At 46.5% G+C, this 70,513-nt stretch overlaps 2 protein-coding genes across 5 annotated transcripts; both read right to left on the reverse strand.

Moving 5' to 3' along the window:
* Positions 1 to 16,161: 16,161 nt before the first annotated feature.
* FEV (FEV transcription factor, ETS family member) lies at positions 16,162 to 43,445 on the reverse strand. Of its 3 annotated transcripts, none has more exons than XR_014026260.1 (4): positions 43,330 to 43,445; positions 38,086 to 38,164; positions 29,705 to 29,779; positions 18,159 to 18,321 (listed from the first exon to the last, which is right to left on the reverse strand). XR_014026260.1 is itself a non-coding variant. In XM_081326509.1 (3 exons), the coding sequence occupies exons 1-3, from the start codon at positions 30,214 to 30,216 to the stop codon at positions 17,819 to 17,821; spliced, it is 627 nt and encodes a 208-aa protein (XP_081182635.1). In that variant the 5' UTR covers positions 30,217 to 30,239; the 3' UTR covers positions 16,162 to 17,818. The 3 variants fall into 3 exon arrangements, 1 of the variants encoding a protein (XP_081182635.1); XR_014026261.1 differs by lacking the exon at positions 18,159 to 18,321 and adding an exon at positions 25,709 to 25,930; XM_081326509.1 differs by lacking the exons at positions 38,086 to 38,164; positions 43,330 to 43,445 and adding an exon at positions 30,168 to 30,239 and having other exon boundaries at positions 16,162 to 18,321.
* Positions 43,446 to 46,262: 2,817 nt separating this feature from the next.
* On the reverse strand, positions 46,263 to 56,442 carry CRYBA2 (crystallin beta A2). Of its 2 annotated transcripts, XM_081315424.1 has the most exons (6): positions 56,363 to 56,442; positions 55,944 to 56,004; positions 54,267 to 54,435; positions 52,224 to 52,365; positions 46,741 to 46,883; positions 46,263 to 46,508 (listed from the first exon to the last, which is right to left on the reverse strand). In XM_081315424.1, exons 2-6 carry the CDS (start codon positions 55,987 to 55,989, stop codon positions 46,361 to 46,363), a joined length of 648 nt encoding a protein of 215 aa, XP_081171550.1. In that variant the 5' UTR covers positions 55,990 to 56,004; positions 56,363 to 56,442; the 3' UTR covers positions 46,263 to 46,360. The 2 variants fall into 2 exon arrangements, with proteins under 2 accessions (XP_081171550.1, XP_081171549.1); XM_081315423.1 differs by lacking the exon at positions 56,363 to 56,442 and having other exon boundaries at positions 55,944 to 56,157.
* Positions 56,443 to 70,513: the final 14,071 nt, after the last annotated feature.

Here is a 70,513-nt window from a genome sequence, read left to right on the forward strand (position 1 = left end):
TGCAGATTATGTAAAAGAGAGAAGACACTGGGAAGCTCTTTATGTTGAGGGTCATATATGTTAATAATTAGCAATATACATGTAGCACCAAAATTGGAATTTGCTTCCCCCTAAAGGAGAGAGTGATCTGCAATGCATCCCCACTTCCTGATTCAAGTACATGCACCGTCTGTTTGAAAAACATCATGAACTGGATTGTGTTGCTATAAAAACAAAAAATGTGCTCGAAAATAAATTGAAATGTGCTGGGTAGTTTGCAAAAGCCGAAAGGCAGCAGATAGCTAAAAGATTTTAAGGGTGGTAGAACATTTGAATGGGGTAAATAAGGTGAATGAAATAAGGTAAATAAGGTAGGACAGGATCTGGTTCCTGTCCAGATTTTAACACCAAGCTAAAACACCAAGATCCTGAAAGGAAAAAAAGGGAGAGGGGAGGAGGGGGGAGAAATAGGAGGAGGAGGAGGAACCATATATGTATGTCAATTTCAATTGTTAGTGCTATTAGGGATGATAAGTAAAGAGAAAAATATTCAATAATAGGATTATATCAACCAGAGGCAAAATTACCAATCAAAAAGCTGATGAAAATAAGGGTGTGATAGAGGAGAAGATGGTGGACTGACTGACTGATTTATTTGTTTGTTTGTTTGTTTGTTTGTTTATGCTAAACAGTCTTTGTGCCAGTGGCGTAGCGTGGGTTGTCAGCACCCGGGGCAATTTGCGCCCCCTAACCCGGTGACGTCATGGCACCGCCGAAAAGACGCGCCCCGCAGCGGCGTAGACTTTCCAAGAAGAGTTGCGCGCATGCGGGATGCTTCCGGGTCCCTCTCGAGGGCGGCTGGGCGGGGCTCCGACCTGCAAGAGCCGCTGCATTCAAGCTCGCACGTGAGCCCCGCTAAATAAAGCCACGCATGCGCACGAAGCTAGGCCAGCCGGCCGGCGGGTCCGTCTTCGCTCGGCCAAGCCTGCCGGGGCACCTGCGGGGCGCTTGTGGTTGGCCTGAGCCTGGGCGGAGAGTTGGGCGCTTCTATTTATTTTATTCAGTTTATGTGGCCGCCCATCTCACCTGCCGGAGTCGTTTCGCTTTGCAAGAAAGAGCAGCTCGAGAGCGGAGCCAAGCCGACTCTGTGCAGCCCTTGGGGCTCCCTGAGCAGCTCAGTGCGAGCGCGCCCCACCCCCAGATGTTGCGCCCGGTGCGGCCGGCCCCCCCTGCACCCCCCACGCTACGCCACTGCTTTGTGCTTCCCTTAATAATGACTGAGCCATAAATAAAGTTTTTATGGAAAGGATGAATGGTTGGAGTTATGTAAGGGAGCTACTGTGTATTACAAATGACCAGTGCCAGTTGCTAAGTGATGGAGATTGTTCCCTATGTGCCATGTATGCACTCAGAGGAAATAGAAAAAAATAGGCCATTCTCCTGGCTAAACGCCGTAGAATTAGCCAAATGGAGAGGTTATAAAGAGCCTTGGTGGAGCAGTGGGCTAATGCCTCCTTAAGTAACACCAGCTGCCTGCAATTAGTGCAGGTTCGAGTCCCACCAGGCTCACGGTTGACTCAGCCTTCCATCCTTCCGAGGTAGGTAAAATGAGGACCCAGATTGTTGGGGGCAATAAGCTGACTTTGTAATAATGCCGCTTGGGGGGGGGCGAAAGCCCTAATAAGCAGGCATATACATAGAATGAAGGCTATTGCTAAGCACATTTGATTTGTGCTTAGATTGTAAGCCGCCCTGAGTCTTTGGAGAAGGGCGGGATATAAATGGGATTAAAATAAATAAATAAATAAATAATTTTATCACTCACGGTAGTATCAGTAAAACTCCAGTCTGTCTGGGAGCCCAAGAAGATCTTACTGGAATTTAAGAACTGTGTTCTCTCTCCTGGTAAAATATAATTATTGATGACACACCAAGCTGCAAAAGACTTCAGCTAAAAGGGGTGTGTGTGGTTTATTGCCTAAGTTATATACCTGTGTACTATGTAATCTGTTAGGTAATATTTATTCACTGGTTTCAGATTATTCAGAATGCCTCCAGATGTTGCCAAACCAATTGTTACTGGCTTAATTGGGAATGGGAAGGGTCTATGGAGGATATTATGGACTTCATGGGCATTTAGAAGTTGTGAATATTGCTATCTGACCACATGGCACATGCACACACCAATTACATATTAAATCTAGTCCCACTGCTAAATAAATAAAGACTCTAGCTAATTGGCTGCCCTCCAATATGTACACTCTGCTAACACAGCCAGTTCTACAGCCATTATGTTCACATTAACAAATCAGGCCAAAAGTGACCAAACTGTATGATAATTCTGTACCAAATTCCAGGTTAGTAAGAAAGAATAAGCAACCAGATATTTAATTGTTATATTTTCCACCTTGAGAGCCCTGGTTCACACAATGCAGGAAAGCTGAAGGAAAGATCATAAGCACAACCATGTTTTCACTCATATGTTTTCAAGTTTAGCTGCTTCGTTTAATAACTGAGTTATTGATATTGCTAAATGAGGACCCCAAGTATCTCCAAGTAGTAAGATAACCAAATAGAAATATTAAAACAAAACAAAAGAACACCATAAATTAATAATGGTATAAGCACCATTTATTAGAATAAATATAAACATTAGATAGAATATTAGTATAAATACAGGTATTAGATAGAAAGAAGGCAAGGGGGAAAAGTCGTAAATTTCAGGGTAGGCCTGGGTAAAGGAATTCATTTCAGAAAAGGAATATCTTCTAAAAGCTGCCTAAAGAAAAGTCAGTGATCTTTCAGAAACAGAGAAGCCTCAATGCTGGTTAGAACTCAGGTCCCATGTCAGATTTCATTCAAGAAACTGGTTTATGAGCACTCTGTCCTGATTTCTTTGTCTTAGATCCAGTTTCTAAGGGAGGAATAAATTTTAAGATCTACCAGTTCATGCCGAAGTTGGAGAGACAGCAAGGAGTGCTTGACCAGCTTAGCAGATAGCACATCTGTCCCCGAGTAATGGCAGGCTTGATGCGCTGATGGTCTCGTGATTCTGGGTATTATTATTTATCACATTTAGAGACTACTTATCTAACTCACAGAACAACTCTGGGTGGTGTACAGTCAAATATTACATCTCAGTAAAAGAAAACAGTTTACTAATGAGAGGATAATTAAAGTTAAAAAAGGCAGTGTCGGGCCTGGCACGCCCGACATTCGGAGGGACCGCGGAGCGACCCGCCAGGCCCCGAAAACAACCGCCGGCGCCCGCGGAGCGCCCTGCCAGGCCCCGAAAGCAACCGCCGGCGCCCGCGGAGCGCCCCGCCAGGCCCCGAAAGCAACCGCCGGCGCCCGCGTCATCAACCGCCCTCCCAACGGCCGGAGAAGCCGAGAAGCTCCCTACCGGCCTCCAGGGACTCTCGGCGGCCTCTTCTTGTTTCCTCCTCCCTCTGTGGCGCCCAGAACGGAGAGCGGCGACGACGAAACACCGTCTGCAGCCTCCCAGCCTGGGAGCCGCTGGCCAACGCGTCCCACAGCGCCGCGCCGCTCTCGCCGGCTCCCGGAAGCGACCAGCGAGTCAGGAGGGAGCGCGGCTGGCATGCAAGGCCATGGAGCGGCCAGCTGACTGTCGGGGGCTGGAAGGGAGGGCGAGAATGCCGACACGGCCTGACAGCTTCCGGAAGCGACCAGCGAGTCGGGAGGGAGCGCGGCTGGCGTGCAAGGCCATGGAGCGGCCAGCTGACTGTCGGGGGCTGGAAGGGAGGGCGAGAATGCCGACACGGCCTGACAGCCTCCGAGACTGACCAGAGGGCCAGGGGGCGGCTGTTCGGTGGGGCGGCCAGTGGACACCCAGCACTCAAGCGGCAGGATAAGGACGGGTGCCGGGATGGCTCAGGGGGTGGTGGAGGCTGCCGACGAGTTAGGGAGGGGCTCGGGACACAGCTCACGGCGGACTGGAGAGATGAGGGGGGCAGTGAAAATAGGCGGAGCTCTGGGGGAAAGGAGGGTGGTTTGGGCTGGGGGGTGGCTTACCGGCTGCAATGGTGGTGGGGCGGGTGCCAAAGGGTGGACACCGTGGGGGGTGGTGGTTAAGTAGGGTGTGGGCGTGGTGGAATAATTAAGGGTGTGGTGGAGGGTGTTGGCTTTGCCGGCTATTTAGCAGCGTTGATTATGCTGTAGAATCAACGCTGACTTCGTCTGTCTTCGAGCAACTGTTTATGAGGCTAATAAACGTGGCTTAGGAGAACCAGCTCCCGTTCCGGTTTCATTTTTTTTGGTGACTCGTCGGACGGGGCCTGAAAGTAAGTCAGCGTTCCTTTACTCTTTGTGGAGAGCGCTCCTTGGGTGTTTGCTATGGCAGAAGGTACGGAGGATCCTGCACCGCTGGCTGAGGGACAGGAGGAGGCTGGAGCTGCGGCTGGGCTCTTGGAGTCGGTAGAGGTGGGGGAGGAGGCATTGCCCTCGGTGTGGCGGAAGGAAAAGCCTCCCCCACTCGACGGCCCTGGTCCGGGGCATCAGGAGGCTGGAATGCGGGGTCGCAGCAGTGATCGGTGGACACATTCCGATGGGGATCATAGAGGGCTCGGCCAAGGCCAGATGACCCGGCCCAAAGGTGCGTCTACAGAGTGGAGGGAGCGGTGCTTCATGGAGGACAGCGGTGAAGAATGGAGCTACTCCACCGCTCCGGGCAGCCGTACCATGGAAGTTCTCAGAGAGCGGTTCGGGGAAGTGAGGGGGCGGGAGCCTGGGTTCTGGTCTGTTCCAGATGAGTCGGACCAGGGGCAGTGGTCCCTCCCAGGTGGCCCCGCTCGGCGGTCTAGCCCGCCCCGCTTCCGTATGGACAGCCCGAGGTACCAGGGCCCGGTCCATCAACCTGAGGTTCACAGAGGTCCCGGGGTCCCGGCTCCCGCAACGGCGGTACCAAGCGGCACGGCTCCTTGGGATAGCGTGGCTGGAAGACCAAGACAGCAGCCGTCACGACCAGATGGGGGGGTTCCAACCCGGGGGATGCCGCTGGGTCCTTGCGGTCTAGGGCTGGCATGGGGCCCTCCGCCCCTGACCGCGGTCTATGATGGTCATCCAGACCGCCTGGCAATGTTTCTGGGCCAGGTGATTAACCATATGGACCAGTACGGGCCGGCTTACACGTCCCAGTGGGCGATGGTAGTGGCTGTGACAGCGTGTCTACAAGGAGAGGCCGCGGCCTGGGCGGCCGACCTGTACGGCGATCATGCCCGTGAGCTCGGGGACCTTGGTCTTTTCCTGGAGGCTCTACGGGCCCGTTTTGAGGGTATCTCACGGGTGCTCCGCGCCGAGGCCGAAGTGTTGGATCTGCGCCAGCAAGGAAAACCGGCGGTGCGTTATGTTGGGGAGTTCCGGAAGGTGGCCGGGAGGCTACGGTCCTGGCCAGAACGCCTTCTCGTACATCACTTCAAGGCTGGGCTAGACAGTGCCTTGCGGCGAGCTTGTGTGGTAAGAGGGGTGCCGGCCCGTTTGCAGGACTGGTTCCGGGTGGCTGTTGAGTTGGACATTGGCTTACAGGATACTCGAGGAAGGTCTGAGGGGGTGACCGGAGCCCGGCGGCCGGCCGACAGAGCGAAGGTGGAGGAGCGGCCTGGCTTGCCGGCGACCAAAACTCCCTCTGTGCAGCCGCCACGGCCTGGTATTAGGTGTTTCCGGTGTGACCAGCCGGGTCACCGGGCGGCTGAATGCCCGCTTCCGCCAGCCCGAATGGTTCCCCCTGCGACCTCGACACGAGCTTTGCCAGCTAGGAAGACCTCGGAGCGGTCCCGAACTGCTTATCAGGCAGCTGACGACAACCGTCGGGTGACAACTCCTCCCTTCGCGACCGAACTCGTAACTGCCCAGCCCACGCCGACAGAAGACCTTGAGGATCTGGAGTCGGAGGAGGATCCAATGGTAAGCGCCCCGGTGTGTCCCTTCGTGTTCCCGGTGGTACTGGTGAGCCCCGTGTCTGGGCAGAGACGGGCGGTTAGGGCTTTGATCGATTCAGGGAGCACCCGGTGTCTTATCAACCGGAAAACAGCGGCTACAGTGGGTATCCGGTTGCGACGGCTGGTAAACCCCCTTCGCTTCCAGCAAGTGGATGGGTCGCTCCTGGGGGGGGCTCCCATCACCCATGTTACCGAACCAGTCCGGCTGGAATTGGGGGACCACTGGGAGACTTTGCGCTTTGTTGTGGTGCCCTCTATGACTGAAGCTGTTATCCTGGGCCTCACGTGGCTTGACAAATGGGGCCCCACGATTTGGTGGGAGGGGGGTTGTCGTCATCTTCGGGTGGGTCTGGGCCCCGAGCCCCCTCTCCACCATTCCTTTCTGGGGCCGGAGGACACGGGGACGCGGGACAAGGTGTGCGGGGTCACGGATGACTCGAAGATGCATGTACCCCGAGTTTACTCCGATTTACTGGACGTCTTCGATGAGCGGGAGTGCGATTCGTTACCACCCCACCGGCCGACAGATTGTGCCATCGAGTTCGAACCTGGTGCCAGACTGCCTAAGCCCCGTATGTACGCCATGTCCCCGAAGGAGATGCAGGAGTTACGGCAGTACATAGATAAGAACTTGGAGAGAGGGTTTATCCAACCAGCACGGTCTCGGGTGGCGGCGCCAGTGCTCTTTCGCGAGAAGAAGGATGGGGGCTTGCGCTTGTGTGTGGACTACCGAGGGGTCAACGCGGTGTGCGTGGAGCACCTCTATCCCCTTCCTTTGATGAAGGACCTGTTGGCCCATTTGGCAACAGGCCGGGTATTCACCAAGTTAGACCTGAGAGAAGCCTACTACCGGGTGAGGGTCAGAGCTGGGGACGAGTGGAAGACTGCGTTTAATTGTCCCCTTGGTAGTTTCCAGTTCCGAGTGATGCCATTTGGCCTACAGGGAGCTCCAGCTGTATTCATGCAATTGATCAATCAGGTCCTGCATGAGTTCCTGTATTGGGGAGTTTTGGTGTACTTAGATGACATCCTGATTTACTCGGACACATTGGAGGAGCATGTACTCCTTGTGCGCCAGGTGTTAACAAGACTGCGGGAAGCGCAGCTCTATGTTAAACTGTCCAAGTGTGAGTTCCATAGGGCCCAGCTGGACTACCTTGGGTATCGTATATCGGCGGCAGGAGTGGAGATGGATCCTAGAAAGGTACACGCCATTCAGCAGTGGCAGGCTCCGCAGACTCGTCGACAGTTGCAAAGTTTTCTTGGCTTTGCCAACTTCTACAGACAGTTCATCCCACGCTTCGCAGCCATCGCCCTGCCGTTAACAGATCTTCTGCGCACACGACAATTAAAGACACGCCCGCGTCCAGGGCTTAAATTGGAGTGGTCCACAGCGTGTCAGCGGGCGTTTGAGGAACTGAAGTCCCTCTTCGCTAAAGAGCCCGTTTTGCGTCACCCCGACCCCGAACTGGCGTATGTCGTACAGGCGGACGCGAGCGATGTTGCTCTTGGGGCCGTCCTCCTGCAGCGGAGCAGTTCCGGGGTCCTGCAGCCGTGTGCTTACGCCTCTAAGAAACTGACTCCCACTGAACGAGCCTGGGCGGTGTGGGAGAAAGAGGCTTTTGCGGTCCGTTGGGCTTTGGAGACCTGGTGACACCTCCTGGAGGGGGCCTCCCATCCATTTGAACTGTGGACGGACCATAAAAACCTGGAGGCCCTACAGACCCCTCGCCGCCTGTCGCCTAAGCATGTCCGGTGGGCATTATACTTCCGTCGCTTCCGGTTTGTGCTGAAGTACGTGCCGGGGGGTCGGAACTTTCTGGCGGATGCTTTATCCCGCATGCCACAATTTGACAGCAAGAGGGAGGAGGTGGTGCAGGCGCTCATCCCAACACTGGTGAAGGAGGGGGTTGGGTCACCTGTCAGAGAGTGCTGGACAGGTGATGGAGGAGAGTTTGAACCAGGCCATCCAGAGGGCCCTGCAGGAGGACGCCTGGTTACGGAGTAATCCAGGACTATTAACTATGCGGGACGGCCTGGCGTGGCATGGAACACGATTATATGTACCTGACACTGTGCGACCACGCATTCTGCATGGGTGTCACGACACCAAACAGGCAGGACATTTCGGGTTTGTGAAAACCTTACATCTGGCACGTCGTCAATTCTGGTGGCCCCGCATGAAGAGTGACATAGAGGAGTATGTACGGCGGTGCCATGTTTGTGCTACTACAAAACCCCAAGTTGGGAAGCCTTTGGGGTTGTTGCAGCAGGTAGCTGACCCGACTCGGCCGTGGCAAGACATCGCCATGGACTTCGTTGTGGACCTCCCAGAGAGCAAGGGTCACACCGTTATTTGGACAGTGGTCGACCTGTTTTCCAAGCAGGCACACTTTGTTCCGTGTAAGGGGTTGCCATCAGCTTGTCGGCTAGCTTGGCTGTTTCTCACGCAAGTATACCGACTGCATGGAGTCCCGCGGCGTGTAATCTCAGACAGAGGGGTGCAGTTCACCGCTCGGTTTTGGAGAGAGTTCCTGCGTCATATCGGCTCGTCGCAGGGGCTGAGTACGGCCTATCACCCCAGCACCAACGGGGCCGCAGAACGAGCCAACGCTGCTGTTGAACGCTATCTACGGAGCTATGTTTCTTTTCGGCAGACGGACTGGGTAGACTTCTTAGCGCTTGCTGAAGTGGCGTACAATAATGCGGTCCACAGTAGTACTGGCTTCTCTCCATATCGGGTGGTTACCGGTCACGAGTTTGTCCCCTTCGCTGAATGCCTCCAGGAGGAGGAGTCTTTGTGCTCGCCGCAGGACTGGATGCGTCAAATCACGGCTGCCTGGGGGCGGCGAAGGAAGCATTGGACCGGTCCGCCGTGGCGGCCAAAGCACAGGCGGACAAGAAACGAAAACCCTTTATTACACCGCGGGTGGGGGACCTGGTTTACCTGTCCACCAAGTACTTACGGTTACAGGTCCCGTGCCGTAAGCTAGGACCCAAATACCTTGGGCCGTTCCGGGTGGTGCAGGTGGTGAATCCGGTGACGGTGCGGCTGTGGTTGCCAAAGTTCTTGGGTAAGGTCCACCCGGTGTTCCATAGTAGCCTGCTGAAACCTGCTCCAGCGGCTACTGCAGCGGCAGGGGAGCGGGGTCCCGGACCGGTTCACGCTGATCAGTATGAGGTGCAGGAGGTGTTGGACTCCAGGGTGAGGAGGGGCGCCATACAGTATCTCCTTCGGTGGAAGGGGTACCCGGTGGAGGAGGCAACGTGGGTGTCGCGGGAAGACGTCCATGCTCCATGCTTGGTCCGGGCATTCCACCGTGCCCACCCTAGCAGACCGGGAGGTAGGGGACAAGGGGGGGTATGCGGAGTGAATGACTCTCTAACCTTGTTCTCTACATCTGCAGGGAGACCCTTGGTAGGGGGGGCGGCATGTCGGGCCTGGCACGCCCGACATTCGGAGGGACCGCGGAGCGACCCGCCAGGCCCCGAAAACAACCGCCGGCGCCCACGGAGCGCCCCGCCAGGCCCCAAAAGCAACCGCCGGCGCCCGCATCAGCAACCGCCCTCCCAACGGCCGGAGAAGCCGAGAAGCTCCCTACCGGCCTCCAGGGACTCTCGGCAGCCTCTTCTTGTTTCCTCCTCCCTCGGTGGCGCCCAGAACGGAGAGCGGCGACGACGAAACACCGTCTGCAGCCTCCCAGCCTGGGAGCCGCTGGCCAACGCGTCCCACAGCGCCGCGCCGCTCTCGCCGGCTCCCGGAAGCGACCAGCGAGTCGGGAGGGAGCGCGGCTGGCATGCAAGGCCATGGAGCGGCCAGCTGACTGTCGGGGGCTGGAAGGGAGGGCGAGAATGCCGACACGGCCTGACAGCCTCCGGAAGCGACCAGCGAGTCGGGAGGGAGCGCGGCTGGCGTGCAAGGCCATGGAGTGGCCAGCTGACTGTCGGGGGCTGGAAGGGAGGGCGAGAATGCCGACACGGCCTGACAGCCTCCGAGACCGACCAGAGGGCCAGGGGGCGGCTGTTCGGTGGGGCGGCCAGTGGACACCCAGCACTCAAGCGGCAGGATAAGGACGGGTGCCGGGATGGCTCAGGGGGTGGTGGAGGCTGCCGACGAGTTAGGGAGGGGCTCGGGACACAGCTCACGGCGGACTGGAGAGATGAGGGGGGCAATGAAAATAGGCGGAGCTCTGGGGGAAAGGAGGGTGGTTTGGGCTGGGGGGTGGCTTACCGGCTGCAATGGTGGTGGGGCGGGTGCCAAAGGGTGGACACCGTGGGGGGTGGTGGTTAAGTAGGGTGTGGGCGTGGTGGAATAATTAAGGGTGTGGTGGAGGGTGTTGGCTTTGCCGGCTATTTAGCAGCGTTGATTATGCTGTAGAATCAACGCTGACTTCGTCTGTCTTCGAGCAACTGTTTATGAGGCTAATAAACGTGGCTTAGGAGAACCAGCTCCCGTTCCGGTTTCATTCTTTTTGGTGACTCGTCGGACGGGGCCTGAAAGGCAGGCGGAAGGCCTTCCAGATGTAACCAACTCCAAGGTTGCAGGCTCCTCTACTAACCCCAGGCAAGTCAGCAGAGTCAGGTCTTCAAACTTCTGAAAAACCGGAGGGTGGGGTGCCTCACATTGGTGGGGCGGGCAAAGGTATTTTAAAAAGTGAAGGTGATGGCAGACAAGGCTGAACTCTGCCAGTTGAAATTATTTAGTTGACAGTGTCCATAACATTCCTCCTGTGCCTGGCCAGTACAGGCCAATGTAATGGGGAAAAGACAGTTTTGCAGGTAACCTGGCCCATGCCATGATGGACATTAAAGGTCATAGCGTGAATTGGAGCCAGAAGCAAACCAATATCCAATGCAGCTCACACAGCACAGATGTGACATGCGCCATATTTGGAGCATCCAAATTTGCTCATGCAACTGCAGTCTGTACCAGCTGAAGCTTCCTGATATTTTTCATGGGTAGCCCCACGCAGAGCACATTGCAGTACTCCAGCCATGAAGGATAGCCAATGCTTGTCTCTGGTAAGGGAGTACAACCAACTGGCTCTTTGGGAGGCTGTTCCAATTGTCACATTCCGGTTCTAAGTAAAGGGACAGCAATAAGCTGACTTTGTAATAATGCCGTTTGGGGGGGGGCTGAAAGCCCTAATAAATCAGGCATATACATAGAATGAAGGCTATTGCTAAGCACATTGGTTTGTGCTTAAATTGTAAGCCGCCCTGAGTCTTCGGAGAAGGGCGGGATATAAATGGGATTAAAAAATATGTCTCCGCTCTTTCTCTCTCTTGCAGAATGATCTGAGCAACCAGCAGCTTTTGGCTGAAAGCCCTAGGGAGTCAATGCATCTGGCAGGGGGCCAATTACCAAAGTCACACGAGAAATTATGTCAGCTCCGAGAAATCTAGGGAGGAGCTCCATGTCATGATCCAGGCAACAAGCTAGAGTGGACCCAGGGAAGAGGAAAGACAGTGACTTTTGCTCAGGGAGGATCTAGGAAGAACAGAAAATGCAAACTCTGAGCCCTGAAAAAGGCTGGCTTGCATTTGCCTCCCATTTATTTGCCAATGTGTACAGCTGAATTCTATCACAATTAATGATACTCTATTGCAGGATCCAATCTGGGTCAGCCACTGGGATCAGTTTTTTTTTTCCTTCGGAGCTTTTGGACTCGTGCTGGAGCCCGTCCTCAGGGAACTTCTCTCTAGCAGAGTGTGGGCTGTTCCGTGTGTGGTATTTGTTTATTGTTGGATGAGCAGGCACAAAAACAGCCAGGGAAGTGATTGAAGCCTGAGAAACAGGCCCCTCCTCAGTCAACAAGAGTGCTGATTTACCACCAGCCTATCAAGTACTTAAAAGCCAGCCATCAGCCACCCCAATCAACATCTAAAAAGCCACATACAACAGGCACCATAAAATACCTCACACAGACCAGCTCATGCTCTGCTAGAGAGAAGTTCCCTGAAGAAGGGCTCCCTGCCACAAGCTCAGAAGATAAAACCTTTGGTCCTTGTGATTGATCCAGATTGGATCCTGCAACATTATCCTGGGACACATACGGTATATTGGCCTTCATTTTGTAAAGAATTAGTCACTTACGAGTCAGTCCGTGTATGCTTCTTCTGGCATCAGAAAATGCATGTTTGACAATGATATCAAGTTTTACCCACTTGTGGTCTTCCACTTATCTATTTTGATGGCTGAAACTGGCAGATTTACAAAAGAAGAAAACTGAAAGGCATTTGCAGGAGTGATTTTAACAGAGGCCTGAGATGCTAAAGCAGAGGATTGAAGTAAAGACTCACAGCCTTCTATGATACAAAATGGGGTCAGGAAACTAAAGAAAAGATGGGAAAGCAGGCTCTGTGGAAAGCAGGGGGTTGGACTAGATGACCTCCAAGGTCCCTTCCAACTTTATTATTATTATTATTATTATTATTATTATTATTATTATTATTATTATTATTATTATTATTATTATTATTATTATTTGGTGAAACTGAAAGGTAGAGTTTCAAAGCAGAATGGGATAAATGGCATAGTCTGCACTTAGACAGATAGAAAACAGAATGAGACGAGGTGAATTCCCTCATACCCAGATGCTATTACGTTATGAGAGTGTGGGAGCACAGATTGAATGCACAGGCCCTATTGTTTGGTTTCGCCCTCATCCATAACAAATCCTTTCTGAATTTGTGATGCTCTGATAGTGGGACATCGTGTGGTAAGATCTTGTATCACACCTGCATCACTCAGAGGATATTATAGCCACAGCTGGGAGGCAATTTCTGATCAAGATATGTTGTGTCTCATGTGAAGAGAAGTGCTGCTTCCTTGCCTTTGCTGCTGTTTTGACTGAAATGTTTTCTGTTTTACCACATTCTTTCTACTTGCACGGTTATTAAAAAGTGCCCCATTGTTTCCATTCATAACAGCAACAGAGAGAAATTAAAATATAAAACGTGAGAAAAGATTGTAGCAGCCTGCCTCTCTGTACATATTTACCTTAGAGTTCTTCAGTCTCAGAAAGCTCTACATCAAAATATAGATCACAAGTGGTAGAGACTGTTCAGTCTCCATTCCAGGAAAACTTGATCAATGCAATGGTCCAGAAATTGAAAGTGCCTTGCTGTATTTATCTTTTTTTGTGTGGAATTAGCCTTCTTTGAGGCTGGTTAGCGATTGGATGCTTCTTGGGCTGTTACCCCAAGATTACTGTTCAAAGAACTTTGAAACATGTAATTTGAAACTCATGTTGGTAATGTGCATTGTGCGTTGTTAATCTGTACTTCACAATATGCCACTCCCTTATAAATTGTAAATGATAATTTTCCTCAGTTTAGTTTAAACGAGTTGTGTTAATTTGTGAGGTAGTTGGATTTTATATGTACAGCGCCACTTTTAATCCTTATAGAATGTCAGAAAAAAGCAATACACTGTTGTTGTTTTTCCCCTAATTAGACAAAGCTTTTATAGGGTAATGCCCTACTTAAAACAGAGAATTTTGTGTGGAACTCAGAGAATAGGGCATCCCAGGAATGTCATTTTTTATTTCTAATTCTGATTCAACACATACCTACAGGGGAAAAAATAATTTAGGACCAAAACTAGAGTCATCTTTGGATAGTATTATAGCAGCCATCCATCTGTAGGCCAATAGAATCATACTATAATGGTTTATTATGAGAATAAGCTGGAGGAAGAGGAAGAACAGAATTTATTTATTTGATTGATTGATTGATTTCTATTTGAGAGAGCATCTCAGACCTGACCATCCATAGTTCTCTTTAGGATAAAGGCAGGGAGAGGGGAGGCACATTCAGACTTGCAAGAGTGACGTCAACTCTTTGATGCAGACCAGAGTTGGACATCAAAATCATGAGTACTAAAACTACATTTATTACAGGATTACAGTATCAGAATCTTGCAACTCTGGATGTACCCCTCCCCTCCCTGCCTGGGTCCCAAAAAGAACCAGGAAGGGTCAACTCTGAGATGCTTCCTCAAATGCCATTCTTCCTCTCCCTCAAAATTATTCTCCCAGCCCATTACGCGCACTCAGATTGGATCGTTTTAATCTTTAAATAGTCTTCATTCCTGCTGACCCACCAGGTTTATATTTATTGATAGATTCACATTCTTTAACTTTTTTTTTAGATGATGCAGAGATGCTACTGTCTGGAATTTGTCAGAATTTAATAATATCTTGGTTGGGGTGGGGGGGAAGAAAGCGAGGAGGATAGCAATGTGGCATTACTGCTCCCTGCTGGACAATCGAAATGTTTGGCAATACACAAGCCATTCTGAACCCAAGTAGACCTACCTAAGCAGATGCATGGCAAACTTCAACAAACATTTAAAAATAGAGGGGAAGCAGTTTAAGGTGTTGGTGGTGGCAAGCTAAAGAAGGAGCACGTGAAATACATGGTTTAATTGTTCTTGCTTCCAAGCATGCGTAAACCTGCCCCAACATTGCTTCCCTAGAAGAATGCCTTCTGCTTGAGAGCAACTGGAACCTGTATGAAAACATTAAAAAAAAAACGGTCCAGGCTGCTTGCCAGTTTTGAACCCAAAAATTCTGAGTTAGATGGGTTTCTGCATTGCCTTCCAGGGATTGCCAGAAAGGAAGGAGATTCCAAGTCCCAATCCCCAGTGTGACTGTGGAAAAGTGTCCACGGGAGAAGTTATCAAACATGCTGGAAGCCATGGCGTGGTAAGTGAAGAGAGAATACCATGGTAAATCCAAGGCACCATCACTACGGAGTCACATCTGGGGAATCCTCCAGAGGAGATGATGGGCAAACAGGAGCAGCAAGGAAGGGTCAGACAAGTTGCAAGGGATCCAAATGGGTCCAAGCGAGGTTAGGTAAGCAGTAGATGAATCCCACCATATGGTATGAAACAAGGCTCATTCAAAGGGTTGTGAAATTGACTCTGGCACTTGATTATTTACGAATAATCAGGAGACATGGTATCCTATATTTTGGATAGGCATGTAGATGAGAATGGCAAGCTACTTAAGCCCGCAGGAATGTCTTCCTTTAATCTACTTAACCATTAAAGTTCTAAGAACACCATCTTCTTTCAAAAACAGGGCTTCTTACTCTGGGACTTCGGAAGGAAATTCCTTCTTGAGAATGGAGACAGAAGTCAGATTCTGACACCCTTGAAAGGCACCCCTGACTCTGCCTGAGCTGAAAAGCCTAGGAAGGAGCTCTTAACTTGCTAATGGTAATGAGAAAAGCGCTCAAGAGTACAAGCTAACTGGTAATGCAGTTAAGAGATACTGTTGAGCCTGTGGAGGGAATCATTTCAGCTGTGAAAAAGATGAAAGCCTCTACCATGTGCTTTGGAGGCCAGTAAGCAGGGTTTGACATTGTCTAGTAATCAAGGGACGCGGTGGCTCAGTGGGTTAGGACGCTGAGCTTGTCGATCAGAAGGTCGGCAGTTTGGCGGGTCGAATCCCGAGTGCTGTGTAACAGAGTGAGCGCCTGTTACTCGTCCCAGCTTCTGCCAACCTAGCAGTTCGAAAGCACATAAAAATGCAAGTAGAAAAATAGGGACCACTACGGTGGGAAGGTAACAGCGTTCCGTGCGCCTTTGGCGTCTAGTCATGCCGGCCACATAACCACAGAGACGTCCTCGGACAAGCGCTGGCTCTTCGGCTTTGAAACAGAGATGAGCACCCGCCCCTAGAGTCGGAAATGACTAGCACGCATGTGCGGGGGAACCTTTACCTTAGTAATCAACAAGGGCCAGCGTTAATTCCCAAAGGCTCCTGGTCCCAGTTTCCTTTCTCCTTTCAGCCCATTCCCTGGCCTGCTATAAAAAGCAAGAGGACTCTTCCTTGGCTTTCTTAGCATACGCCCAATGACCTCAAAGGGAAGCCCCATGGCAGAAGTAAAGAAGTAGCCCTTTGAAGGCACTTGCCCAGCTGCTTCTCTGTCCTGATCCTGCAGGTGGCACAGTAGGATCAAGCAAAACCAAAGCAGAAATAAATGTAATTTCATTCATGGGAGTGGGACTTACATCCCGTACTGTTTTGCCCTGGGGAATGGTGGGTGGGGGCAGGCATTCACAGAGAGAATTCTTCTGTTCCCTTGACCTGCATTTAATATCACACTGGTGTTATTTACATATATAAAAAATAATAATCACTAGCGTTCTGCCTTTTTAGAATTGAGTGGTGTTTTTTTTAAAGGAATGACAGGTACTGTGTAAATTCATGGGTATGGTTGCAATTTAATCTCCAAATGATTCAGAGTAGATCTTTTAATGTAATTTCTCCTCAACCATCCAACACATAAATATATATATATACACACAGAGAGAGAGAGAAACCTGGAACAGTGTTTTTATCTTGCATCAACAATGTGAATATGTAAATGCCCATCAAACTAAGAATGGAAGCAGTGGAGATGGTGTTATGAAGGGGAAGGTCATAATCCAAAGCCAGAAGGCAAAACAGCAACAGCAAGATCACAGTTTGAATAATAATGTCCAAGGAACCGGATCAATTTAGGGGGGAAAAATCATATCTCTAGCGTTTTTTAAAAAATGAACATGTGAAGAACCGGGAGCCTTAATTTGACTTTTTGGGATCTGATAGGAAATTGCCAACCACCAACCTTTCCATACTTGAAGCTGTCTAACCCTTTCAAATTTCTGACTGAGATTCATTTAGGACAAAAAGCAAAGGCAAGATGTTTATAATGCAAATGGACATTCTTGCCAATGTAGGAGTATTTTTTTTATTAAATAAACTCCCATGAAGTCCCACGTGGGAAAGCACCCTGTTTAATAGGACAACTTTTGTTTGTTTGTTGAGCAGGAAGGTAGATCATTCTAGTTATAACCATGTAGGGCACAGGTGTCAAAACTTGCAATATCACATGATGTGTCACAACATATCGCGACATTTTTTGCATTGCCGGAGCTGAGGTGGGCACGGCCTCTGCATGATGCAGCCGGCAGTTTGACACCCCTGATGTAGGGCATGTTCTTCCATTCTACACAGCTGCAGGCCCTAGAGAACCGGTTAATGTTTAGAATTTGAGCTGGGTTGAGAAAATCAAAAAATTCATCTAATTTGTATTTTGTAAGAAGATGTTGACCTCCAGACCGATGTTTGGTAGATCTCTTGCTCTGATTCAATTGAAAGCCAAGTTATGGTATATACTCGACTGAGAGTAAGTACTGTGTATTATCTGTGTGGATTATAGCATGGTCAGAGATAGCTTTGCCCATTTTACCCAGGCTAAATAGATATCACTGTCACCAACCTGTCTCAGAGTAAAGTACCTTGCCGGTACTAATGCTTCTCCATCAGTCTCTTAGGATGTGTGATCGCATGTATGTAACAAGGAGGGAGGGGCTGTACAAATTTTCACAGTTCCAAAAGTTCCAAGTACAAGACAGTTTCAGAATCATTCCAATGTATTGTGGGTTTCAGTAAATGAAAAAATAGGGAAATTACTTAAATGTTCCCTGGAAAATATGGATTCATTTGGGGTGAGACTCCATTCCAAAATGGCTCTGGATGGACCCAGTTCCTGTGCTGAGATCCAGCCTGTCTCAATAAAGTTTCTCTTTCCACTTTACAAAATAGCTAGATCCAGCCCTCCGCCTAACCCATGGCCTGTTTCGCTGTAGTTATTGACTGGGTTGGAGTGGCTGGATTGATACACTGTGCTATGGCACAAACCATAACTAGCTGGTTTCATGTATTACATGAAACCAAAATCAGACAAACCACCTTGTGTTTTAGCACAGTGGGTGAACCTGATAAATATTCCTTTCTCTGCACTGCAAATATCTTAGGCTGAAATTTAGGGGTCAAACTTTATTCTCCCAGTTCCTCACCATACCCCATGCAACCACATGAAGTCTAGTGGTAATGGCTGTTCATATTGTTGATGTGAGATGTTGCCATGGTGCTGAAGGGCGTTGAAGCCTGCAAACCATGGCTGGGGTACAGGGCAGGGGCAGAGCCTGGCCAGTAAGAGAAACTGGCTGGGGTCACTCCTGAAGCCATGAAGTTGAGTTTGGAGATGCCAGAGAAGGGAAGGGGTGCCTGGAATTTGTACAAGGTGTGGTCAGGTGTGGCTGGCTGGCAGACCTGGGCCAAGCCTTGGAAGTCAAACTTGTAGGCATAGCGCTTGCCATGAACCTTGGTCATGATGTTCTTGTCGTAATAGTAGCGCAGGGCCCTGCTCAACTTGTCATAGTTCATGTTAGGTTTGCTCTTGCGCTCGCCCCAGCGCCGAGCCACCTCATCAGGATCAAGCAGTTTGAATTCGCCATTGGTGCCCTCCCAGGCAATGCAGTTGAGGTTGGCCCGGTCCGAAAGCAGCTCCAGGAGGAATTGCCATAGCTGGATTTGCCCACTGCCTGTAAAGCCAATGGAGGAGAGGGTTAGAGAAGCTCCAACTCCCCCTTTGCCCTTCCCACATTCCCCAATGAATACAAGAACCAAATAGAGTCTGACCACTTTGCTGCATGTCTGGCTTATCAAGGTTGACAGCCAGAACAAGACATGGGGGCACTTACTGGCGAAAGCAACAAATTCTAGAACCCATCTCCATTTGTGGTGTCCTCATGGGTGCAAAAGCTCAGGGCAAACCTGTCAGCACCTTTTCTGACCTACAAGTTCCATGAAAAGGCATCAGCTTTCCTGAGCTGCAGTTGCTCATGTAAACTTTGCTACCATACTTTGCTAACCTGGCTCTCCTCCTACAGTGTCTGTTCATTTATGCATTTTATTTATTGCATATCTATGGCTGCCCTCTCAGACAAGCGACTCTGGACAGTGAACCATCAGAAAATCAACTTAAACTAAATACAAACACACTACACCACCACCACCCCTCAAAAAGCAAACTGGGAAACGAGGCCAGTGGTGGGATTCAGCCAGTTCACACCAGTTCGGGAAAACCGGTAGCTAATTTTTTGTTGCCCAAGGCCAGAATGGACTTCCGGAAGCGGCATCCATGCAGAGAACTGGTTGTTCATATATTTGAATCCCACCACTGAACAAGGCTATTAATATACTCAGGATCCCATGCCTGGGTACATAACCAGGTCTTCAGGGCCTTATGGATGGCCATCAGGGTGACAACCAATTAATCTCAGGAGGAAGGATATTCCAAGGGGAAGGAGCAATAGCAGGAAGGGCATAACTCCAGTTCCTTGCCAGCTGACATTCCTTGGCTGATAGGATCCAAGCATGCCCATCCTAGTGGACCAGACTGGATGAAAAGAAACCTGGGAGAAGATAATATCTCAGATAACTCAGTTCCAACTCACAAAGGGCTTTAAAGGTGACAACCAACATTTAAATTGCACTCAGAAACACACTGACAACCAATGCAGCTCATGAAGCAGTGGTGTTACATGTGTGGAACAACAGACACCATTTACTACCTGTGCTATTCTGCACCAGTTGAAGTTCCCAAATATTCTTCAAGGGCAACCCCATGTAGAGTGCATTGCAGTAATCTAGATGGGGGGGGCAAAAGTGACTGTGAGCAGGCCAGGAATGAGTGCAACTGATGCACAATACAAAGGTGCACAAAGGATAACCTAGCCACAACTCCCACCTGCTAATACAGGGGTCCCCAACCTGTTGGCCACAGCACATCCCCACTCACTGTAGTGCCACAATTGTGGCACGCAAAAACAGGCTGCCACCACACTGCGGGGTGCAAAAATAGGATGCCGTTGCACCTGGAAGGGGAGAGAAATGGGATGCTGCCACTGCACTGCGGGCCCAAAAATGGGACACTGCCTTGCCACGGGACACTGCCATGCTGGAGGGCATGAAAATGGGACACTGCTGCATTTCGGGAGGAACAGGACACCGACACCATGCTAGGGGCGCAAAAATGGACAGCGCTGTGGCACGCAAGAACAGGACCGAGCTAGTGAGTATCAAGCAAGTGCTAGCCCCACCCCGTTTGCATCACGTGCATGCTCGTGGCCCTGTGTGCACATATAAACTGCTTCCCTTTCCTTCCGGTCCACCAACCGAGAAAGGTTGATGACCTCTGTGCTAATATATATGTTTGCATGTGTAAACTTCTACTCTCCCTTTGGATTCCCAAAATCAGGTTTCCCCATTATAGCTTTGAGATTATTTTAATATGGGAATTAAGTATCTGATTTTCATTCAGCACACTCACATATTACACCAACCTCTGCACACTGCACTTTTATTACATACAATACTGTACTGCAATACTACAATACTGTGCTAATACATAAGACTCCTGGCAGACCTCTGTCTGAAAACCAACAGATAGCACAGACTTTTCCCAACAATGTTGAGATTTGAACCTGAGACTTTCTGTATGCAAAGCACGTGATTTCTGCTGAACTGCACTAAATTAATTTAAAATAATTTATTCTAATTTCAGTGGGCATTGTAGGATTAAGGCAGTGCTATGTTCCAACAGGCTACGATGATTAAACATCTAACTAGGATTTAATTTGATTATTCTAATCTCTTCCTCACATTTTGAATAGGATTATTCCATTTGTTTATAATTTTTATTTTTTATGTCTTGAAATGGCACCCAACTTTTTACAAAGCATTAACAGTTTCACAGAAGGAATTATGATATAATTTATTATTTAACAGTTTAATTTATAGCTTTTCTTACTATTTTGGCAAATTTTTAAGGCAGCTAACAGTAGCTTTAAAAGATTTTAATATTAGGACATAGATTGCAATTATCATGAAATTAGATACTCCAGTCATTTCACAGTGAAGAGCAGGTGAAAGATGCAACGCGACTAACAGGAGGGTGGGGAGATGCCAGCAAATTCACTCCAGAGCTAAAAGCAATGAAACACATGGCCCTCTATGGAGGCATTGTTTTTTAAAAGCTTCCCTGAGAGTTTTTATCATTGGATGCATTCCGCCGTTCAGTAAACCCATTGTTCAGAGTTTTTCTTCCTTGTAATGATTTTTTTTAATCCCATTTATATCCCGCCGTTCTCCGAAGACTCAGGGCGGCTTACAATCTAAGCACAAATCAATGTGCTTAGCAGTAGCCTTCATTCTATGTATATGCCTGCTTATTAGGGCTTTCACACACACACCCCAGCGGCATTATTACAAAGTCAGCTTATTGCCCCCAACAATCTGGATCCTCATTTTACCTACCTCGGAAGGATGGAAGGCTGAGTCAACCTTGAGCCTGGTGGGATTCGAACCTGCACTAATTGCAGGCAGCTGGTGTTACTTAAGGAGGCATTAGCCCACTGCTCCACCAAGGCTCATTTGCTGTAATAAACATGGTTTCTCATCCACACATGGGTTTTGCTCTGTTCTTCTGAATTTTCCACAACAGTTATTCCAAAACTCAAGTGGAGAGTGACTCTCTATTCTAGATCGGCTGCTGATATTTTATTAACATAAGACGGAACTATACGAGGGCCAGAACCGCATTACCAGGGAAGATGATTATTCTTGTAGCCTTCAGCTCTGCTATCCTGATTAGCAGCAATAGTACAAGGGGTTCATATCCTGCACTCTTTTTCATGCAGTCCATGCAACCTAGAGGAGTTCTCCACTGGAATTGGGAATTCCCTCTCCCCTTTTCCTATTGGAACATCTACTTTTTAAAAAGGCTTGCAGCCTCACCACACATGGAAGATGTGGAGAAGGTTAAGTTGATTAGTAACAGTCTGGGTCTGTCTAACATTTTTCTGGTTTTGCTACAATCACATGCTTTTCTTCTAATCAGAAGAAGCATCACTTCAGAAGCGTTCCTTAATGGCGAGAGAAACGACTGACACAAAATGTACAAAGGTACTGACAAAATGTACAAAGCTACTGACACAAAATGTACAAAGGTACATTTTGTTGTACCTTTTGAGGGTGGAAATAATCACCAAGTAGTTTGCTATTACTATGTGGGGTTTCTGGGGAGTTTTCTTCCTAATCTACCTTCCAGCATTGAGTCTTGATAGGATTGATCCTGCTTAGCTTTACATGAGATAACTAGGGACTGAACATGGTGACATATGATGTGAATATATATTTATGGTCTGTCTGTCTGTCTGTCTATCTCTATATATCTCTATCCATCCATCCATCCATCCATCCATCATCTATCTATCTATCTATCTATCTATCTATCTATCTATCTATCCCTATATCTATCCATCCATCCATCCATCCATCCATCCATCCATCCATCCATCTATCTATCTATCTATCTATCTATCTATCTATCTATCTATCTATCTATCTATCTATCCCTATATCTATCCATCCATCCATCCATCCATCCATCCATCCATCCATCCATCTATCTATCTATCTATCTATCTATCTATCTATCTATCTATCTATCTATCTATCTATCTATCCCTATATCTATCCATCCATCCATCCATCCATCCATCCATCCATCCATCCATCCATCCATCCATCCATCCATCCATCTATCTATCTATCTATCTATCTATCTATCTATCTATCTATCTATCCCTATATCTATCCATCCATCCATCCATCCATCCATCCATCCATCCATCCATCCATCCATCCATCCATCCATCCATCCATCTATCTATCCATCCATCCATCCATCCATCTATCTATCTATCTATCTATCTATCTATCTATCTATCTATCTATCTACAATAAGAACATGGTTTACAATTATCTGCTTCCAGGATTTTTCTTTCTCTAACTTATAGGCCCAGTCCCATTTAGCTGTGATATTCAGCAGGTAGGAGGTGACCTGCTCAAATAATGGGAATTACAATATTTTTTGGATGCAATCTCCAAACATTAAGACCCATTTGTAGGTGGGAGGCACTGACAATTGCAAGCATTTGCAAAATAAAAACCAGAGTAGGTTCTGTTCTTCTTTTAAGATTCTTAACTTCATGTTGGATACTTGAGGGGATGCCAGTTCTTAGCAAAATTATTCAGTTAGAAATTGTTTGATAAAGTTCTGTTTTCTTTCTAGGACTGGAATACTAATAATTTGTATTACGGTCACAAAGCAGCATTTCTAGGATATCATGCTGTTCCTAAAATGAACTGTGCCAGTCTGTGATATCTCTCTCTCTCTCTCTCTCTCTCTCTCTCTCTCTCTCTCTCTCTCTCTCTCTCTCTCTCTCTCTCTCTCTGTGTGTGTATGTCTGTATGTCTGTCTGTCTGTCTATATATATGCAACAAGCTGAATTCTTGATAATGCAGCATTATGCCATTACCTTGCCTATCTAGGAATTTTTTTTTACCTAAATATATAAAACTGTTCTATATTTAGAAATAGCCTAGTAATTTATTATTGCTGCCCTATACACTTTTATTCAAAACAGTGTCTACTTATTTTCAGATAAATTAATGTTCCAAATAACTAAGAAGTAAAACCAATGTCTCACTAGCACTGCTCAGAAGCACGTTCCATTGAGTTCCTTCTGAAGAAATATATGAGAATATTAGCTGTAAGTCATTAATACAAATAACTAATAACATTCATTGTTAAATGAGAAATTTTAAGGCCTATCCCGAGTAAGGATAAAAACAAAAATCACATCAAATCAAGCCAAAATCTTGTTAACCAAACTAAATAATCAATATTTTTTTTACCCCAGCCATGGAAGAAAAGGAGTTTAGGTACCAAGGGAAAGAAAATGAAAGAGCTCACTGCCAAGAGGCATCGGGGAAGCTAAGTATTTATAAATGTGATTAATCCAATCCTGCTGGTGTCTAAGTATGGAAGTTGGATTGCCTTTTGGCTTAATTTTTCTAGGGCTGGATTACAGATCACTTGAAACTTCATTGCCACAGCTATAGGAGTAAGGGGTGATGGTGGGTTAACTCACCCTTTAAACCAGCAATTTTCACCAGGAGTGTTTTGAAATGGTGTGAATTTTAATGGAGGGCATTTATTTATTTATTTATTTATTTATTTATTTATTTATTTATTTATTTATTTAATTTCTATACCGCCCTTCTCCCAAAGGACTTACGTTTTCCATTCTTAATTCAAATCTAAACAAGGATGTTTGGGGCCTGAGGCTGGATGTGAGGAGATGGGATTTCACAGTGGATGGTAAAAGAGACAATGGCCTTTAACATCTGAGGGGATGGGCACCTTTTAAACTTCCTTGTACCAATAACAATAATGGAAGTACTACATCAGGGTGAGCCACCTTTTCACTTCTGATCTGTGGGTTAGTTACATACAACTCTTCCCAATAAATAAATAAAAGAGAGGAATGTTGGATGGGACCTCTGCTGCAAACCCCTCATTTGCTTGTGCAAACCAACCCTAAGATGTAGGAAGGAAAGAGCTGCCCTTTCAGAATGACTACATCTCCTCTACTTTTGAAGAACAACCAGCTCTCTTGAGGAACCAATGCAGTCACCAGACTTTTTCCAAGCCGGGGTCTCCCTGATGCATTGGACTACAACTCCCATCCTTCTCGTGTAGTGGGCCATTGCTTTCTTTGGCTTGTTGGGACAAGGGGCCTTCAGTGTGGCTTATCTCAAAGTGCCACTGGTTAGGAAAAGATCCCTCTGGAGCCTTCCCCATTTAAAGTTGGTTAACTGAAAGTTGGGGTGGAAAAGGCTGGGCCCAACACCTTGTTCTGTTCAGGGAGGGAGGCAGCCTGCATCTTCGGGACAGCCGCAGTTGTCATTGTCACAGCCCTTTGGGGAAAATGCTGGTGTGGAACAGTTGCAGCAGCTCCATCTGCAGCCCCCAAGTCTGCTGGAAGAAGCCTTGGAAAGTCCTCCTTCTCTTGAAGCTGGTTGAAATATTAGCTTGTTCTGGGCTAAGTCACTATTTCAATGAATTTAAACAAGTCCTACCATTTTATCTATATAAAAAGCGTTGCATCTCTTCTGCTTTCCATTACTTGTAGGTAGGCATCATTCCTATTTAGAGGCGACATAATCTTCAGTTTTGACTTTGCTTCAAAAATACAGTAAAGTAACAGACAGGTCCCACAGGAGTCTTCTCAAAAGCCAGCTGGCTGCATTCCAGGGACTTAAACCTTAAGAGAGGTTCAGGTGTTGAAATACTTGGGCTGGTTTCCTTAGCCCAGGGGTCTGCAACCTTGACAACTTTAAGACTTCTGGACGACGGGTGACATGATAGCAGTCTTCCAATACCTCAGGGGTGGCCACAAAGAAGAGGGAGTTGAACTAAGGAGAAATTTCCTGACAGTTAGAGCAATTAATCAGTGGAACATTCTGCCTCCAGAAGAAACTGGACAGCCATCTGTCTGAAATGGTATAGAGTTTCCTGCCTGAGCAGGGGGTTGGACTGGATGACCTCCAAGGTCCCTTCCATCATCATCATCATCATCATCATCATCATCATCATCATCATCATCATCATCATTATTATTATTATTATTATTATTATTATTATTATTATTATTGCTACTGCTACTGCTACTGCTACTACAAGTCTTAAAGTTGTCAAGGTTGCAGACCCCTGCCTTAGCCAAACGTGTGTTTGTTAGTCCACTCAAGGGTGCTGTGTGCTTCCTCTTTCCTCACTTAAAAGAGAGAAAGAAAAAAACCCAGATCTAGCCAAAGGAGTCCTGAGCCTCGAATCAGCCCAAATCCAGGCGCCCCTTGATGAACAAAGCAACCTGCCCGTTCACGGGTTCGGACATCAACTAGCTCAGGGGTAGGCAACCTCGGCTCTTTTATGACTCATGGACTTCAACTCCCAGAATTCCTGAGCCAGCTGGCTCAGGAATTCTGGGAGTTGAAGTCCATGAGTCATAAAAGAGCCGAGGTTGCCTAACCCTGAGCTAGATCAAGAAGGAAAAGGACGGCAGCGCGTCGCGAGCGCAAGCGCATTATTCAGAGCGTAGGTTTCTTTTCCACCCTGTTGTGAGCTTCTGTCGGGATATTGGCGGTAGTTCTAGCGGGGCTGTTCGTTTCCTCTCTTCCAGGTCTTCGGACCGAAGGATTCTTGAGGGTCAGCCAGGTGTTAGCTTGGAGGAGGCCTTGTCCCTGGAGGAGCCAGTAAAACAAAAGCAAATTTCAACTTTCTCCCAGCAGTCGCCCGGCACTTTCCGGGTGTCACCTCCTCCCCACTTCCCGAGGCAAAAAAAAAAAAAAAAATCCCAGGCTAGCTGGATGCGTGGGAATCCGTCCCGCTGGAAGCTGCGGGGCCTTCTTCCTCGGCGAGAGAGGGGCTGGCCCGTTCACACGAAGCTTTTTCCTCGGCATCACGAGCCGACCAGCCTTGGCGCCACTAAATCTTCCTCTTTTTTTTTAATTCCATTTATATCCCGCCCTTCTCCAAAGACTCAGGGCGGCTTACAAGCTTAGCAGTAGCCTTCATTCTATGTATATGCCTGCTTATTAGGGCTTTCACACACACCCCAAGCGGCATTATTACAAAGTCAGCTTAATTGCCCCCAACAATCTGGGTCCTCATTTTACCTACCTCGGAAGGATGGAAGGCTGAGTCAACCTTGAGCCTGGTGGGATGCGAACCTGCACTAATTGCTTTCGCGGTTAGGGGGAAATCGTTTCAGCCGATTTTGGGAATGCGTATAAAACATCTACAAACGGAAAAAGTCGCGTTCGATGCAGGACACCCCCCCCCCCGTGAAAGGAACTTGTTTGCTGCTTCTTCGGATGCTAAAGACGCATGGTTGCCGGCGGCTCGGGGGAGCTATTTCGGTCAGGGATGAGTAAAGGCGGGGAGCAAAGCCATCCAAGCGGGGATGCTGGGGCTGGTCTGGTTCCTGCGCCAGCGCTTGACCCGGGTGCATTTGCTCCGCGATTCAGTAGGAAACCCGCGAAACGAAGCGGAGGAGTTTTCGACGCCCTTTCATACTTTTGCGGGGCCGGCGCTTGCGATCTGGTCTCGTCGGCAGCTCACGAAGGAAACCCGGGATAGCCTTAGAGAGTCTTGGGGCACTTTAAAATTCACCCCATACATATCTTTGCAGGAGCGCTCGAGGTTCACAGCGCCTTGAAGTAAAGATCCTCGCCCATTCCAAATACAGACCCCGGTTTCCTATCTTCTGTCCAGTTTAGCAGTTCAATGGCTGGGTCACGCCCAGTGGCGGATGACTCTCTCAGCAATCCTTTCCCCATTATTCTCCTCTTCCTGTCCATCCCTCACCCCATCCCCCATGCGTAATATTGTCCTCTCCGAAATGTATTCCCCTGATGAGAAAGGTGAGCAAGAGCACGAGATGTCTTTGAGAAGCCACAAGAATCTTCGCTGGGTACATAGCCCACCCACTCTTAGGCAGACAAGTTAAAAAGGCATTTAGTCCCCCAGAGCGGGTGGGGGGGAGAGGGAGGCGTTCCAAGAGAAGCTGATTTTTCTCAACCCCCTTAAGGGAATTTATATTTCCAAGTGAATACTGTAGTCTGTTGTAAGCGCTAATGCGAAGCACCGGACCCGTTGAATCAAAGAGTCCCGTTAAGGAACCTCATCAAAGCAGAAGACGTGGTTTTGGAACCCCGAGCGTTTTTATTTATTTATTTGTAAGCAATCCGATCTCCCCCAAACTGGCATTATTTTCAGAGAGAGAGAGAGATGTTTCCCCCTCTAGCAAGAAAATAGCCTTTCGAAAAGTCACCAGAGTTACTGTGGTGCAAATTTCCAAGGACTACATTAAAAATAAAACGAAAGCTGAAAGTACATCAGCATTAAGTGCTCTGGCTCGATTAGATGAGATTGTTCCTTTGCTTTGCGTCAAGGTGGGAGTAATGCAGGTAAATGTATGGGTGTGGGCACGCGAGCGCAGAAAACGATAGGGGCACAAATAAAGTCAAGTTAGTTTGGTGTTCCGCTGGATACAATCTCTCTTCAAAGGAACGGCCATGTCCGTATTGCTGTGACTTTTTGAAATAGTCATCCTTGCATTGCAATATTCAAAACCATTTTAAAAAACCCCATTTCTCCTAATTCCAGATTGCGTTCGTATTTCAGTCCCAGGCGGCTTTCATAATTCATTGAACTGCATATTATTATTTCTAGGACTATTTAAAATTCAGCCCTGATTACATCCAATCAGAATGGGTTAGAAATATTTTCCACCTTGGCTGTGTATTTACCAGTTCAGGTAAAGGATATGGGTGGGTGTCCTACACCCTTCCATAAGTAGGGTAGGGGAAGAAGCCTCCAAATATAATGTAGGAAGGAAGGGGAAGGGAGGAAAGACGTGCTCCTATAAAGAAGGGGGGGGGCATCTTTTGTTCTTGGAAAATAAATTAACCAGTCAGCCAACGCAACCCCATCCCAAGTCAAATTTGTCCAAACACCTTTGCACCACTTGCAAAGAAGATTACGGACCTGCGAACCTCGTGTGGGGGGACAGGTTTGCAAAGCGCCCCTAAAGTTTGGAGCTTAAGGGAAAAGGGAGACAAAAGGCCCTTGCAAGCATTCACCGGCCTGGCACCATCTCTTTTAGGCTTCAGCTGTGCTGTTCTGTTTCACGTCCTACCCAAAGGCATAAGATGAGCGGGCGGGTTTTCTCTCTGGAGGACGCTTCCTTGCTTGCCACTGCGAGCGCAGCAGCAGAGGCTTCAGGACAGGGTGGACGATGAATGTGCTTTTCTGCATCCAAAACAAAGAGTTAGAGAAGCGAAGGATACCAAGTAGTGAACTTCTGAGCAAAGTGGAAGCAGTTTCCCTTCAAACAGAGGCAGCTTCTCTCCAAAGCAGCTCTTTGGAGCGAAAACCTGGGTGCGGTCTTTAGTAAACGGCGTTTTAGAGGAGGAGGACAATGGGCACTTTATGCACAAACGTCGGCAATCCAAAGTACGGCTCAGAATTTAAGGCAATCCGATAGATGGATACTCTCACTCAAAACGGTAAAATTAATCAGCTAACAAAAGAACCCCAAGACTTCGTCCACAAGCCTGGTTTGCTTCTTAGTTCCATTTATTGGATCATTGACTCCACCGACAAACTATATATCTCTCATGCAGCGATAAGGGGTGGTTCAGAGGAATCACATCCTCTTTCAAAGGCGAGGGGTGACCGAAAAAAGCCTATCAGGTTCAAGCATCAGCATCTAAAGGGAGGATTAAGACAGACTCTGCCAGTCCGCCTGCAGATGGGTTCTCACAATACACTTTACCCGACGGGTTAGAGACTTCGCGGCTGCAGGAAGAAGAACGCTAAGCTTGATCAGTGTTGGACCTGGTTGGTTTGTTTTGGGAGAACAGGCTATTGAAAGTAGGTTAATTCAATAACTTGAGTATTCAACATAGGGGTTAGATGGCTCAAATCTGCAACGGAGTCGGAGGCGCTTTCGGAGCCGGGCTTAGGTTAAAACAAATAAACGCCAGCCTTGCGAGGAGAGAGGGCGTTAGAAGTCAGATAGTTCCAACTCATTGGGGTTTCGCGTCGGGAATAGTTAACCGCGGACGTGGAACTCGTTGTAGCTCCAACGCGTCTCTTGTTAAGAATCAGACCTTCTCTCTCCCGGATCAGACTTCGCCATTGGCGCGTTTTGGCTTAGCTGCCCTTCGCGACCGGTGCAGCTGGCCCCTTCGCATCTCCATGCCCCTTCCGATGACCACCGAAAGTGAAATAAACTGCCTCCGCGGACCAAGGGAGAAAGCTGCCCGATGCGCCTCTTTCATCCCTGAGAAGCGCTGCTCCCTCACAACCCCGCAAAGTGGGACTCCGGCCAACGGGGACAACCGAGACCTATCGTTTAGAGCGGGCATCTACCCTTAAAACGAAGCCCTTTGGGATCAGCCAGTTCTTAAAGCCCGATTTCCGCCCTGCTCCGGGTCACCGGGGCTTACCTTTCTGAACTCCTGGCCCCAGCGAGCCCCACGTCTGGTTTTTGCCTTCTTTGAACAAAGTTTCCCCAACCGGATCTGCAGGAAAAGAGGAAGAGGTCGGGGAGAGGCGAGGAGCGCAAAACCCCAAATCGGAGCCGATTCCCCCGCCCGCAGCTTCGGCACAGCTCACCCTTTTGTCGGGAGGAAAAAAAAACGCCGTTCCCCGAAGGAGCCTCGCCTTCTTCCTCGTCCCCCCCGCCGCCCGCCTCTGCCGCTCCCCCGCCTCCTCGCCTAGCCGCTCGGAAGCCAGGAAACGCGTCCAGGAAAAAGGAAATCCGACTTCCGACGGGAGCCGTCGGGGCCGCTTTAAAGAGGGAAGGCAGCGCCTCCCGGGTAGCAAAGAGACAATCTGGGGCAGGGGGAGAGAAAAGGGGTCCGATTCCCTCGGCAGAAAGCAGCCAAGCCAGGCCCGCGTCTGCCCTACCTGGCAGGTACATGTTGAGCAGCAGGGTCCGGGCCGCGCCGCGTCTCATGGCAGCTCTGCGCGCACCCCGCGCCCAAGGGGGGTATTATGGCCTTCGGCCGGCAAGAGGGTGGCTGCGGCTGCGGTTGTTATTATTATGTATTGCCGTCGCCGCCACCCGCGGAGGCCGAGCGCAGGTTCGGGAGGGGGGGGGAGAGGAGAGGAGGGGCCAGATGGGGCGGGGGGTGGAAGCGGTAGCCTGGCAACGCGCGAGGGGCGCGCGCCTGCAATTTCCTCTGCGCTTTAATTAAAAGGCGCGGCGCGGGCGCTTATCGGCCCATCAGACTTTAATAAAGTTTTCCTCCCCCCCGTTAAAGATCGCCGTTTCTATGGAGAGAGGCAGCCGCGGCCGCCGCGTTTTCCGCCTCCTTAACTCTTTGCAAACAGGCCGCGCCTGCCTGCCTGACCTGGCAAGGCCCGCTCGGCTCCGGCGGTGCTTCTGCTCCAGCGCCTCTGAGCCAACAAGCGCGCTAATCTCGGCTGAGGGACTGGGCTCCGGCGGCTCCACGCGGGCCGAGAGAAGAGATGCAGCTTGGGCGGTCGTGGAGATGGCGGCAAGGGGGCGGGGTGGTGGTGGTGGTTGGTGGTGGTGGAAACCAGGCCGAAGACTCCAACAGTGGCACCAGCCGGCTGGAGAATCGAGCCTCTCGGCCTGAACTTTTACATTCAACAATTTTTCTGTGTACAGACCTAAAGCCTTCTCTAAATTTTGCCTTGTAAACAGCCCTGAGTCCTTTGGGAGTAGGGCGGTATATAAACCAACCAACCAACCAACCAACCCACTATATATATATATATATATATATATATATATATATATATATATATATATATATATATATATATATATATATATATATATATATATATATATATATATATATATATATATATATATATATATATATATATATATATATATATATATATATATATATATATATATATATATATATATATATATATATATATATATATATATATATATATATATATATATATATATATATATACATACATACACACACACACACAGTGAAATGTGGTGGAGGTTCAATGATGACTCTGTGTGTGTGTGTGTGTGTGTGTGTATTTGGTTCTAAAACGATGTAATTGTCATTCAAAGCCTAGTGAGAAATGGCAATAATAAGAGTAACTCAGCTGAGCACTGTAGAGATTTTTCTTCTTCTTCGGCTCCAGGCTATCTGGAGAAGCCTCTGCAATTTTCTTAACAAGGTTTTTCAGAAGCGTTTGCCATTGCCTGCTTCCCAGAGTTGAGAGAAAGTGTTCTGGACCAGCTCTCTTCTCCCAACCCCTAATTAAGAGACGAGTCTGGAAAGCGTCCAAGGCTAAAAGGCTTCTGCCAAGGTTTAATGACGCAGATAACAAAACACAAGAGCTTGTCTTCTCAAACGAAAAAGTTGCTTTCAGCAACTAGCCCCTCCCCAAACACTTCTTTTATAGAGAGCTCAGGGCGTGGTCTCCCTGTGCCTCCTCCCGAGGAGTCCCATAGTCTTTCTTTGTTTGTCCCTGCTCGTCTGCCTCCTACGTCGGGCGTCCTTGAACAGGGCCAGCTGTGGGTCATCATCCTCCGCACTCTCGGGCTCACACAGCTGAGAAGAGGTCCCCGGCTGAGGACTCTGCAAAGCCTCCAAATCATCATCAGCCGGTTCGTTTCCCTCCTCCCCCACATCTGAGTCCTCCGATACATCGGACCCGGCTGTCGGACCCACCGGCTGGCCCTGAGTCACAACACTATCCCGCACCGCAGGGCCCTTCCCTCGGGTCTGCCGATCCGGATGCGGTCGGGATGGGAACTGTTCGTGAAAAGCAGTCACCAACGCAGGGGCATGAACGGCGGTCGCGTCTTCCCATGTGAAGTCCTCCGGCCCGTACCCTTTCCACTCGATCAGGTACTGGAAGCGACCTTTCAGCCAGCGGGAATCCCTGATGCTGGCGACCTCGTACTCGGGGGTGCTGCCTCCATCACGAGTTCCTGATGGTGGAGGTTCCGCCTGGCGAAGTGGACAGGCCGGTCGTTCGGGGACCAGCAAGGACCGATGGAAGACGGGGTGCACGCGCAGGGAACGTGGCAGAGTTAAACGATAGGCGACCGGGTTGATGACGGCCTCGACTGGGAACGGTCCAAGGTAACGGTGGTCCAGCTTCCTCGCCGGCCGAGTGGATGGTAGGTTCCTGGTGGACAGCCAGACCCGATCCCCCACCGATAGTGGAGGCGTATCCCTTCTCGACCGATCGGCGAACCTCTTGTAGTCGGCCTTGGCCTTCTCCAGCTGCCGTCGCACCAACCGATGGATCGCCTGTAACTCCGCCATGAATTCGTTCGCTGCCGGCTCCGGTGAGTCCACGGGAGAAAGAGGGAAGAACCTGGGGTGATAACCCACGTTGGCCAAGAACGGTGTCATCTGCGTGGAGGTGTGTTGCGAGTTATTAAAGGCAAACTCGGCTATGGCCAAATAGTCCACCCAGTTGTCCTGCTGCAGGTTAACATAGCAGCGCAGATACTGCTCTAAGATGCCGATGACCTTCTCGGTACCCCCGTCGGTCTGAGGATGATGCGCGGACGAGAGGCAAACCTTAATGTCCAACGCCCGCATCAACTCCTGCCAGAAGCGGGCTGTAAACTGGGCCCCCCTATCGGAGACGACCCTGTCGGGAAGGCCGTGCAGCCGGAACACCTGTTGGATGAACATGCGACTAGTGGCGCGAGCTGACGGTAAGCCGCGACAGGGGATGAAGTGCGCCATCTTGGTCAACATGTCCACCACCACAAACACTGTCGTGAAGCCGGAGGATGGGGGTAGATCCGTCAGAAAGTCCATGGACACAGCCCCCCAGGGTCTCTTGGGCGTTGGCAAAGGCTGCAGTAAACCAGGCGGGGCCCCTGTCGCTGACTTGGCCTGCCTGCATGGGACGCAGGAGGTGACATAAGACTGGACATCGTGTCGGACTCGGGGCCACCAGAAAGTACGGGAGACCAGGTTCAGAGTCTTGAACAGGCCAAAATGCCCCGCAGCCGGGTTATCATGACATTGGCTGAGGACGAGTCCCCTGAGTGGCCCTCCTGGAACATAGAGCCGGTCACGATAATACAGGAGTCCATCCGTGACCGACCAAGGCGAATCTGGCCCCACCTCTTCCTTCCGCTGAGCCACCCACGCCTCCTGCTGCTGCGCCTCCCGGATCCGAGCCCGTATATCCACCGGCTCCCGTACCGCAGCGAAAGACTCGACGGGGATCACTGTCCTGGGCGGAAGCTTGTCTTCCACTCGGGTGTACTCGGGCTTCCTGGACAGAGCATCCGCTCTCTGGTTGTGCCCGCTTGGTATATATCGCACCCGAAAGTCAAACCTCGCAAAGAAGAGGGACCACCGGATCTGGCGTTGGTTCAAATTCCGAACGGTCTGCAGACTTTCCAGATTCTTGTGGTCCGTCCGGACCTCGATTTGATGCCGCGCCCCCTCCAGATGATGCCTCCAAGCCTCGAACGCCGCCTTGATGGCCAGCAGCTCCTTCTCCCAGATGGTATAGTTGCGCTCCGAGGGATTCAATTTCCGAGAGTGATACGCGCAAGGGAAAAGGGTACCGTTGGGCGTCGCTGCCTGGAGTAACACGGCCCCAATGGCAATGTCGGAGGCGTCCGCCTCCACGACAAACGGCCGTTGCGGGTCAGGATGCTTCAAGATGGGCTCCTTCATGAAGGCGTCCTTCAAAGCTTGGAACGCCTGTTGTTCGGGGGCGTTCCACTGGAACCGAGTCTTCTTCTGCAGGAGCCGGGTGAGGGGGGCTGTCAAGGCAGCAAAGCCAGGGATGAATGTCCGATAGTAGTTGGCAAATCCAAGAAGTCGCTGAACATCCTTCACGCGACGCGGGGGTTGCCAACTCTGCAACGACTCAACTTTACTTGGATCCATGGCGATGCCCTCGGGAGAAATGCGGTGGCCCAAGAAATCAATGGTCACCTGGTAGAACTGGCACTTCTCCAACTTGGCAAACAGCCGATGTTTCCGGAGGCGCTGCAGGACCTGACGGAGATGCTGATGATGCGCTTCACGCGACGGGGAGTAAATCAGGATGTCGTCCAGGTAAATCACAACAAACTGGTCCAACAGATCCCGAAAGATGTCGTTCATAAAATGCTGAAACACAGCGGGGGCGTTGGTCAGGCCAAACGGCATCACCGTGTACTCGAAATGTCCATAGCGAGTACCAAACGCTGTCTTCCACTCATCACCCGGCCGAACCCTGACGAGGTTGTACGCTCCACGCAGGTCCAGTTTCGTGAAGATCTTAGCCTCCCGGAGTCGGTCCAAGAGCTCGGGGATGAGGGGCAGCGGGTAGCGGTTACGCACCGTGATAGCGTTGAGTTTCCGGTAGTCACAGCAAAGCCGTAACTCGCCCGACTTCTTTTTGACGAAGAGCACGGGCGCAGACACTGGCGAGGACGAGGGCCGGATGAATCCACGAGCCAAGTTCTTTGTCAGGAAGTCCCGCAATGCGGCCAACTCGGGCTCCGACATGGAGTACAAACGCCCCACTGGGAGAGGCGCATCAGGGACTAGGTCAATGGAGCAGTCGTAGGGCCTGTGCAGGGGTAATTGGTCCGCCTCTGACTCGCTGAACACGTCAGCAAAGTCGGACAGTACGGGAGGCAAGGAAACCCCTGAGGAACCCTCCACCTGGCCGGCACAGATATGGCGGGTGTGGTCCACGCACTGCAAACTTGGGAAGGTGACCAAGTTCTGAGACCAATAGATCTGTGGATCATGCGCCCGGAGCCACGCCAGTCCCAAGACCACGGGGAAGTGCAGATCCGAAGTGACGTAAAACTGAATGGCCTCCACATGGGTACTGATGGCCATACACACGGGTTGCGTGGCGGCCGTGATAGGCCCGGACAGGAGCACTCGACCATCGATGGTCTCCACAAGCATGGGCGGATCCACCGGACACTGGGGAACAGCCCATTTGGCCACAAAGGCCGAATCCATAAAGTTAGTGGTAGCCCCAGAGTCAATTAAGGCATGGACCGGAATCCCCTCTGGCTTGCCAGGAAGGATCAGTCGTGCCTCCAAAATCAAATGCCGTGGAGGTTCACAGGCACCGTCGGAACGGCGTCGCTCGGCGTGATCGTTGTGGGTCGCCCGATCTTTCACACCGTCTAGATCGGGCTCGGGCCGTTTCCCGATAGCAAAGCAGGGGACTTTCTCGGAGCAGGCTTGGTCACTGACGCCCGCTGACGCTTCTTTGGGCAAGAAGCAGCCAAATGTCCAGGGTCCCCACAGTAAAAACACAACCCCTCCGATCGTCGTCTGTCCATTTCCGTCACCGATAGACGGGACCTGGCGGCACCCAGCTCCATTGGCTCCTCCCTCTGGACTGGGGCCTCACGCACAACAGGGGTGGCAGGGGTCTGTGGGGTGGCACGGCGACTCTTACGCTGCTGCAGCCGGGCATCGATCCGCAGACAAAGATGGATCAGCCCATTCAGATCTGAGGGAATGTCCACGCGGGCCAGCTCATCCAACATCTCCTCTGACAAGCCATCCTGAAAGGCATCCACGAGCGCAGCCTCATTCCAGGCGGAATCCTGGCTAAGCAGCCGGAAATCGCTGATATAGGCCTGTAGGGGGCGCTGACCCTGCCTCAAAGCTTTCAGACGTCGGGTGGCGGTCTGCGCCTTAATCGGGTCCTCGTACATGAGGCGCATATGGTCACAAAACCCCCCAAAGTTATCCAACAAAGGGCTAGGCTGTGCCAACAGAGGCGTGCCCCAACGAGCTGCATCTCCCGACAGAAGGCTCAACACGAATCCCACCTTATCTCGGTCAGTGGGGAAATCAGCTGCTCTCACGCTGATATAAAGCTGGCATTGTCCCAGGAAGGCAGGAAACAGTTCTGGTTTACCAGCAAACTTATCCGGCATAGCTAACTGACATTTCCTCCTGGGTGGGGGGGCAGCATGTACCTGAGCCTGCAGTTGTGCCACCTGAGTGGCCAGCAAGGTGAGTTGCTGGTTGAGCTGGGCATTCTCGGCAAGAAGCTGCTCCATCGTAGTATTAAGGGGTGAGTGGCTGAAAGCAAACTGTTCTGGACCAGCTCTCTTCTCCCAACCCCTAATTAAGAGACGAGTCTGGAAAGCGTCCAAGGCTAAAAGGCTTCTGCCAAGGTTTAATGACGCAGATAACAAAACACAAGAGCTTGTCTTCTCAAACGAAAAAGTTGCTTTCAGCAACTAGCCCCTCCCCAAACACTTCTTTTATAGAGAGCTCAGGGCGTGGTCTCCCTGTGCCTCCTCCCGAGGAGTCCCATAGTCTTTCTTTGTTTGTCCCTGCTCGTCTGCCTCCTACGTCGGGCGTCCTTGAACAGGGCCAGCTGTGGGTCATCATCCTCCGCACTCTCGGGCTCACACAGCTGAGAAGAGGTCCCCGGCTGAGGACTCTGCAAAGCCTCCAAATCATCATCAGCCGGTTCGTTTCCCTCCTCCCCCACATCTGAGTCCTCCGATACATCGGACCCGGCTGTCGGACCCACCGGCTGGCCCTGAGTCACAACAGAAAGTGACTGCCCTAAGGTTACCAAGCTGGCTTCCTGACTTAAGGTGGAACTAGAATTCCTAGTCTCCGAGTTTCTTGCCTGATGCTTTAACCACTACACTAAACCAGCTCTCAAACCAATGAGGGGATCACGAGTAGCTTACAGACCCTGCTTGCCTACCTGATATCCTCCATATCTATTGGATTCCTGTCTCTATCACTACCAGTAAGGCTGGTTAATACACCTGAAGGCCGGATTGCAGTGTTACATGCCATCAGTACATACAGTATATACACAGCCTGTGATGCAAAGTGTTTATCCTGCTTCACTTCTCAGGGAAATCTCACAGACCTCTTGAAGTTCTGGCGTTGAGATCGCTTAGATTTCAGGCTTCACAGTTTACATTTGTTTCCATATCCCTGTATGCATTCGCTGGCTTCTAACTATGATCTAACAGACAATAAGTGTAGAATCACAGAGGTGGAAGGTAACTAGGCCATCCAATTTCTGTACTTGCCTGCTCTGTGCAAGAATCCAATTCAGAATAACCCGAAGAAATGGCTGTTTAGCATCCACTATGCATCTGACAAGTTTGCTACGCATAGGTGTACAGGGTACTCTTAGTAATCCTTAACACTTGTCTGGATCATCTCTATTCTGTAGGTGTGGAAGGATGCTGGAGGCCTTTCCTCTTGTTTGTTAAGCCGGCAGAAAACTATAAGATCTCCCACCTACCCCCATCTCTGTCCTGTTGCAATTCCCAGTCATAGAATCACCTGACTTCTCTCCAAGGCAATGGATGATCAAATCTAACACCTTGAGGCTGCCCTTAGAAGGTGTCAGAGGTGTGTGTGGGGGGGAGAGAGAATGCTACCTTAACACCTGTACAACTAAGGATGACATAAATCTGTCTCATTCCAGGTAAAAATAATGTGATACAGATCCAGCAGAAAAATAATGTTGGTAGGACATGTTTTTTGCCATGGTAAAATTCAGGTGAGGAAAGGCTCTCAACGTGCACTGTATCTCTTAATATTATTTCACTTTATTTCCCAAAAATTAAGACTTCAGGGAAATTTTCCTTGATGTATGGCTGTTCCCTTTGAACAACTTGTGTAGCATAGCATTGTTCCTGACTCATAATAGTGGGTTACTGTGAGTTCCATATGATGTTCTACTGGAAACAGATGTAGAAGGATAGCGTTGTGTTAATTTGCACAGTGTTTTTTCAGAACATTTTTATGAAAAAGAAGCTTTTTGAAATGCAAGGATTATTTTAAAAACTAAGCCTGTGTTATTCTGTGATCTCGCCCATACTTACAATAAACTGCAATTTTTGCCAATGATGCAATAGCATTTATTTAGATCCACAAACTGATTCCATAGGTTTCACCTAATCCCTGTGTTAAAACACAGACAAGAGAGTGGATTTAAAAAAATATTTAAAAATATATTATTAAAACTTTATCCTACCTCCCACCCCCCCTAGGTGCTTGGATCACCTCATCTTGTTCACCAAACTTTGATTATTTTAAATTTGCATCTCTACACAGCAGAGACATCTAGTGGCTGCTTGTGGGAAAAGTGAGGTACATTTTGTGATCAAGAGAGCAGGTGGCAGCAGTAGAAAAGGATGGGTTTCGGGAGGGGAGGGGAAGGGAGGGGAGCGGAGGGGAGGGGAGAGAAGTGGCACTTCAGGGGTGGCCAAAAATGTGATGCTTTCCTCTTCTTCCCTTATCCCTGTGGGTTGTGTTTATGACACCTGGTAAATAAGATGACTGCATGATTTACAGTAATTATGGATGCACTTCCTTTACTGATAATATGGATCAATGGCTTTGTTCAGCTGGGTGCTCACAGGCTTCCAAATCCTGCAACATAGACTGCTGATAAGAGGGATTCAAGGGATTTCTCTTCCCTGTAAATATGCAGAAAATGTTTTATGTATGTATGTATGTATTTATTTATTTATTACATTCATATGGCCACCCATTTCATATGATATGACTCTGGATGCATATAAACAAACCAAAAACCAATTTTAAAAACATTCAGGAAATACAAAAATTGATATTACTATAAAAAGCTAAGAGAGCTTTAGATTACAAACAATGTGGACACCCCATAAGATACCCCATCTCTCTCTCTCTCTCTCCCTCCCTCCCTCCCCCTCTCTCTCAAAAACACACACACACACACACATACAAATACCAATCCTCAGAATTGGTCCAGAAGAATATCATGATTGATGGTATCAAAGGCCAATGAGAGGTCAAACAGAGCTAGGATGAATACACAATCTCCATTGTGCTCTTGCCAATACCGATAAGAAGCACAACCAATACTGATTCTATCCATCACCCAAGCCTGAAACTTGAGTGAAAGGGGTCCAAATAATCTACTTCATCCTGGCACCTCTGAAGCTATTGCACAATCACCTTTTCTACCATCTTGTCTAAAAAGGGGAGGTTAAATACTTCATGAAAATTGTCCAGTCTGGTGGGCCCAGTGATGTTTTCTTGAGGAAAGTGCAAACCAACACTTCTTTGAGAGGCAAAGGAATGGCCCCCTCACCCAAGGCAGAATTTACCACTGCTAGAACCAACTCACATGACATCCCTCGCTTCCCATACAACTTTAATTAGCCAGGAGGGGCATGAATCTAGAGAGCACCCTAACCACTTCCTTAGGCCCAACAGGTTCATTCCCACATAACAGGGCAAGACTCTACCCTGGGAACTACATGGCCAGCATCCAATGGTGAATGAATTGTAGCCATTTTGATCAACAAATGCATAGCAAATTCTTCTGCATGAGTCTCCAGAGGGGTCTCTGAGGTACCTCTACCCAAGAGGGCACAGATTATTTAAAACAGGGTGGTGAAATAACTATCTACGGATGCAATAAGGGTGGAGAAGTATTGTGACTTCACTGCCCTCACTGCCATGCGGTAGCGTCTCTAACCCGTGTTTAATTGAGTTTGTTCTACACTGAACCGCAGCAACATTCCAGATGTCTCTTCCCCTGTTTCATCTCCCTCAGTGCTTCAGTAAATCAAGAAGAGTGATGGGATCCACGAGAGGGGGGAGGTCACATAGGCGCGATCCAATCCAAAGCCTCGTCAAGATCCCAAATGGAGTGTACAGCAGAGTGAACAGTCCCCAATTCCCTCTGAAACCCATCAGAGAAGACGATGTAATAGGCCCAGCCTTCCTGTGGTGGAAAGTGGTGCTAGAGAATCCAGGGTAATCAGGACATGATCTGACCAGGATTAGGAGGACACAAGACATTTCTCAATTCCAGATCACACTGTCAGTGCTTTGCCAGGAAAACAGATCAGGTGTGTGATCACTGTTTCGTGTTGAGCTCTGGATAACCTGGCTAGGCTCCTGGCTGTCGTGGTAGTCATGAACTCTTGAGCTTCATCTGACCCAATTCCCAGAGAAGGCAGATTGACATCTTCCAGAACCATAATCTGGAGAGCTAATGCAGCAATGCAGACAAGCAGCTCAGGCAGGGAGGTTGCTGTGCAGTAGGGAAGCTGCTACGACAGTAAAAAGCTGACCAGTCCATAGAGCCGAACTTAATGAACAGAGTCTCACACCTAGCAATCTGTGGAGCAGTACCTCTGAAAACCTTAAGGGACTTTTGGTTGACAATCACACCTCCATGCCTGGCCTGGAGCCTCATCTGATGCCACACCAGAAACCCAGCTGGGCACATTTAAGAAAAGGCCATCCCTTTTTTCTGGACACAGCCAGGTAGTAGTAATACATGCCAGGCTGGTCCATTCACCTGTGACTGAATCACAAATGAAGGAGACATTATAGGCTGGCTTGGCATTTAGCAATAGCAGCCAAAAGGCAGAGACACTGAAGATCAGCTGACCAGCACTGAGTTGAGTTCAGGGAGTTGGACCTGGAATGGGACACTGGGCCTGCATCTTGAGAACAGCCTGTTCCCCCCATTCCTTCCTTATGGTTCTTCCTTCTTAAAAATAGCAAGAAAGAACAAAGCGAGACTAGAGACTGGATTTCCAGGAGAAAGGTGTTTCTACGGCAAGGGCCCTCAACCTTGGCAACTTTAAGACTGGTGGACTTCAACTCCCAGAATTCCTCAGCCAGCTTTGAAGTCCACCAGTCTTAAAGTTGCCAAGGTTGGAGACCCCTGTTCTAAGGTAAATAAATAAATAGGCTGTACTTTTCTTGCAAACACAGTTTACAGTGAGCTTTAGTAGAAAAATAAACACTTGGGAGCGTCTGGGGTTAAGTGTTGAAACCCAGTTGGTTTCCATATCATTAGTGCCCTTGCTGTATCACTCAGCGTTTGGCACTTTGCCTCTGGCACTTTCTAAATATCAAGATTAGGACTGATGGGGGGATGGTTTGGAAGAGAAGCTCTCTGCTTCCTGAACTCTTTCTTTTTTTAACCATCTTACAAAACCAAACTGGCTATTTCCTTTCAGCCTTGAAAGGAAGACTTGCCTGAGGCAGTACCTACTAATTAATAATAATAATAATAATAATTTTATTTATATACCGCCCTTCTCCCGAGGGACTCAGGGCGGTGAACAGGGCAAATATAAAAAATACAAAAATACAAAAGTTAAAAGAAAATTAAACATATGCCCGACTAAAAACAGTAAATACAAATATTAAAAATGACCGTAAAACCCAACCCATCCCCCATCAGGCCAGGCCGGCTTGTTCAAATAAGAGTGTCTTCAGATCGCGACGGAAGGAGCGAGGGTCGGGCGTCATCCGGAGCTCAACCAGCAGCCGATTCCATAGCTCCGTGGCGCCCACAGAGAAGGACCTCCCCCTGGGGGCCACCAATCGACATTCTCTGACCGGTGGCACCCTGAGGAGGCCCTCTCTGTGGGAACGCACAGGGCGAAGGGAAGTTGATGCCGGCAGCAGGTGCTCCCTAAGGTACTCCGGACCCATGCCATGTAAGGCCTTAAACACCATTAACCTTAAACACCATTAACCAAACTCCCAAAAGCTGAAGGAAATGGGATAACTCCCGAAGTCCAGTATAAGAAGTGGGAACATTTACTGAAGAAATGTCGAATATCCTTTTTTTTTTTGCGGCTGTCACTATTGCAGAGTGCTTCTGATCTGTCCCAGCGTTTGGAAGTCTTCTCCTTATACTTAACAAGTGGCAGGTGCACTTCTGCTGATTCACCTTTCATGCCCCGGACTTGCTTTAGCTGCCTGGGTTCTAGTAGCCAGCCGCAGGCAACTGAAAACAAGCCCAGCACAGGCAGGCCTACGGCACAGAGCAGTCGTGATCAGAAAGAGCTTTTGCTCCCCGAAGCTTCCTGTGTGGTCTCTGGAGAAATGCTGTCCTGAGCCAGCAGTGGAAATACGGAGTGGCTATCAAAGGGCTTCTCTGTCTGGGCGAGCTGTTTAATTTACAGAACAGGCAGCCAATGCATCCTCAAGATCCGCGTGAAGCCCAGGAGGTCTCAGCTGCTCCCTGAGAGAGGTGCAGAATCCTAGATCCAGCCAGTGTGGCTGATACAAGGAATGCTGACAGCAACATCTGGAAGATCACAGATTCCCCTTCTTTGCACTTAGTTCAGAGGCAGATACTTTGAAGGGTGAAGAACCACCCGCTCTTTCTGCACCCTTGAAATGCACAGGAAATGGAGGGGTAATATAGAGATTTGGAACAAACCATTTTCATTGATCGGAGCAGGCAGAGTGGGCAAAGAAGAAGTTAGGAAAAAATACTTACCACCACCTTCTTAAAACCATGCAGCCTTATGAATAAAGCAGCTATATCACAAGATAAAGTCTTAAGCCCCCGAAGCCAAATCAAATGCATGTTATTTTTAACAATTGGATTTTGCTTCTGCAGACTTAAGGAGTCTCTTTAACATGGGAATTCTGCTTTGGTGCTCCACTTCACTTCTGATATATTTGGCCCTAAACCACGTGCTGGAAAAACCTGGAAATGAAACTGAACTATAGAAAGAGCCCTGGGATATGTCAGTCTTTGTAGTAAAAAAAAAAAACTTTCTAAAATCTTAACATGGGGGGGCACTTTGTTTTGACCCAAACCCCCATTAGGCTGGAGATTAGGATTACAGCTGGGAGTGATGTGGAGATTTGGGGATGGGGGGGGGCAAATGTGGTAGAGAGGCAAGATAAATTCCAGCTTCCAGAAATGAGGCACTGGAAGACAGGAAGGTGAATTTAGTCCACCCAGAGATAAGCAAGATAAATTGCACAGCTTATGAACTTTTTTCTGTTGAGATCAATAAAGCCATAATCTATTACTCTCTGATATAATTAGAAATGGAACCAGCGCTTCACCTCTATGTACCCATCAAAAATGAAAGATACACCGCTTTGGCTGTAAGTATAGCTCCCCTTAGTTGAAAGAGTTTTCGCTATCAGCTGACCAGCCCTTTCTCACCAGAATAAAGCAATCTGGTACACCTGCGCTACTCTTGAAGCAAGAAATACTTTTGAAAACTCTCTTCCCTTCTCTGATGCATCAGGCATTGGAGCATATGCCCATAGCACAATCCACCACATATCTTGTTTCTGCTTACCTGCAGGACTGCTGAGGACAGAAGCTGACGTGGCCCTGGCTGAGAGAGTTGCAGTTTTGCTACCTGTTTGGAAAGGGAAGGGAGGGTAGACCTCAGAGCTCTGGTTAGGAGGCTGGAGGTGTGGAGGAATGTTTGTGCAAAGGGAGAGGCCTGCAGCCAGCACTTCCTCATTGGAGACTGGAAAGGAACAGCCTCAAAGTAGACTGTGCCATACAATACAGAGGAGGAGGAGGAGGCAGCCATCTGTTTTGGTTTCAGAGGCTGGGTGACAAACAAAAAGAGACTAGCTGAGCCAGACCCCAAATATCACATTGCCAGGAAGCTAGGTAAACTACTTTGGTGGGTCACTGCTAAGGGCAGGGAGGCTTCTCAGAATAGTTATTCGATAATATTTTCCTTTAAAAAGTGCACCGCCCCTACAGTGTTTCTGTAGTCTTGTGCCATTTACCGGATGCCAGAACTGACCACCACTTTGCACAATAATCATTTTGCATACAGCAAGATAAATCCATGCATTAAAGAATTTAGGATCTTCACAAACGTAGCGATTGTCTTTGGAATGGTGGTGGTGACAAATGAAGAAAGCAGAATGTAAGCAATTAAGCAACTGTAAATTACTTTACAATATTGTTTATATTGCTAATCAAAGGTCTCAGATCATTTGGGTTGTTTGACGGTGCTTTCGAGGTGGGATAGCTCAAACTCTTTACTTGTTTGGGATGTCTGTGTTTATACTGAATTTGTAACTTGAAGGATATCCCCTCCGAGTATCAAATAATAAGAAAAGCTGTCACCTTCTGTCACCCTGCTTTTAACGATGGACTTTCATACCAGTAATGGCTCTGAGGTTGTCAGGAGTTGCTTCTGTGTCCTCACATTATGTCTATTGTGCAAAATGCAGTCACGTGGCTCCACCTTTTTACAGTAGACATGAGGTTTGCCTTGGAAGCATCCTCTGTATTCAGGTCCCATTGGAATTAGCTCACTCTATACAAGTGTTATACCCTGCCAGGAGTCACTTGCATGTGAGATAACTAGTTATACAACTATGACTGATAAGTTAAATAAATAACTAAATAAATACCATCCACCAAGATGAATTGTGCAGAGCTAGCAACAAAGCCTGCTCTTATTCAGACAACGTTCTACTGGCACTTTAAAAAAATAAAACCTGCCACTTAAAAAAAAAACCAACAACAATCTCAGATAGGTATTTGGCAGGAATATTATTGTTTGTAAGATGGATCATGGCAATAAAACTTAAGCAGAGGGAGGAATTTTTGTTACAAAGTTGGTCCATTGTTTGAAAATTGAACTATTCGGTTGCAGGGGCTGCCTACATGCTCTGTATGGTGTGTGTGTGTGTGTGTGTGTGTGTGTGTGTGCGCGCGCGCACGCATGTGCTCCGGGCTCCCTCCCACGGTGTATGTTCTTCCTCTATTCAGGGTGGAGTGGCACTTTACAAATCAAAGGATGCCCAATCCCGGATATCTGGGCGGATGTGAACATATAGCTGAACCTCAGAGGTGGAGCCAAGCAAGGCTATTGCTGGGAAGGGTGTGCTTCTGTGTGCAGGACTCATTTATGTAGTTTGCCAAGCCACACAGAAAGAGGAATGATTGTGAACACACAAATGCTGCCAGCCTTTCCTAGTGAAAGCAAGGCTTTCCCATTGGTGTCCAAGCCTGAACTACTATTCTCTCACCCTGTTGAAAAGCATTCTCCAAGCTCTGTGAGCTGGCACACACGAAATGTTGTAGGAAGCAGCCTGCATGAACCATTGCCTCGAAATCAAACAGCACGCCAGCATGAGCTGTGACCAAAAAGAAAAAAAAGACTTTTTTCTTTCAACAGTTGCCATTTAAGGCAAATCATTGAGTGGCAAATGATTCAGTCTTGAGAGAAATGAACAATGAAGAGACTGCCTCTGAGCCTCTACAAAGTATGTTTTTTGTATTATAGTGCAGACTTGTTATTATTGCGGATATGGGAATAGCACCAAGTTCCTCTAACTGGGAAAAAGACTATGACTGGTCTACATTTGCTTCACACATTTTCCAGTAGCCACACTTCCTCCCACCCCAGGAAGCCCACTGTGGAGCTCCAGTGAGCCCGGTTCAGCAGAGATCTTGCATCTTTCTAGTTAGCTACTGATGCTCAGTGACCCATGTATGAGTAAGTGAGCCTGGTTTTCATTATAGTCTTAAATTCTCCAGAAGGATACTGTTTTTACAACTGATCCAGTATTTTTAGAAGTGAAAAACCTTACCTGCTGGTCCTGCACATCTAACAGCTGTTAAACCTAGTAGGTTTAGGACACATTTGTGCCTGCTGTTTAGTTTTAAAGTTGGTAACCTTGCCCCAAATTGGATAAGTCCACCCTTGATCATTTTAACAGTTGGGAAGAAGGCTACTAACAATATTATAGCTGAAGGATGAGGTTTTTGATCAAACTTTATGCAATAATAAACCAATCTTTGAGTTGCCAAAAAAAATCTTTGTTTTCGAGTTTGTATTTGCAACAAAATATTTACATGATTAACCCTCTTGGAAATAATTGCTTTCATTTCAGCTTCTTGCTAAATGTTGTTTGTTCATTTGTGGCCCTGAACATGAGCCAATATCAAAATAATGTGCTAGCATGTACTGATTTTTTCCCCTTTTTGTAGGAGAGGAAAAGCAAGTAGAGTCCATTTTACAAAAAAAACTTATTCTGGCATCTTCTTTCTATTGCAAAGGGCTTCCTTAACCAATCCTTCCTGGATTGGATAATCAAATGGGATTCTCATTTATTTATTTATTTTCAACTTCCCACAGTAACTAGACCCCCATCGGCAGTCTGAGATACAAACTCTAGCAATTCCTAAGAAACACGGCGCAAAGTTTCCATTGACAGATGGACAAAAAGAAAGAGGAGTTTGGTAAATGCCTTTATTAGCTACTGGGTGCAGGTCTACTACTTGGCCAAAGTGAGGGTGGGGGTTGCACAGGAAATATACTACTACTGCTGCTTCTGCTGCTAAGACCTGGTTCAATGTTGGACACGGCGGATGGACTGGATCTGGCTGCTATGGGCTTGGCTGCTATAGTCAGTGTACTTCCGAAATTCACCATTCTGTCTGTCCCGTTCCAGGATATATTGGTAGCCTCGGTAGCCTGGATATTGATATGCCACCCACCTAGGGGGATAAAACAGAACTTAGGAATGATAGGCAATCAGACACATGTTCCTTCATTGGAAAAGGAATAGCACATCCTTCCCTAAGCTGGTATATTAGGGCTTTACAGAAAATACCAGAATTGTAGGGCAGATGGTCTTATTAAATCGAAACAATTACTCAAGAGATGCTCTTGGATACTTATTATCTTGAAGAAAAAATTGCACCAAGAGAAACAGATGGCATCACTTACGCTCCAGAGAGAACTCTGATGGAGGATACTTCCTTGCTGCTCCATCCCATGGCTTGCAATGATGGATAGTCATCGGTCAGCTCAAACTTGTATCCCTGGAAGTTCTCTGACTCATATAGGGTCACTCTGCTGTCATTATGATTCTGCAACATAGCATAAAGTGGAAGATGTCTCAGGGTAAGACAAAACGCAAGCAAAAGAGATCACAATGGCTTTTCCAAGTCTCGGGCTTCCTTTCTCCATCTTGTACTTTTTACATATTTTTGGAATGCCTCTCCAATGAGATATGCATGTTGGTAGCTCCCAGATCTCTTACCATCTTCCCTTGAGATTAATTGTTTAAAGATAGGGCAACATGGTTCAAGCTTATTGCTTTGACCTGTCCTGGCCTTCCCCTTCCTAATATGTCCTGTTGGGATCTCAACTCTCAGACTTCCCAATCAGAAGCCTCGACAGCCATACTGGCTGACAGTCACTATCCTAGAACACCTCCGGAGGCAGCAGGGTTGGAGAAGAGCCGTATCTTTACTTTGAGACTTGTCCCTGTTTTAAAGCTTTCTGCCTCCTATGTCCAAACAGCACACTATGAATTGCTTTGTTGGGTCAGAACCAGGGCTTTTTTTCTCATAGAACGCTCAGAACGGAGTTCCGGCACCTTTTTTGGATGGAACCTTGTAGGGTAGGCAAGGTGGTTTGTATGACATGTGTGAGTGCCGGCACCTTTTTCTTTTACAAAAAAAGCACTGGTCAGAACCAATTGGGAGGCTTATCTCATCTGCCAGTGCAATAACAGGTGCTTTCAGGTGTTCATAACTTAAGTGGATGGCAGTAATTGTTGGTGGTGATTGCTATTCTCATTGCTCGACATTTAAAACTAAAACCAAGCTAAAACCAAACAAATCACATTATGGTTTAGCGGGATTATAACCACTGTCAATATGTGTGTGGGGGGTGGGGAATAAAGTTCCTTGGAGATAAAAAATGGCATCAGCTGCCCCATGACTCTCATCACTCTTTCTTTTCATGTTCATTTCCCCCCTCTTCTTCTATTAACCCTCTTCTATTTTCTCCATCTATTTCAGTGGCCCTCTAAGAGTTAGATATTGCAGAATTGATGAAAAGGAAGATAAGGGCCTTTGTGAATTTTTAGTTTAGACTGTGTATTCATAATGTGCTATGCACAAGATGTGAATCCACAGCAAATTAGCTCATAGTTAAAGGTAAAGGTAAAGGTTCCCCCGCACATGCGTGCTAGTCGCTTCCGATTCTAGGGGCCGGTGCTCATCTCCGTTTCAAAGCCGAAGAGCCAGCGCTTGTCCGAGGACGTCTCCGTGGTCATGTGGCCGGCATGACTAGACGCCAAAGGCACACGGAACACTGTTACCTTCCCACCGTAGGGGTCCCTATTTTTCTACTTGCATTTTTACATGCTTTCGAACTGCTAGGTTGGCAGAAGCTGGGACGAGTAACAGGCGCTCACTCTGTTACGCAGCACTCGGGATTCGACCCGCCAAACTGCCGACCTTCTGATCGACAAGCTCAGCGTCCTAACCCACTGAGCCACCGTGTCCCTCAGCTCATAGTTAATTCACTCTATTTATCCATAATCTTATTAATCTTCTGGACTTACACGGTTCATTGTTCCCTAAATGATCCACAGAGACCAGGTTCAGACAACATTCTAGACTAAAATTGGCTAATGTATGGGAACTATTCATTTTTGCCTTCTAAAATAAGGTCACCAACTCTTGTGTAGCTTGACTCTACAGCTTCCTTGGCTATCAGCTTGTGTTTTATAACCAGATAGTCCTTGACTTACAACCATTCGCTTAGCAACCATTCGAAGTTACAACAGCACTGAAAAAAGTGACTTATGACCATCATAGCATCCCCACCCTCTCATGTTCAAAATTTCAGCGCTTGGCAATCAGCATGTATATACAGCAGCTGCAGCATCCCAGGGTCATGGGACACAGTGAACTTGCCACCTTCCCAGCCAGTTTCTTGAGAGATGTGAAGCTGAATTCGCTTAACCACACGATTCACTTAACAACTGCAGTGATTTGCTTAACAAACATGGCAAAAAGGCTCGTAAAATGGGGGTGCAACTCACTTAATAACAGCCTTGCTTAGGCACGGAAATTCTGATCCCAATAAGACGAGGACAACCTGTATACTCTCCAAGCAGCTCTTGTGAATTTCCGTGAATTATTGTGAGTGTATATGCATGGAAACATCTGATAACACGCTTCCCAGAAAAAGCAAAAGAAATTGAAGCCCCGGCTATTATATAAAGAAAAAGCCTGCCAACATTTCAAGGCGTTAGGATTTGTAGGTTCCCCGGATCCCATGGATCGAAGGGGTTAAGCTGGCATCATTTCACCTCCCTCTCTTCCTTCCATTGCACATCCCTGCAGCCTCCACTCCGCCAAGGGATCCTGCCAGCCAAGAAGGAGATGCTATCTTACAGTCCTTTATTAAAGTGCGGACATAATCTGACTGGTTCTTATTAAAGCCCACAGATGGAGACGTGCAGAGATTTTAAAGCCCAGTTCAGAACCGAAGCAGCTGCTTTTGAGATGGAATGATAAGTGCTGGCTATAGCTTTGTGGCAATGGGTGTTATACCTTCTCTCTCTCTCTCTCTCTCTCTCTCTCTCTCTCTCTCTCTCTCTCTCTCTCTCACACACACACACACACACACACACAAACACACCTCTCCATTATCCCCCTTTTAAAACCCTGACAGATAACACTACTGCCCATACTGGTTATTTGCTTCTGGTAGCTTTGTAATATATGGCTGGTCTTTAAAAAAAAATCTTTCGTCTAAAAATCAAAGGGCCTAACTTACTTATCTGTCTTCGGTCCAAGACTAGGCTATTAAGAATGCATTAAAAAAAAATTCCCACAAAGGTGACCTTAGCCCCACCCAGTCATCTTTTGGATGGGCAAATTTGGACAGGATTGACACGACACTAGGAAAAAATCTGATTGGTTAGTTTGGGCTAAATGTAAGTCCTCAGGCTGTTAAGGTAACAGTGGGAGAACTTACTTTCAGACTTGCAGGATTCTTTAAATGTGGCTTTACAGTAAAGTAGAATTAGTTAATCTGGTCTTATTTCCTGTCTGATCTACCTAGACAGGCTGACATCAATCTTGCTACTCTGGTACAAAGAGGAATTTCAGGAATGGCCTCCTGTCCTCAAGAACTTGGCTATCCGCCAAGCACCTGGCAGCGGCTTTGTTGCAACACCAGCAGAAATGGATGCAGAAACGATCAATTTGCAGAATGCCATGATACAACTAATGCAAGAGCTGGGACAGAATTTGCCTCACGCCACTACAGCACCACAGATGGCAGCCCAGCCAATGCTCATGCGTTCCCATGGGAGCTTGCCGGAGAAATTCAGAGGCAACCAGGATCAGTTCTGGATATTCACTGTCAATGTGAAATGTTTATGACAGGCAGGTCGGTGGAGTTTCCCACTGATTGCACCAAAGTGACTTTGGTGCTGAGCTTGCTGAAGAAAGCAGCAGCAAAGTGGGCAATGCTGTTCACTGAAGGGAACAAACTGGTGCAGGACAACTTGGTGGAGCCTTGGTGGAGCAGTGGGCTAATGCCTCCTTAAGTAACACCAGCTGCCTGCAATTAGTGCAGGTTCGAGTCCCACCAGACTCAAGGTTGACTCAGCCTTCCATCCTTCCGAGGTAGGTAAAATGAGGACCCAGATTGTTGGGGGCAATTAAGCTGACTTTGTAATAATGCCGCTTGGGGTGTGTGTGTGTGTGAAAGCCCTAATAAGCAGGCATATACATAGAATGAAGGCTACTGCTAAGCTTGTAAGCCGCCCTGAGTCTTCGGAGAAGGGCGGGATATAAATGGAATTAAAATAAATAAATAAATAAAACTTATCAGGATTTCATGCATAAACTCCAAGGACATTTTGGGGATCCCATACAGAGGATCATTGCTAGGAGAGAGATGTGGAAGCTCAAGCAGGGACAGAGGAGAGTAAGAGGAGAGTATTTTGGACTTTAAATTACTTGCTGGCAATGTAGGGTGGAATGACTTAGCCCTGATTGACCTGGGGCTGGCTGAGGACCTAAGAGATGAGCTGATGAGGCAAGGCACCCCAATTACCCTGCAAGAGCTATATTAGCATTGGGTACTAATGGACTGCTGACCAGAGGAGTTAAGGCAGGGAAGGAACAGTAAGGGGAAAAGAACCTGCAGCCTGTCTCCCTACCAATGGCCTCCTCAGAGAAGGAGAACCCATGCCAATCAGGGCAGCCAAGAGATCCCTGTCATCAGAAGAGAAGCAAAGAAGAAAGGATCAAGGACTATGCTTTTACTGTGGGACCCTGGGACACATAGCCAAATAATGCCCGGTGAAAACATCAATGAAGTTTCATCAAACACAGCAGTGAGATACAGAACTACAAAGCATGTAGCCAGCAAGTGCCCAGGTCGCTCTGAAGCAACACTTCAACGAAACTTCGCCAGCCCCTGCCTCCCAGCAATTCTGAAGGAGGATGCTCCACCACCATAGTTCAGATAGCCAACAGAAGACAAGCATATTTAAATACTCCTGTTGTTGTTACTTTAAATTCCAAGCAGAGGGTGGAATGTTGTTGTAGAACACAGGTGTCAAACTCGTCGTGTTGCAACCGTATCACAACTTTTTTTTTTTGCATTCTCAGAGCTGGGGTGGGTGAGGGCCCCCGCATGATGCAACCAGCCCGCAGGCTGGCAGTTTGACACCCCTGTTGTACAGTCTGGAGCAACCATTGACTTCATAGATATAGAAGTAGTTTAGAAATTAAAGTTGCACACTCAAACTATAGAAAGCCCCATAATAGGTTATTGATGGACAACCACTAAGAGCAGGGCTAATTCTGCAGCTCCTGGCTCCTTTGCGGTTTCCAGTCAAACACCACACAGAGTTCATAATGCTCTGTGCAACTGCCTCCTTCAAGTGCCTACCATCTTGGGGCCAGAGTGACTTCAGCTGCATGATCCACAAGTGGACACAAGTGACACTCTCATTCCACTCCTCTAAATGCCCACAACATTGCTTGCAGGCCATGAAAGCTTACCGCCACCACCATCTCACTCCAATGTGGAATAAGCCAGGAAAATATGCAGACTTTGCAGATGTATTTGGAGAGGAAGAGACAACTCTGCTAGCCCCCACCCACCCAATCAGGCATGTGATTGCACCATCAATTTGAAGCCCAAAGCCCAGCAAAGACAGTGTTCCATTTCTAACTGAAAATTAGCTATTTTTAAGGAATAAATTAATATTCAATACCCTTTCGTGCAGTTATTTTCCTAAAAGACCAATTCAGTGCAGCATTTGCCCCCATCCCCTCCATGTTTTGGACTTTATCTGGTGGCCCTGTTTTTAAACAAAAAAGATCCTTTCACCCATGGGAGAAAATCAGGATGGCTGCTTTTTGAGTATTTTAAAAAGAACTCACAGCACATCTGACAGTCCGGAAGGAGAGTAGATGGTCAGTTCTATAAGCGCTGTTTCCACTCCAGGCCTCCCAGTGAGGATAGTCTCCTTTCTCCAAAATAAACTGTTGTCCTTGATATTCAGGATACTCAAAACCTATCCAGCTATGGGTCAAGAAAAGAGAGAAAAAAGTTTGAGACATGTTGTTTCATATTGTAAAAATCAAACTCAAATTCAGCTCAAATCTTAATTAGCATCACCCAAAAAAAATGGAAAAAGAGTGAGCAAAGACATTTCCCCCAATTTTTCTTCCACAGTAATGCACTTTTGTTTTTTTGGTTTTGCAGATGTTATTTGGTGAAGCAAGTACTTGCTGTGCCTTCTCTTAACATAAAAAGAGCCTTGGTGGAGCAGTGGGCTAATGCCTCCTTAAGTAACACCAGCTGCCTGCAATTAGTGCAGGTTCGCATCCCACCAGGCTCAAGGTTGACTCAGACTTCCATCCTTCCAAGGTAGGTAAAATGAGGACCCAGATTGTTGGGGGCAATAAGCTGACTTTGTAATAATGCCGCTTGGGGTGTGTGTGAAAGCCCTAATAAGCAGGCATATACATAGAATGAAGGCTACTGCTAAGCTTGTAAGCCGCCCTGAGTCTTCGGAGAAGGGTGGGATATAAATGGAATTAAAATAAAAATAAAAATAAAATAACTATCCTGGTAAAAATATACACGTTCTTTAAGAGTTAAAAAGAATGGGACACCCTACTACCTACCTATGTGATCATCTTCTCTGCAGCACTGTGATTGCTGTAAATATTCTTTGATGTTTGGGGTGAACATCAAAGACATTGCTTTGCAATCAATCAAACTATTGTCCTTTCAAACCTACGTGGATTCTGATGGCCAGCAGTGTTTCAAGAATTCAAGCATAGTTATTTCAAATTAATGACATCTCACCCCAAATGCAAAGTATTAATGACATCTCACCCCAAATGTGGCCCCTGCATGTAAAGCAGGTGTTCTACTATAGAATTATGCTTTCCCTCACTTCATGTAACTCTTTGATGGGGTTTATCTGCTATTTCTTTCCTTTTTAAATAGCTTGCTTATGGAAATAATGCAGAGTACTGAAGCAAAATTAAACTGGAAAGATAATTCATATTTTGCTTTTGCTATCTACAGATAGTTCATTAAAACTGTTAAAGAATTAGTATTTTTTCAAAACACACTGTATCCTATTATCCTGTAAATGGCTCAGTACTTTCCAATGATTGAATGCTTCAGAGCAATTATGCAATGTATAAATGATTCATATGTGATATTTAAATAAATCAACCTCTATAACTCAACCAATTTTTTTTTAAAGTGTTGATGCTGAGTAAGATACCTAGGAATTTAGTAAGCAAAAACACAACTCATTGTTAGAATTTGTAGCAATGCATTCTTTTATGTTTGATTTTAGTAAACTAGCTAAGCTTTCCTTCCATCAATTGCTCAATTAAAACTTTAATTACTTGGTCAGCTTTAAAAATGACAGCTTCTTTGCAAGGCATTTTTTTATTTATCCGTACTCCATGTGAAAGTGCACAGGTCCTCAGAATCAACTGAAAAGACTATAAAGGTGATGAAGCTGGCGGAGATGGCAAAATTGACTGTTCTAATTAAAGAAAAGAATCTATCGAGTTTTGTTTTCATTTGGAAACCACTTCTGGATTTTGTACTCGAAACTGAAAAAAATGAATCTTTGATTTTAGATTTTGATGACTAGAATGACTTGGCTGTTGTAGAAATGGCTTGAAACCTTTAGAAATGTAAAGCAAAAGGTTGAGATTGTAACCATTTTTGCATTCTACTGCACCGAAAAAGTTGGAACTAATTACTTACTTTTTTTCTTCTTTCTTTTTTCACTTGTTTTGTCTTTAATTTTCCTAACTTGTGTTTTGGCTTGTACTTAATAAATTTTAATTATTATTTTTTTTAAAAAAAAACAGCTGAAAAGACCAGAAGCTGCTGTGGGTTTCCTAATGTACATTGTGAGCTGCAAAAAAAAAACACAAAACACTTACGGGCCATTTTCCACTTTGATGGAGCGAATCTTGCGGAAACCACGTTCCATGGCATTGGGGCATTCCATCAGGAATTCGGACCGCTTCCCCTGGAAATTCTCTTCTTCCCAGACAATGATCTTGAATTGCCCCATGCTCTCCATGTGGCTGGTCATGGGCAGATCTTTGGCTGTAGAGGTGGAAGAGGAGGGTTAAGAATCCACTTGTAGAGCAACTGGAGATTGTATGTGTAGAGGGGGAGAGATGCATATGTGCGAGTCATAACTGTCCTTTCTGGCTTCCTTGCCTGATAAAGCCCCTCAATTATGGACCAAGATGTCAAGAGGGAAGAGTGGCCAGCATTATACAAGACTGCCAAATAGAGAAGAGGAAGACTTAGGGAACAGAACAGGATTGCATGGCTACTAGGTGGGTTGCAAGTTGAGGGATATTTTCCCGACTAATCTACACAATGAGCACTATTTTCTACTTGCCATCCAGAGACTGAAGTCACACAGACGGTAATTAAGTATGATACCAAAGAAGAAAGGGCTTAATAGACTCATTAACTGGATGGCACGGGCATCTCATCTGTTACACATCCTGTAGTCTTGCGTGCAAGACATTTTTCGTGCTCTAGACTAAACCATGATTTACTGATTATCCCACCATTGGCTGGATTCAAATGTAATGATTAGCGATAAACAGAGAGTTAGCGTAAGTGGGGTTATACAACACACTAAGACAGAATCAAACTAACTATATCACAGCTTACTGTGATGCTATGGCTCAGCCATAAAGACATACGCATGCCAACAGCAAATATATTAGTCAGGAAGGAGTGTCTTACCCTGAGGAGCATGTTTAAGAGTATTATTCAAGAGCAACATAGTATTATTTATTAGTATTATTAAAATTGCCAGCATTCACTCAATACCATTAGCTAGATCTGCCGAAGAATTAATAGTTATATTCACACAGCATGCTTTAATCTTGTTTAAGGTTTACTTTAAAGATAGCTTGAACATGCCTTGGTGGAGCAGTGGGCTGATGCCTCCTTAAGTAACACCAGCTGCCTGCAATCAGTGCAGGTTCGCATCCCACCAGGCTCAAGGTTGACTCAGCCTTCCATCCTTCTGAGGTAGGTAAAATGAGGACCCAGATTGTTGGGGGCAATTAAGCTGACTTTGTAATAATGCCGCTTGGGGGGGGTGTATGAAAGCCCTAATAAGCCGGCATATACATAGAATGAAGGCTACTGCTAAGCTTGTAAGCCGCCCTGAGTCTTCGGAGAAGGGCGGGATATAAATGGAATTAAAATAAAAAATTTTTAAAAAAAACATACAATACAGCACAATATTTGGGCAGGGGCATTTTAATTTTCTGAATTGGGCACCAAACGCCTTCAGCACTCACTAATCCTTCGTTTAATTCATAAATCCCTGATCCGGAGGAACACCAGAGGATTCTGGAATAGAAGGAGCCTGGCCAAAGGCAACTCCCAAATCCAAGGGACTTTCTCCTGCCTCCCAACTGCGTAAGGCGAGCCAAAACCTGAAAGCCTTTCCTTTAAGGCTGCCTCGTTAGCTACACTGGCGTCAATTTTGCACCCGCGGAATTCTGCGCGCGCCTCCCAATCCTAACGTGTAGTACAACACTCGTGCACGCGCCGATCGCGTAGGCATGACGCGCACACACCTGCAGACCTCGGCGCTCCGCTTCTCCTTTCTCTCTCTGTCGACATAGTCTAATAGCCCTGCTGAGAATATGCGAGACGCGAAGAATTAGAAAGGAAGGGGAAACCAAAATGCCACCAGACCCCCGTCGGCCTCGAGGTCGAGCCGTCCAACGTTGCGAAAGAGGTTCCCCCTGCATTCCGACCGGAGCCTCCGGCCACAAGCCAGCGAAGAACAGGAACAGCAGCCATCCAGCGCCAGCACCTCCAAAGGGCTCCTTAAGGCAATCCAGGCCAAGGAAGCGCCACATCTGGGCGCAGCGCGCTGATCCTCCGCCTTCAGCCCTCCGCTGACCGACCAACTGCAGACTTAACGTCCCATAAAAGCCGCCGCCGCCACCCCTCACCCCCACTGCGAGCCCTCAGCGCGCAGGGAACTTACCGTTGGCGGAGCAGAGAAGGGCAAAGATTGGAGATAGGGGGTTTGGAGGTCCCGGCCGCATTATATAGCCTGGCCTGGCCAAGTGACAAGGGGGAGAGCACAACAGGTTGCGCTGAGTCAGCAAGGGCAACTCATGGGAGGGCCGGTCAGCCCGGGCCTGTCCATTCCTCTTGCCCATCCTGGCGAGATGCCTCGCCTCCCCGAGGCCCATCAAGGGACGAAGCGGGCGTGTTAGCTTAGCAGTTGAAGAGCGAAAGAGAAAGGCCCTGACGCGCCCGTTCCCTTTCACCACGGAACAAAAGCCCAGCTCAGCTGCAGGATTAAGCTCGCCGCCTTTTCCCAGGCCGTGGCGAGGGAGGGACCGGCCGGCTTTCCAAAGCGCAGGGAGAAAGCGCCCGTGGCGCCGCCGTCGCGAGGCGAGATTAGCGCCAGGCCTCCCTCGAAATGCCCGGGCCTTTCCCTGTCTGTCCCTCCTCAGAAAGAGTCGCGCTTAGCTGGTACTTCGAGGACACACACACACACACGTATCATCTGGGTTACCTAGCAGAGGGGGGAACCAAGCTGGCCTATTTCGACGGTTGCTTTCCCCCCCCCCCTCTTTATCATAGCCGTTTCTCAGAGCGCTTTTACGCGCGTTTTGTTTTGTTTTTTTAACTCTTCGGAGAATTTTCCTTCGCTTCACAGCAGCAGCTAGAGACCTGCCCAAAATCAGCAAACCTCGCCCTGTAATTTTTTTAAAAAATCCCATTTATATCCCGCCCTTCTCCGAAGACTCAGGGCGGCTTACAATCTAAAGCACAAATCAATGTGCTTAGCAATAGCCTTCATTCTATGTATATGCCTGCTTATTAGGGCTTTCGTTCCCCCCATTGACAGTGGCATAGCGTGGGGGGTGCAGGGGGGCTCGGCCGCACCGGGCGCAACATCTGGGGGGGGCGCGCTTGCACTCGCAGCTCTCTGCCCCTGCCTGGCTCACTCACTCTCTCTCATTGCAGTGCTGGCTGTGCAAATCCGATCCGAGCCGCCGGCTCGTCGCCCACTGTGGAGGGGGGGGTGCCAGGCGTGCGAGGGACTATCTGGGGAAGGGACAGTGCAGACTCGAGTGCTAAAATCCATGGGTTAGGGGGCGCAAATTACTTGCCTTGCCCCGGGTGCTGACAACACACGCTACGCCACTGCCCCCCAAGCAGCATTATCACAAAGTCAGCTTATTGCCCCCAACAAAATTGTCGGGAGACAGAAGGCAGCAGCAGCAGCAGCCAACGGGGTTGGGAAATAATGCATAAATATCAATCTTTTCCCCTTCTATCCGCAAAGTTCATAGTTGGCTTGGAAAGTGAGCACACGGCGCGGACCCTTTTGCCTTTCCAGAGCATCCTTATGGGAGCTACAGACCCAGCCCGGTTCCACTTAGATTATTCAATCTCTGTAGGACCCACTAGAGGGCATAAGAGGGCAGGGATTGAACAAGGAACTGCCAACAGAAGCAATTGGTTGGCAGTTAATTTCCTAAGAAATAAATTAAAACTTCATTTTCTCTCTTTTGGAGTTCTCCCTAATGATAATTCCCAAATACATGTATATTAAGGTGGGTTTTTCCCTACTATTGTTTATTTCTATTCTGGCAGCCTTCCAGTTCTTCTTTCAGATGTTTTGAAAAAAATGTGTGCATATGGGCCAGATCTTGTGCTTTGGATATTTTTTTGCAGCATTTTAAGGCATTTTAGGTGTTTTATAAATTACAAGGGCTCTGAAATTTGATCTGACCAAAATAAACCTGAAATAAGTTCAAGAAGTTATCAAGTTAATCAAGTTTTTGCCCAGGGGAATAAAGTAATATCTTTTTTTAAAAAAAAAACTTTTATTTTGCTATTGAAATATATTTATATATTATATCAGGTAGTGCTTTTAGTAATTAAGCTAGAAGGGGGTGCATTTTTTTTAATTGTCCAAACTCAGTGAGCTTTATGCATGGAAATGGCATTTCAAACAATTTTGAGTTCATTGTAAGAGACCTGTGTTAATCAACTTTAGTGAGAGAGACTAGTAGCAGCTTTTGCAAGCTTAATTTTAATAAATTTGTTCATTGGAAAAACTGCTACCAGAAGCCCCTTGATTTTTGTTTTAGTACATAAATTTGAGTACATAAATTTATAACAGCTGTTTTTTTAAAAAAGAAAGAGTTTAAGCTGTGTATTTGTTTAACTTCTTTAGTGGGATGAAAAGGTGAAAAAATCCAATTCCAGAACAGTTCATGCCCCTGGGATACAGCTTATACATTGAACAAAAATAAAGGTTTCCCCAAGGTGAGGCACAAAGCGTGGCAGATAAAGAGAAGCACTATACAATGTAACTCACACTGCTTTTTTCTTTTTTCTGGGATTTCCTGCCTAATTGTTTAGGACTGCAGTTGTGTATTTTATTTGGGGCCTCTTGCATGTTCTCTTTGTGTCATTCTGTGCTTTACCTTGACCCTAGGCTATTCACAGGCTGTCAATCACTTTGTTGCTTGCCTTACTCTAAGAGGAATATGGATTTGTTGCGAATTATGCTTCCACCCAATAAAAAGCCAACATCAAATGGAAAAGTGGACTTGAATCATAGTGAGATTGTGAATTTGTTTATTATCAAGAAAAAGGTGAAATGAAAAAAAATACATGTTCTCTAGCATCTTTGCCTGATTCAGCATCTGAAGATGTTGGAACATCTAGAGATGTTTTACTCCATAATTCTTAGAACTTTTAGCAAACCTAATTTCTGCTGGAAATTATGGGAGCTGTCATTCTACATCTGAAAATTCTATATTTTACAGATTGTGAAAAGCTGCTTGGAGAACAATTGCTCCATTGTGGCTCATTAATGTTATCTCCAAGATAATCTGAATAGTCATCTAGCCTTGCACCTGCAAATCTTTTAATAATAATAATAATAATAATAATAATAATAATAATAATAATAATAATAATAATAATAATAATAATAATAATAATAATAAGAAGAAGAAGAAGAAGAAGAAGAAGAAGAAGAAGAAGAAGAAGTAGTTGGAAGGGACCTTGGAGGTCATCTAGTCCAACCCCCTGCTCAGGCAGGAAACCCTATACCATTTCAGACAAGTGGCTGGCCAGTCTCTTCTTAAAAACTTCCAGTGTTGGAGCATTCACCACCTCTGGAGGCAGGTTGTTCCACTGGTTAATTGTTCTAACTGTCAGGAAGTTTCTCCTTAGTTCTAGGTTGCTTCTCTCCTTGTCTAGTTTCCATCCGTTGCTTCTTGTCCTGCTTTCAGGTGCTTTGGAGAATAGCTTGACTCCTTCTTCTTTGTGGCAGCCCCTGAGATATTGGAACACTGCTATCATGTCACCCCTCACCCTTCTCTTCATTAAACTACACATACCCAATTCCAGCAGCCGTTCCTTATATGATTTAGCCTCCAGTCCCCCAATCATCTTTGTTGCTCTTCTTTGTACTCTTTCTAAAGTCTCGACATCTTTTTTACATCGTGGTGACCAAAACTGGATGCAGTATTCCAGGTGTTGGCCTTACCAAGGCCTTGTAAAGTGGTATTAACTCTTCACGCGATCTTGATTCTATCCCTCTGTTAATGCAGCCTAGCACTGTGTTGGCTTTTTTGGCAGCTGCAGCACACTGCTGGCTCTTTCTGATAAAGTTTTCACTCCCCTTGATTATGTCAGAGATCATCATTTCTTCTTCCAGAGATGGAAGTCTCTCAATTGCTGGAGAACCTAAACAGGCTGGGTGGCTATCTGTCACAGATGGACAGTAGTGGACTCTTGCAATGGAGGTTGGACTAAATGTCCTCTGAGCTTACTTCCTACTTTTACATTCTTTGGTTCTGCTGTGTGAGTCAGTTGGATTAGTCCAACTCATTCTAGATGCGGGAAAACAGAATGTTGTACTCGGCAGAAATAGTTTAAATTTAGGTAGACCTTGTTTAGTGACCACAATTAGGACTGGCAACTCGGTTGTTGTGAACTTGTTGCTAAGTGAAACTACAAGTGTGGTTATTATCTTACTTCAGCTTTCCTTTGCTTTACAGACATACAAAGGTCATAAATGTGAGGATTGGTCGTAAAGTTACTTTTTCATCACTGTCGTAACTGAATAGATGCTAAGCAAACCAGGAGACAGTAGCTCTAATCTCACCTTAGGCACAAACTCACTTGGGTGATTTTGGGCCAGGCACTCCCTCAGAGCCCTAGGAAGGACCCAATGGCAAGCCACTTCTGAAATCTTGCCAGGAAAACTGCAGGCATTTGTCCAGGCAGTCCCAAAAGTCAACACTGACTTGAAGGCACACATTTCCCCCCCCAAAAAAACCTGTATTAAAGGGCTGAACTACTTATATAACCTCTATTTTGGCCTTCCTTTTCACTGTCCTTTATGCTCACTGACTTGGCATGACTGAATAAAAGACTTGAGTTCACTCGTTGTGTTAAACTATTGTGTACTTTGTTCATTAGTTTAGCATCATGTATCCATTATGGCTTAGCATTTTATGCAAAACAAGGCAATATGGCTTGTTGAAGAAACTCTCACTTAAAAATCCTGGATTAACCATTTTTTTTAAAAAAAATGAAGATTTGCTTTGATTTAATTTATAGGAAGCCATGGATCAAATTACCACAAAGGCTAATTTCACATCGCCAATGTTTTAAGCTGTCTTTTTTCCCCAGATCTTGATATTCCCTAGAAGCAGTGAAGCAGCATCTGTCTGCATCTGACCATTTTACCATTGTTGATGGAAATGTTCAGCAGACGAAATACCTGTTTTGAATCTAACATGAGTTTAAAATAATAGTTGGAGATTTTAACTGATATAGTTTGTATATGGAATTTGTTTCATTTAATAAACCTCTAGGGGATCTACAAAGAATAAAATATTATTTACTTTGATTTATTTTGTTTTATGACAGGCTGACGTATATGTCATTGGTTAATAATTTCATTTGCTGAGCTGGGTAATAAAGACCGAATCTTTTATTTCATTAAAAGTGACCCAACCAATGAAACAACTTCTTCCATATCATGTGACTGTTCCCACGTAGACATTTACATTGCACTTATAAATTAGATACACTTTCAATAAGGAAGTGAGGCAATAAATGCTAAATGAGGTAAGGATGATCCTCGTACAGGTTTTCATGGCCCAAGGAAAATACATTATGAAAAAGAGTGCTAAGTTCTACAACAAATGTTTTCAGCCCTTCGGGGCAATGTAGGTTGTTTCCCACTTTCTTCCAAGGGGAGCAATTTTTTTTGAGCCCCATCTCTCCCCTCCCTCCTTGCCCGGAGCAGATGGAAGTAGCGCCAATCCCTGTTTATTTTGCCACCGGTTGCCCGGTGCAATGTTTGCTCCAAAAGTTGTTTCCTGCTGCAGGCAGAGGCACAGCTGGGTTTATTTGCCAGGCCTGGTTGATTAGATCAGGAATCCCTCCTGCTGCTGCCGCCCTTCGCTCTCTCCTTTCCCATCTCCTTCGCCATCACTCTGCACCCAAAGGAAGCAAATGCAAAGAAGAAAGGGATGTGATTTCTCCTCTATCATGTCAATGGCAAGAGCAGCAGTGGAAGAAATGCTGCCTTCTCTTAGGCCTGAGATAGCTAAGGCAGACATTCAGACTGTGTTTGAATAACCTGCTTGTCCATGGTTAATGTAGCCATAACTTCTTCAATTACCCCAATTGTCTCAAGTGGGCCTAACACACTGAACTGGGGTTGCCTAGCCCCAGTGCTTTCATATGTGCTTCTGGTTCTCAAGCTTCGTTGCGACCTGGATAGTTAGAGCCTGGCCTTTTTACCGGTTTGAGCTGCCTGACTTATTTTCCCAGCACAGCAGTTTCCAAAATTCTCCTGTCTCAGCTAACTAGTCTTTCCTACCAGTGTGAATGTTTGGAAGAAAATTTAGACCAGGACTGCCTTCATAGCCTTTGTTTCCATTGGCACCATGGGCTTGGATAAATGGGTGGATTCATAATGCTCTAGCACTCTAGTAGGGAAAAGATCTCTTATTTTGATCTTTGCTCGGAGGTTGATGATGATGTTATCCATCCAGTCATGTCCAACTGGGAATTTTATGGACAGGGTCTCTCCCAAACTTTCTATCTTTCTTTCTGTCTTTTTATGCTCTGACTGGTGTCACCTTTAATGGTTACGATAGCTCAAATAATAGAATAGAATAGAGCTGGAAGGGACCTTGGAGGTCTTCTAGTCCAGCCCCCTGGATTCTGGGAGTTGAAGTCCACAAGTCATAAAAGAGCCAAGGTTGCCTACCCTTCACCTATACCATTTCAGATAAGTGACTGTCTAGTCCAGTGATGGCGAACCTTTTAGAGACCGAGTGCCCAAACTGCAACCCAAAACCCACTTATGTATCGTTGGGTGCCGGGTGGGCATGGCCCATGGGGTGACTGTGGCTGCGGTGGTAACAGCAGACTGGGTGGGACTAAAAATTTCAATCCATCAATTCCAACTTTGCGAGATCTTTTTTTCCCCCGCGAGAAGTTGACATTGATTGTTTGAAATGGATTGATTGATTGAACCTTTTTTTTTGCACATGACGGCAGAAAGGTTTTATAAAACCCAGCTGAAGGCCTAGGACTGGGGCGACGGCGCGCGTGCCCACAGAGAGGTCTCTGCATGCCACCTCTGGCATGCGTGCTGTAGGTTCACCACCACGGGTCTAGTCTCTTCTTTAAAATCTCCAGTGATGGAGCACCCACGATTTCTGAATGCAAGTTGTTCCACTGGTTAATTGTCCTCACTGTTAGAAAGTTTCTCCTTTAATTCCAGGTTGCTTTTCTCTTTGATCAGTTTCCAACCATTGTTTCTCGTCCTTCCCTCTGGTGCTTTGGAGAATAGCTTGACTTTCTCTTCTTTGTGGCAGCCCCTCAAATACTAGAATACTACTATCATGTCTCCCCTATTTCTTCTTTTCTTTAGACTAGCCAAACCCAAGTCCTGCAGCCGTTCTTTGTATGTTTTAGTCTCCAGGCCCTTGATCATCTTAGTTGCTCTTCTCTGAATTTTTTCCAAGGTCTCAACATCTTTTTGGCAACATGGTGACCAAAATTGGCTGCAGTATTCCAGGTGTGGTCTTACTAGGGTTTTATAAAGTGGTACTAGTACTTTGCATGATCTTGATTCTATGCCTCTGTTTATACAACCCAGGATTGTATTAGCTTTTTTGGCGGCTGCTGCATGAGAGGAATTTTGCTAATTACTCCCTTATTATGAGCCAAGAGAAGCCATATTTTCTACTATAGGCAGCCACTATATATATTGCCGCTTCTGATAGCCTATCTGTCTGATGGCAACGTATAAGTCTTTCCTGTCCTTAATAAGTACTTTATGCCTATCATTTCTTTAGGCTCCAGCTTCCCTTCAGCTCCCAAAACTTGAAGCTAAGTTTGCTACCTCTGTTTTTCTACCTTTTCTTAGTCGATTGCCATTAAGAAGTGATAACAAGTGAATGAGTTCATTTCATGAAGCTATGGTTGATTTTACACTGGTTTATTGAATAAATCACCACTGGCTGAACTGACACACCATAACTTAAAAACTTCAGTTACCGGGTTCATACAGCTTGCTAAGTCAACACCAAGTATTCTTCTCTAATGTGAATTGAGCCATTTAGGTGTGGCATTGATTCTATGAACTAAATATAAGAAATGAAGTTATCTCTGCAGCTTGCCTGGCTTTCTTAACCTTTACCTACGTATAAGTTACAGTGCTAATTTTGGGGTGTATTAAAATGCAAATACTGTGTTTGCCAACAAGATTGTTCTCTGAGAAGAGAGAACACATATGGCAAGGAGAGCTGCCTTCGAGAAGATATAGAGTCCTCGATTTACAACAGTTTGTTTAGTGACCGTTCAAAATTACAATGACACTGAAAAAGTGACTTATGACCATTTTTCACACTTATGACCTTTGTAGCATCCTCATGGTCATGTGATCAAAATTCAGAGGCTTAGCAGCCAGTTTATATTTATGACGGTTGCGGCGTCCTGGGGTCATGTGATCAGCTTCTTTTGTGACCTGACAGGCAAAGTCAGTGGGGAAGCAGATTCATTTAACAACCAGGTTACTAACTTAACAACTGTAATGATTCATTTAACAGCTGTGGCAAGAAAGGCCGTAAAATGGGGCAAAACTTTCTTAACAAATTTCTCACTTAGCAACTTAAATGTTGGTCTCAATTGTTGTCATAAGTTGAGGACCACCTGTAGTACAAAGAACCATTACATGAAAAAAGAAATGAAATGGGGAATTTGGAGAAGATCTTGCATAGATTCCAGGGGAATGTTCTTTATTGTATATCTGTTTCTTGACCTGGCCTACCTCAAAGGGCTGACATTCTGTCCACTTTCCACACTGGCACCCTTTGCAGCTCTCTCAGTTCTTCTTTGTGCTTCTGTAGACACACTATCATTTCTGTGAGGCAACTAAGCCAATTTATTTCTGACTCGGCAGCAGCAGCACATCAAAAATTGCCTCATGTCTGATGATGCATTTGCAGCGTCAGAGAAACAAGCTACTTTCCCATCAGCAGAAGCCTCCATGCCATATTTCACTGGCCTTATGGTGCCTGTCTTTTAAATTGAGCAGGGGCATGGTGCCATGGCAGCTTTGCAGTTCCCCACCTCTTACCCATGGCAACAATTTTAATTTTTATGCATCATCCAAAGAATTAATACGACATGGAATCAGACAGGGTGCTGGGTTCTTCTTTTGGTCAGCTACTTAGCTTGCGTGAAGTTCTTGGTGTTTCAGGGTCAGCTGAGAAGACAAAAGGAAATAACATCTATTCTAAACTATTTTAAACTGGAGGGAGGAAAGTAACAGTGAAATAGAAGAGATGCTCAACTTTTTCAGCATCTTAATGCCAAAGGGCATGCTTAATATTTGTGGGAGGTGGGGGCTGTAAAACAGATGTGGTCACACCAAATATGCAATAATTTCTGTTCAGTTTTTAGTTATGATTTGCCTATTCTACAGCTTATATTATTTTGTTCTGTTTCCCACATCAAAATGTTGAGAAACTGAGTTGTCAGTCACAGTCCTAGGGAGCTCTGAGGGCTGTGGAAAGGGCACTGAGTGGCTATAACTAGCCCAGTCCTGATCTAAGTGAATCATGGTTTAAACAATGTTTACAGAGCTCTTGACCAGAGAACACATTACATATACATCAGATTAATTGTCACAATCTTTTCCTGCGAGGCTGGCCAGGGATTGCAGATCAGGAAGAAAGGGGAGACAGCAGTTCACCTAAGGGCGTTCACTGAAATCTGTCGAAGTAAAAGCTGGATCTGCTGTTTCACAGTTTACCTTCTTGATTGCTTCTTGGGTTCTAACAAGTGGGAGCTTTCATACGAAGTGTTCTTTGAAGAGCCACCTAAAAGGAGTGTTAGTTTACTGTTTGTCTGTATTTGGATGCTGAAAAACATTACTCTGCCCTTGGATGTCTGAAAAGAAACAGAGCTGCAGCCATCCTGAGTACAGCACACACACACACACACACACACACACACAGACCCCAACATCAGGTTACCTATCTGGCCTCTCTGATTGCTATGGGGACTAATCCACCTAGAAGGCCACAAAGGACCAGCCAGCTGTTCCCACGCAGATGATGACGTCTCGCATTGCCTGGCTATTGGAACTGAAGCAAGGGTATCTAATTGATGCCACGCCACAGTTAAAGCTGTTGAGCTTCATAGAATTGCATCAATAAATGCACTGAATTTCAAAGAATAATGCTTATTTTTATTATTATTGAATTTTCTTTGGTGCTTCTCTCTCCAGGAAAAAAAAATAAGTGTCACCATAAGGATTCAGCCCTAGCTGCTGCTTCTTTTTTTAACAGACTCACTGGTGAAGTTTTTGACAGACAGAAGTGATTATCTTCAAATGTCTGCAGTTCACACTGATATTCATGGCCCAGAATAAATTGGTAAAGAAGTTGGCAACCCCAGGGCAGAAGATGCCACTTACTATTATTATCAGAGGCTTTGTGATTTCAGTAGCTGCACGAAATCAGCAGCCGTAGCCAAGAAAGCGTTTTAACTAATAATTTCTAGCTCTTCCTAATAAATAAAATAGCAGTCTTGAAGTGAGGGAAAGAGAGGCTGCTTTGATGAAAGAATCAAACAGATTAGATAATACGGGGAGCAGAACAAAAACAGATATCATCAGCAATAAAACCTGCCCGCAATGTCTCATGAATGAAACTCTGCTAGGTAAATCTGTTTCTCCCATCCAGGAAAACACACAGGGAAAATGCTGTGAGAACAGAACATTCTCGTGCCTGAGGGCTCCCAGCCTGGCAACTGGGCTTGGAACACAGGGCTGACACAGAGTTCCTGGCTGTTTTGTCCTTCCTCCTTCTCGGTTCATGGCCAAGATGCGAGATTAGAACCAGCAGCAGTTTCAAGTGTGTCTCCGGTTCCTGAAGTGTGTGTAGTTTACCTTTCCATTCATTTGAATTCATGGGCCTTTCTTTTTTTTCCCCATTTTCTATTTGAAATTCAATGGCATCCTAAACATGGTTTGGGAACTAATTTGTGAATGTTATAAAGGTTTCTCAAATCGAAAGGGTGGGAAAAAGAGAGGAACGCAGATACGCTAACACAATTCCATTTTCATTCACCACTTTATCCTAAGACAAAACGTTGCTCTTTTAAAAATGCCCCCGACAAAGGTCTGTTCATATGAGTCACTCATGCCATTGTCAAAATGGATTCAGTGATCTGCTCACTGATAAGTATTTAGTTTGGGTGACCCCAACATGGCCCAGGACTAAAACCACTCCCCATCTCGCAGCCAGAACATTGTCTGAAGGAGCCTTAGAAAGGTAGTGCCAGGTACTAGCCAAGTAGGGTTAGCGTGACCTGTTAGGCATATAGTAATGATCAATCATTTGTGGAAAGCTACTCACACAGTGTTTTTTCCCCCACAAATACTACTTCTTGTTCTAACAAGGTAGAAGATCTACAACTGCAAGAATGTTCTGGATCCCTAAAATGCGGGCCTATGCTAAAAGTTGGAATAATACACCTGCCCTAGGTGGCTTTCAAAGGAAATAACAACTTGAAGCCATAGCTTTTACTTCCTCACACTCCAATATTTCACTAGTAAGTTTTCTCAACGCCAGCTGAAATTATTCTTCAGTGAGCTGATAGTAGAGGTGATAAGAAGTGAAGTATTTCTATTGCCTTATGAAAGATACATAGGGCTGGCCTTACCATTGAAAAGAACATAGTGGCTATGTTTGGAGGCAATGCCAAGAGGCTGGAAGACAGGGCTGTATGTGTTTATACGTATCATTTCCCTGGTTTGCCAGCTGTCTGCCATGTGGTAAAAAATACTGGCTCTTTGCCAACATTCAAGTAAGCTACTCCTGCTGGTCTGGCCAGCTTTATGTATTCATTGGAGGTAATGCCCCCTTGTTCTTCACCTCAGGCAGTAGGACGTTCAGTGCAAGCCCTGGGAATAATGCTTAGATATTTTTGTGCCTGGTTAATTTGCTTTCCTTCCTTATTGCGTGTTAAAAGATTGAGGGGAATCGCTCGCTTTGTCAAATCAGACAGCAGAAACGGAGTTAACTGAGTCTGCCTATGGACATGTGCACTTCACATTTGATCTTATAAAACTATAACTTTTAATAAAATTTGTTAGTGCCACCAGACTGACTTTTGAATGCCATAAACTGACATGGATGTCCTCCTACAATGACTGGACAGAAATTCCACCTTTTAAATCAATAATCAATAGGCACGCATTCAGAAAGTGTAGGTAGATTGTTCTTTATGCAACACTCAAAATACAGCCACCCCCCCACCCCCCAAAGTGTTGTATTAAAGTGTGCTTTGAGGATTGTAGGAAAATGCATGCTTGTAAGATAGCAGTATAAAATGTATTTGGTAGCAGTTCTATGTCTTTAATGGCTATATAGCTCCAATATCATAACAAAAGCCCCCCCCTCCCCAGTTATCCTCTGCATTAAGATGAGATTTTGAATTATTTGCTGCTGTAGACAACATAGAAATGTCATTCAATATAACTACCGTACTTAAAATATGTATTTTTATCATGGTTTGGTATTTACTCTATATGGTCGGTCTATTTAGTGCTCTTGTGAATCCAAGTTATTCCAAATTTTACTAGTTGTGGGACATGACAAGAGAGCTGTTTTCTACCTCCTCCCAAAGGGTAATAAATCAGAGATTAGGGTGGGTAGGAGCATGAGGAGAAAACTAATCATCATTTCTGCTTGATAAGGCACATCTACCAAGCCTTTTTCCCCCTCCCTTCTTCGGTCAAGGAACAGGAGCTCCGTTTTCTTTTGCATCATGCCGCCCTGTGAAATCCTATTTTGCCTACATTTGCATTCCTGCTTTGTATTTGCTTGCCTAATAAGATGTCAAACAGTCTAGAAATCGCTGCAGGATTACCACATCCTGGTGGCTCACCCTACCAACTGGAAACTTATTTTCGCTATTATTATTATTATTATTATTTTTCCCCCTGAGTGGAAGGGTTTAAAAACCTGACCAAAGATGCCAGTTCAAAAATATAAAAACGAAGCCCAGCTCTTTGGGAGAGAGGTGCAAAGTTCAGGTTCTAAAAGAACTCCTTGTTTTAGGCCAGCTTTTATCATCAGAGAGAGGGCAGATGCAACAGACAGTAAGGTGGGATCAGGTGGCAGCAGTTGTCTATCTCTCAGGCAGGACACTCTTTGCATGCCAGATGGGTGCCTCTAAAGCTAGCTTGTCTTCAGACGTGACGGAGGATCGGATTCTTGACCAACCTTGAAGAAAAAGTCAGCTACCAGCATGCTCCACTCAGCAGTGCATGTAAAATCGAGGCGGGGGGGAGGGAGAGAAAATAATCTTGAGGGTCTTCTCATCTGACAAAATATCTGGTTTGGCCTTATTTGATACCTGTAAGAGTTGCACTGAAAAGTGAAATGACTTGGTGTTCTTTCCTATCAAAATCCTGTAGTGATGAGAGAATATACATTAACGGTCCCCCCCCCCCGCCCTAAATGTTAATTTTTACACACATAGGAACTCTTACAAGATTAGAGGAACCTATGAAAAACGGGACCTTTTTTATATTTTATATTGAAGCCTTGCTATAGTCTGTTGTGTGAAAACAGTCCAAGATAATAATTGTGGTTTCTGTCTCTCAGTTATCTCTCTTTGGGCTTTGTCCTTCACTAATGACAGATTCGCTTGGAAGAATTGAGTTGATGGGGAGATGATGGTTATCGCCTGGCTATTTATCACTCTGATTCAAAGGGACTATTTTGAAGAGCTTTCTAATTTAGCAAACATACAAATATTATGGTCTATTGAATATATTTCTTTTTGTTTCATGAAATATAATAACATTGTTCTTCATAACCACTTACTGGGGTTTTGTCCAAAGAAGCTGAATGATGGGAGATGTAGGAAACACCAAACAATTATTTGCACAATGACTGGCTAAACCAGGGTAGGTGATCTAAGACCCTTTGGTGATGACTGCTATTTTCAGCATCTTTGACAGAAGGGGAAAAACCCTGATACATCTATAAAGACAGTGTGAGTGTTCAATAGCTATTCTGTGTTACTTTTGGAACCAGGGCAAATTGCTGAAGAACCACCACAGCAAGACGAGGATTCTTCTACCTGTTTGTTTCCTTCCTGGGGAGGGCCATAGTGGGAAACAGAAGGCTGGATTAAATAGGCAGAGTTCATCACATGGTCTTACAATAAAGTTAAGATTTGCTATCCCTTCACAGAAGCAGCTTGTCTTTTTAATGAGTGGGGTAAAACTTCCTAAAGATCATCTACATTTATGGCTATAATCTTTAGATTATGTTTTAGATCCAGGGAGCATCGCAAACATATAAACCAGCATTTTCTGGAGAATTCTGGAGTCCTACATGGGTGGAATACACTATGTTGAGGGAAACTGCAATTATTTTTGAATAAATCGGCCATTTCTCTAACAATAATTTTATTCACTATTTCTCTCTCTCTCTGTCTCTGTCTCTGTCTCTGTCTCTCTCTCTCTCTCTGTCTCTCTCTCCCTCTCCCTCTCCCTCTCCCTCTCCCTCTCCCTCTCTCTCTCTCTCTCACACACACACAC

This window comes from Vipera berus, assembly GCF_964194415.1.
Source record: "Vipera berus genome assembly, chromosome: 1".
NCBI lineage: Eukaryota > Metazoa > Chordata > Lepidosauria > Squamata > Viperidae > Vipera > Vipera berus.

Excerpts from the sequence above, each read along its gene's own strand:
- CRYBA2 (XM_081315424.1), bottom strand. The coding sequence starts at position 55,989 with ATGTCGACAGAGAGAGAAAGGAGAAGCGGAGCGCCGAGGTCTGCAG. Across the intron at positions 54,436-55,943 it reads CGGAGCGCCGAGGTCTGCAG|CCAAAGATCTGCCCATGACC; the intron begins GTGTGTGCGCGT and ends CCACCTCTACAG. Across the intron at positions 52,366-54,266 it reads ATCAAAGTGGAAAATGGCCC|CTGGATAGGTTTTGAGTATC; the intron begins GTAAGTGTTTTG and ends CTTGACCCATAG.
- FEV (XM_081326509.1), bottom strand. The coding sequence starts at position 30,216 with ATGAGACGCGGCGCGGCCCGGACCCTGCTGCTCAACATGTACCTGCCA. Across the intron at positions 29,780-30,167 it reads GCTCAACATGTACCTGCCAG|ATCCGGTTGGGGAAACTTTG; the intron begins GTAGGGCAGACG and ends CTTTTCCTGCAG. Across the intron at positions 18,322-29,704 it reads GGGGCCAGGAGTTCAGAAAG|GCAGTGGGCAAATCCAGCTA; the intron begins GTAAGCCCCGGT and ends TTGGCTTTACAG.